We start from the raw sequence: 72,089 nt of genomic DNA, 5'->3' as shown, positions 1-72,089 counted from the left end.
GACAAAAAAATGCAGACCAATCACAGAACTCCAAGTGAAGAGAACATAGTGGTCCACCAGGTGATGCTACCAATGAGATATTGCAGAGAAATACTGCAGCTGGCACAAAATCTCTAATGGAAAGGTGTGTCAGTATATACACATTCCAGATGCCACATTCAGCCAGCAGTTTTACTTGGCACAGCTCCACAACGATATGGCAAGATATGCAGAACTTGCCATTCATGCCAGGTTGTGGGAAAACCCCAAATCACATTTAAAAAACTGCACCTATGATGCCTGTGCCAGTTGTAAGATGTTAGTGGACTGCGTGTGGCCCCTGACCAAAACAAATGGAGACTATCAGCACATCCTTACCATCATAGACATGTCTATTCAATTCCCAGAAGCTGTGTCTCCAAGAACCATATCCATCAAAAGAGTGGTGAGGGAATTGATCCAATTCTTCACCCAGTGAGATCCTGTCTAATCAGGCCTCAAATTTCATGCCTGTGATATACTAGCTGTGACTTGGAGGTGCCAGTGTTGGTCTGGGGTGGACAAAGTTAAAAATCACATAACACCAGTTTATAGTCTAACAGGTTTATTCGGAAGTACTAGCTTTCAGAGCGCCACTCCTTCATCAGGTGGTTGTCTAACCTAGCTGTGACGCAGCTGAAGTCTTCAGTGCATTACCCACAGTGACAAGAGACTCTAGAATAGTGCCACCAGACTATTAAAAACCAATGACTGGGATAAAAGAATAGCTATTTTTCTGCTTGCCAACAAGGGACTCCCCCAATTAATTCCCCCAATTTTACTCGGTTTGAATTAGTTTATGGGCTTCAATTGCAAGGGCCTCTGAAACTAATGGAGGTTTTCAGAGCAGAAAGAGGAAGTCTCCAAGTTAAACTATGTAGCAGAGCTCCAGAGAGATTCCAGCAAGCCTGAGAGTTGCCCAAAAGCAAAAACAAACAGTCGAGGACACTACGACCCAAACCGATAGATAAAGCAGCTTACACAATAACAGATTTCAGTATTAATGTTCTTCGGGCAGTAAAGGGACCATGGTAGTAAGGTTCCACCACCTGCAAATTCCCCTCCAAGTCACTCACCATTCTGACTTGGAAATATATCACTGTTTCTTCAGAGTCACTGGGTCAAAATCCTGAAATTCCTTCCCTAAGAGCTGGAATAGTCCCTTGACTGCCCAAAGAAAATCTCTGCCTTTGCAACTCCAGATGCAAGTTGAACTCAAATGGCCCAGCTACCGCCTGTCAAAGACTGATGAACCTAGAAAGTCTCAGGCTTATCTAAATGCCTAGCCTGCTCAGCTAACCTCCATGTACTGAAAATGTGTTGCTGGAAAAGCGCAGCAGGTCAGGCAGCATCCAAGGAACAGGAGAATCGACTTCTCGGGCATAAGTCCTTCTTCAGGAGCAGGTGCAGCAAGTTTGCAAAGGCTCAAGTAACACCCCTAATGTAATGAGTCAAGAATAAGTACTGTGCAGGGTGAAACGTTGTAACACAGTTATTCATTCTCACAACCAGATGGAAAATCATGTGTTTTTTGTGGATCTATGGGTTCCACCAAGGATTGTCCCAAACTTCTTCACAGCAGCTGTGCCACTGATCAACCTACTGCACAATAAAGCAAAGGTAGTATTGACAGAGAAATGGCAGTCAGCTTTCAAAAAGGTGAAGGGCATTGTAATAAGTCAGCCTTGCACTTCCAAAATACATTCAAGCAATTAAAGCAGCCATTGACACAAGTGTCATCTTATAGGGGATGCCTTCCTTTTGGAAGATAAATCTGGACTGGAGACCCCCACAGGGGTTTCTCCAAAACAGGAATCAGAAAAGGTATTTCATAGCAGAGAAGGAAACCCTTAGTTTATTATTGATTCTCAAACACTGGGAAGATTCTTTTTAATTCATGTGTGGGAAGTGGGCATTGCTGGCCAGCCATAATTTATTGCTCATTCCTAATTGACTTTGTGAAGGTGGTGATGAGCTGGCTTCTTGAAATGCTGTGCTACCTGTGCTGTAGGTTGATCCACAATCCTCTTTGGGAAGGAATTTCAGGATTTTGACCCAGTGACTCTGAAGAACAGTGATATATTTCCAAGTCAGGATGGTGAGTGACTTGGAGGGGAATTCGCAGGTGGTGGAACCTCACTACCATGTACCTGCTGTCCTTGTCCTTCGAAGTGGTCATGGGTTTGAAAGGTGTTAAGGAGCTCAGGTGAATTCATTCATTCCTGATGATGGGCTTTTGCCCAAAACATTGATTTTCCTGCTCCTTTGGATGCTGCCTGACCTGCTGTGCTTTTCCAGCACCACTCTAATCTAGACTCTGATTTCCAACATCTGCAGTACCCACTTCTGCCTAGAGAGAGACCACTGCCTATAGTGACCACAACCCATTAAACCTTTTATATAAAAGACCCAGAATGCTAGGATATTCCATTCGAATTTGCTCCTTCAATTGCATCACCTAAAGATCACCCACTTTGCCTGGAAATCAAATGTAATTATAGATGAACTGTCCAGACTTAAAAGCGACATAGTTAGTACTGAAAAGATAATTTTCACTGAGGCTAGTAAAATGAATGTGTGGGTGTGTGTATGCACGTAATTTTATATTTAATTATTATTCCCCCCTTTATAATGAAATGAGAATGGATCTCACTTCATTGTGGACAGTGTCGTGACAACAGATCAGAACCTTGAACTACTTACAGATAAATTGAACTTCTGGACAAGAAATGTCTTTTTAAGATAAAAGGTCAGCCTGACTGATAATACATGCCAAAGAATAGAATTTGCTGCCTGTTGAAAGATTCCTTATGTGAATCTCCAGAATGTCGTATTTCAGCAGGTGGTATAGAAGCTTCAAAGTGAGAGACTCCTAAGGCAGAGGTGTAAGTAATTTACTTACTACCTCTCAGCAGGAAAACATCCCCTGCAGATTATTTTCAAACTTTGCACAAGTCAAAAGACATATTCATGTTTTACACACCCACCTAACTGTAAATGCTGGTTTCTGTGTGTTAGATAGTTGGTTGTGAACTAGTATGTTGTGAAGGTCATGGCCTGAGGATAGCCATTGAAAAACATCCCCCGCACTGTATATAAAAAGAAAAGACATTATTGAGTGCTAAAAGACAATCAGCAAGGAAACAGGACAAATGAACTTCAACTAACAATGCAAAGTCAAGAATCCCAAATTTGACTGTTCAACTATGAACATCATTACCACAACATCACATAAATTAACGATTGCAAAATTCCATTATCTACTCTTCATGAACAATCCAGAGACTGATCCATGTATTTTATAACTTTAATCATTTTTTGACCCACTTCTCATGTCTGATCTGTCTGTATGTGTATTGATTTATGTGTTCAGTATCGAATAAACTACTTAACTCAAGAAAGCCTGGTTAAATTGGCTTTTAAAATTGAAAGAAAAGGTCTGGGAAAATAATGTCTAAAGGTGGCAAACTAGATTATCATTCCTCACCCAGAAGCACAAGAAATTGGGGTATCCCATCTAGAAGTGCAACAAGTTAGGAAATCTTGCCCAGAAGTAATGATGCTACCCAGTACCCACTCTTTACAACTTTTAAACAGTCTAATGACAGGATTTCTTACTTATTCTTAAAACCATGGTCTGGGCAACATCTTCTTACTTTTTTGGGTAGGGGTGGAGGAACGATGTTGGCGGGTGGGGGTTTATGGAAATCTGTAGGAGTCAGGGATTAGGTTGGGTCCAGGGAAATGGGGGTTGCTGCACATGCTTTGTAGAGGTCTGTAGCAGTTAGGGGAGGGTCAATTTAGTAGTTACCCAGAAAGAAAAACCAGCTTTTAATTCCCTTATTGTTCCTGAATAACTATTAAGCTAAGTCAGTCAGTTCACTCAGAGGTCTCTGACTTAAATCTAACTTAGAGTTGGGGATTTTTGGATGGTTCCATATCTTAGATAATTTCCTATCAGATGTTTATAAACATCCAGGCCAATTTGATTGAGTGTGCTGCATTAGCACATCTGCATGACTCTGACCAGCAGCACTTATCTCTGCTTCTAAAATGTATATCTTTCAATCAGAAGATTCGGACCTTTGTAATGCAGCTTTCAGTTCTGAAGAAGTCACATCAAACTCAAAACATTAACTCTGTTTCTCCCTCCACAGGTGCTGCCAGACCTGCTGAACTTGTCCAGCTGTAGGATTGTGCAAAAATCCCCATCATCTAAAATACTGGACATTTAAAATATTGGACAAAATCCTGAACTCAGGCTGCAAAAAAATGCACACAGAGCCAGAATGATTTCCGTCTGGGACTACTGTTCAACCTAGAATTCCAAATTACACCTTCACTCTAAGAGAAAAATCAACTAAACCTAATACTCTGGACTAGAACTAACTTTTACACCTTGGGCTACACGATATAGACAGTATGGAGCCATACAGATACTGGACATTCAACTTTTATCACAACATATTCACACATACTCTTAACTTTCAGGAAGCCAACTGACCTCAAAGGGAACACCAGAAACTCAAGTGCAACACAGATTTGAGAGGAGATATCAGGGTACTCAGTCTGTATAACCGCTAGTCCTGATCTTACCTGGGGGAGAGACTTTTTAACCCCAGCTTCTGTAGAAACAGCTTCCCCGCAGGTTTCCAGCCTTATCAAGCAGCTTCAGAACCAAGAACCACAGACACCAAACTGAGAAGCTGAATCATGAAGCCAACCCAAGGGCATCATTGCAACAAAGACATCTGAGAGGGGGGAAAGCCAACCAAGCACTATCCGAACAAGAGCTTCCAGACACAGGACTGTTCCGAACCAAGAGAACCAATGGCAAAAACCTCAACAGCCAACTGTCATTTGCATTTTCGCCAGTAGTGAGCTTAAACTCCTCAGATCTCAAAGTTTCCGACCTAGCTAGCAGGGAAGGGAAGGTGGCAGTGCATAGGACCCAGAGGGTAGGAAGCCTGATTAAATTTTCTGTGATTAAAACTCATGTGTTAAATTCTAAAAGCGTTTAATCTAGCTAATAGTGTATTTAATAGTACTACTGTTCTCTGTATAATTGATTGTGTTAATTTCACTGTTTATTGCATTCACTTTTATTTCTCGCATTATACTTACCTTTTATATTGAAATAAATACAGATTATTTTGCAATACTGAAATACGTCTACTGTCTTCTTCCTTTCACATTCTCTACATAAGTCCAGTGTTTAGAACCAGGGATCTGGGGATGATTCGCACCACCTAAATGTCAGAGTTGAAAAGTGTGGCGCTGGAAAAGCACAGCAGGTCAGGCAGCATCCAAACAGCAAGAGTGTCAACGTTTTGGGCATAAGCCCTGCCAGGAGGAACATCCAAACTGTCAACCCTCTTGCTCCTCGGATACAGCCTGACCTGCTGTTCTTTTCCAGTACCATACTTTTCCACTCTGACTCTCCAGTATTTACAGTCTTCACCTTCTCCCAACTAAATGTCAACAAATTACTGATTACAAACCAGAACCCTGCAAGCCTTATCCGATTGTTTCAGATTTTCCGCATCCACAGTAAATTGCTTTTATATGAAATCCAGCTTACTGGAAACCACACAGCAGCAATCTGGGCAGAAAGGATTATTGTTTTTTTGAATCTTCTCTTACACTTCCTCCTCTTTGCGCTCCTGCTGTTTAATTCTTACCCAAGGTGGGGGCAAGGCTGTTCCCTCATAATGCCCGTTTTACAGATATGGTGCCTGATTCACTTCTCCTCAGATATTGGAGCACATTATGGACACTATGAGGCCAGTAAGTGTCTAGGCACAGGAATTAAATAACATAATTTCAACCCCCAAAACATCTCTAAATCCATCCATTTTATCCCAACAGTTACATACATTATTTATAAATTCCAGTCCTGCTTCTTCACATGTATTAAAATCTATATTTTAACTGGAACATCCTACACACCTACCTTATTCTGACTTGATGCTCACTTTCTGCCCCACAAACACTGCTCTGTCAGGAGCTACCGAAAGAATTGCCAGGAATCCAGTGCTGGAGATCAAATTCCGTGATGGCAATGTATGGAAGCCAATTTAATTAATCCCGGAAGTTGTGGGCGAGCGTACCTTGATCGAGCTAAGTAGTTCACTAGTTGAGCAAAGTGAACCTACCCTTGCACTTGGGTTTCGTTTGCCAGGTCAACACCATGCAGTTAATCAGGCAGCATCCGAGGAGCAGGAAAATGACATTTCGGGCAAAAGCCTTTCATCATGATGAAGGGCTTTTGTTCAAAATGTCGATTTTCCTGCTCCTCAGATGCTTCCTGACCTGCTGTGCTTTTCCAGCACCACACTCTCGACTCTAACCTCCAGCATCTGCAGTCCTCACTTTCACCTATCATGCAGTTGATTCTTACTTGATGCTGACATGGTTAGCAATTTACACAGTTGTATAAACTATAAAGACCCAGTGACATCAACTCAAACAATGAGGAATGAATATTAAATACAGTCTTGCTCATACCTTGAGGAAATATTTTTCACAATGTTGGAGACATGTTGCTGGATCTTTTCGTCTTACGTGTATCAGGACAAACACAAGAATGGGAAATTTCAAACAAATGTGACAATTTACTCGACTGAGGGAAAAAGGGTGCTGACTGCTTGACAAGTTGACTTTGATTGACCATGGTATTGTCATGAAGAAACAATGGTGCAATGCTTGAACATATTCCTTTTGCTTACAGAGTGTAAGGACTACATATATTTTGTTTAAAATATAAATTGGAAAGTGGATATTTGGAACACTTTGTTTCTGAGAATGAACCAGTTTTATTCTATTAGAACTGGAAGTAGAAAATCAAACTGCATGGTTACTTATTGCTTAGGAAAAGTGTCTTTTTTTTGTTAGAAGATATTGGACTTGATATTTTTGAGGCACAAAATGGCACCTGTTGTCTTTGAGTTGAAAAAAAACTGCCCAGCAACCTTGTTTGGATTGGCAGTAGCAATCTGCCACCAAACCAGGAGCAGAGAGAAGCAGGTGGACCAAAACTTCCAAAAGTCTGCAAGTGAGGTCATTTTTGTTCTCTTCCTGTATGTGTGGAAAAGAAATAAGAGCCTGCAGAGAAAGAAAACTCCTAATTCAAGACCTGGGTCCAATTGACCAGCTGCTGAATTGAGGAACACTGTGGGCACCAAAAATATGACAGCATCGCCAAAAATAAAAATGTGAGAAAGTCACATTATTTCACCCCTTTTGATTTGGACTCTTGATCAACATACTTTGTTCCTTTTTACCCGTATTTTCCAACCCCAAGATATTTCTGAAAAACTGTTTGCCTCACGTATCTTCCCACCCTATAGGTGAATGTGTGTGCACATGTTTGAATTTAAAGGCAACATAATTTAAGTTTGCATATTAGTAACTTCATAGAATCCTACAGTGTGAAAGCAGGCCCCTGACCCATTGAGTCCACACTGACCCTCTCAACAGCATCGCACCCAGACTCAACCCTTATCCTATAACGCTGCATTCCCACGGCTAATTCACCTAACCTGCACATCTTTTGACTATAGAAGAAAACCCACACAGCTATGAGGCCAGTAAGTGTCTAGGCACAGGAATTAAATAACATAATTTCAACCCCCAAAACATCTCTAAATCCATCCATTTTATCCCAACAGTTACATACATTATTTATAAATTCCAGTCCTGCTTCTTCACATGTATTAAAATCTATATTTTAACTGGAACATCCTACACACCTACCTTATTCTGACTTGATGCTCACTTTCTGCCCCACAAACACTGCTCTGTCAGGAGATATCGAAAGAATTGCCAGGAATCCAGTGCTGGAGATCAAATTCCGTGATGGCAATTTATGGAAGCCAATTTAATTAATCCCAGAAGTTGTGGGCGAGCGTACCTTGATGATTGACAATCTGGCAGTCGAGCTAAGTAGTTCACTAGTTGAGCAAAGTGAACCCACCCTTGCACTTGGGTTTCGATTGCCAGGTCAACACCATGCAGTTGATCAGGCAGCATCCGAGGAGCAGGAAAACGACATTTCGGGCAAAAGCCTTTCATCATGATCTCCAGCATCTGCAGTCCTCACTTTCTCCTGCCAAATATTGGTTACAATAAGTAAGTTTTTGTTTTCGCATTCATTGATGAAACATGGAGTTGAGAATTAATCTTATTTTAGATAGAGGTTACAGTCAGGCATTAACCACCCTGTTGATTAAATTGGTCATATTTCACACTTCTGATTACATCATGGAATAATGGGGCTTGCTTTCCAGGATATTCATCCCTTCAGGATCATTGACAAAAGAACAGAAAAACCGATGTCTCTTTTAACAAGCAAAAAAGCCAAATTATGAACTTGTCTGATTGCCTTAAATTACTTGTTGGAGCTGGTAGCATTTACGAATGTTCAGCAAGTGCTACACAAGTACAAAATTATATCCATCAGCAAGGGTTTTGTTTTGGACTTTGCAAGTGCAGGTTAGTTAAGTACAGCCTATACCCTGCCTACTATGAACAACCGAAGAAATGTGCTGTTTGCTTCAATTACCACTCACTGGGATCAACAGCTCATATGAGACAAAACGTGTGGTGCTGGAAAAGCACAGCTGGTCAGGCACGTTTCAAGGAGCAGGAGAGTTGATGTTTCAAGCATAAGGTCTTCATCAGGAATGTCGGGGGGGAGCAAGGGGCTGAGAGCTAAATGGGAGGGGTGGGGCTAGGGGAAGGTATCTGGGAATGCAATAGGTCGATGAAGTTGGGGGGTGATAGTGATAGGTCAGAGTGGAAGGTGAAGCAGATAGGTGGGAAGGAAGAGGGACAGGTAGGACTGTTCAAGCAGGCGGTGCCAAGTTGGAGGGTTAGAGCTGTGATAAGGTGGGGGAAGGGGAGATGAGAAAACTGGTGAAAGTGACATCGAGCCTGTGTGGTTGGAGGGTCCTAAAGCCGAAGATGAGGCACCTCAACCTGTCCATCCCCCTCACCCACTCCAAGCTCTCACTCTCGCAACGTGCAGCCCTCCCCTCCCACCGCTCCAACCCCAACCTCACCATCAAACCAGTGGATAAGGGTGGGGGGAACGCAATGGTAGTTTGGCGTACCGACCTGTACACTGCTGAAGCCAGATGCCAACTCATGGACACCTCCTCCTACTGACCCCTTGACCACGACGTCACCTCCCATCACCAAACCATCCTCTCCCAGACCATCCACAACCTCATCACCTCAGGGCATTTCCCACCAACAACCTCCAACCTCACTGTCCGGAAACCCCACACCATCTGGTTCTACCTGCTACCAAAAATTCACAAACCTGACTGACCCAGTCGACCCATCGTCTCAGTCTGATCCTGCCCCATTGAACTTATCTCCACATACCTTGACACCATCCTGTCCCCCTCAATCCAGGATCTCCCCACATACATTCAGGACACCGCCCATGCTCTCCACCTCTGCCATAGCTTTCAGTTCCCTGGCCCCCAATGCCTTACCTTCTCCATGGACATCCAGTCCCTGTGCACATCCATCCACCATGACAAAGACTTCCAAGCCCTCCGTTTCTTCCTCTCCCACCAACCCCACCAGTACCCTTCCACTGATACGTTGATCTGATTGGCTGAACTGGTCACCATCAACAACTTCTCCTTTAAATCCTCCCAATTCCTTCAGGCCACGGGGGTAACCATGGGCACCCACACTGGCCTCAGATATGCCTCCATGCTCCCACGTGGAGGTTGAACAGTTCATCAATTTCACGAACACCATCCATCCTGACCCCCAAGTTCACTTGGACCATCTTGAACACCTCCCTCACCTAGACCTCTCCAACTCCATTTCTGGCAACCAAGTCAAACTGGATATTTACTTCAAACCCACCAACTCCCACAGCTACCGAGACTACACCTTTTCCCACTACCCTCTCCTGAAAAATGCTATCCCCCACTCCCAAATCTTCCACATCTGCTCCCAGGAGGACCAATTCCACTCCCAGAACATCCCAGATGGCCTACTTCTTCCAATAACTACAAGTTCCCCTCCGACATGATTCAACAATGTTCTCCAGCGTATTTCCTCCACTTCCTGCATCTCTGCCCTTGAACCCTATCCCTCCAATCGCAACAAGGACAGAACCCCCTGGTCCTCACCTTCCACCCCACCAACCTCCGGATACGCCTCATCCTCCGCACTTCCATCACCTACAAACAGGCCCCACCACCAGAGATATATTTCCCTCCCTATCCTTATTTGCATTCCACAGAGACCATTCCCTCCACGACTCCCTTATTAGGTCAACATCCCCCATCAAGCCACCTTCCACTCCCAGCACCTTCCCTTGCCACCACAAGAGGTGTAAAACTTGCACCCACACCTCCCCTCTCACCACCATCCAAGGCCCCAAAGGACCCTTGCACGCCCAATAGAGATTTTCCTGCACCTCCATAGACGTCATCCACCGTGTTGATTGCTCTCGATGTGATCTCCTCTACATTGGGGAGATAGGACGCAACTTGCGGAACGTTTCAGAGAACATCTCTGCAACCCATGCACTACCACCCCATGGCTGAACGCTTCAACTCCTCCTCCCACTCCACTAAGGACATGTAATTCCTGAGCCTCCTCCACCGCCAAATTCTAGCTACCTGACACCTGGAGGAAAAAAGCCTCATCTTCTGCCTGGGGACTCTCCAACCACACTGGATCAATGCCAATTTTACCAGTTTCCTCATCACCCCTCCCCCCACCTTCTCCCAGATCTAAACCTCCAACTTGGCACCGCCTACTTGAACTGTCCTACCTGTCCATCTTCCTTCCCACCTATCTGCTCCACCGTCCACTCTGACCTATCACCATCACTCCCCAACTTCATCTACCTATTGCATTCCCAGCTACCTTCCCCCAAGCCCCAACCCCCTCCACCCCCATTTATCTCTCAAACCCCTTGGGCGCCCAACATTCCTGATGAAGACCTTATGCTCGGAATGTCGACTCTCCTGCTCCTGAGATGCTGCCTGACCGGCTGTGCTTTTCCAGCACCACACTTTTTGACATCTGATCTCCAGCATCTGCACTTTCTCCCTACAGCTTATATACCAGGCATCATAATGGCACTGAAATTCATACATGATGTTGGCCTATTGTGTGCTAGGTAGAATGTCATTGTGGACTGATGGTAGCACTGTCAATGAAAAATAGTATATGCGTGGTCACTGTACACTCGTAATATTTCCACTATATGGCATAGGTGTAGCTGTTAAAAGCAGGGAATATTAACCCAGCATGCTTTTGAGGAACAGGATCTGTGGATGTGAACATTTGCACATTTAAATTCTAACAAAACTCCTATTCAAAATGATGTTTCAATTTCAATTTCAGATATGGTGACCTAGCTATGTATTCCCTTGGCTTTCTGATTTTATTTCAGATTTCCAGAATACAGATATTTATCTAAACGTGACCAATTTTTTTTGTTACACATAAAAATAACAAAACAAGTTGAGTGTCAATTCTATTGATTCAAGCGAAGCTCAGTACATGTTGATATCCTAGTCAACAGGTTATGGGTACACAATTTAGGCTGAAATTTAGTATAGTTGGAGGGACGCGTTGTGCTACTGGAGTCTTTTCAATGAATTGTTATACCAGATCTAGTTACTGTCTAAATTGGATGCCAACAACCCACAGCAATTTTGAAGAAATGCATCGATATGGACTTCAGTAAATGTTTGACAAGGTTCCTTATAGTAGACTGGTCAGCAAGTTGAGATCACATGGAATACATGGAGAACTAGCCATTTCAATACAGAACTGGCTCAAAGGTAGAAGACATAGAGTAGTACAGGAGGGTTGCTTTTCAAACTGGAGGCTGGTGACCAGTGGTGTGCCAAAAAGATTGGTGCTTTTCATCATTGGCATAAATGATTTAGATATGAACACAGGAGGTATAGTTAGAAAGTTTGCAGATTACACCAAAATTGGAAGTATGGTGGTCAGTGAAGAAAGTTAACTCAAGAGTACAACAATATCTCGATCAGATGGGCCAATAGGCTGAGGAGTAGCAAATGGAGTTTAATTTAGATAAAGATGAGGTGCAACATTTTAGAAAGGCAAATCAGGGCAGGACTTATACACTTAATGGTAAGGTCCTGGTGAGTGTTGCTGAACAAAGAGATCTTGGAATACAGGTTTGTAGTTCGTTGAAAGTGCTGTCACAGGTAGATACAATAGTGAAGAAGACGTTTGGTATGCTTGCTTTATTGGTCAGTGTATTGAGTACAGGATTTGGAGGTCATGTTGCAGCTGTACAGGACAAGGTTAAGCCACTTTTGGAATACTGCATGCAATTCTGGTCTCCCTCCTGTCGGAAGGATATTGTGAAACTTGAAAAGGTTCAGAAATGATTGACAAGAATGTTGCCAGGATTGGAAGGCTTGTGCTATAGGGAGAGGCTGAATAGGTGGGCTATTTTTTCTGAAGCGTCACAGGCTGAGGGGTGGCCTTACAGAGCTTGATAGAATTATGAGGGGCATGGATAGGGGAAATAAACAAGGTCTTTACCTTGGGTTGGGGAAGTCCAAAATTAGAAGGCATAGGTTTAAGGTGAGAGGGGAAAGATTTAAAGGGGACCTAAGGGGCAACCTTTTCACGCAAGGGGTGGTGCATGTATGGAATGAACTGCCAAAGGAAGTGGTGGAGGCTGGTACAGTGGCAATATTTAAAAGGCACCCGGATGGGTATTTGAATATGAAGGGTTTAAAGAGATATGGGCCAAACGCTTGCAAATGGAATGAGATTTATCCAGGATATCTGGTTAGCATGGGCGAGTTGGACCAAAGGGTCTGTTTCCGTGCTGTACATCTCTGTGACTCTATGTAAGGGATATTGTGTATCTTAGTCAATATTAACACCCAATAACAGCTAGATCTGATGGTCTACTCATTTTATATAGCATGGTTATGATACGGATATCATTCAGCAGTGGTTTGCTTAAGGATCAAATGCCACTCCCCTGACCTTTCTCTGTAGCCTTCCTCGTGTCTTTTTCAGACAATGATCTGATCCCTTTGCAAAGCTTACCAAAGGTTGGTCCTGCCTCCACCACATTCAGGTCCTACATACCAGAATATAACAGTTGTTGCATTCAAGTTTTTGCTAATGCCACCATTATTCCTTTTGCCAATTACCTTAAATCATCCTCTTGTCCTTGATCCTTTCTTCAATGAGACCAATTCTACCTATTTACTCTCTCGACATTTTGAACACTTGTATTAAATCTTCTCTTAACTTTTTCTTCTCTAACTTCTCCAATTTTTCTATTTTACTAAAACACATCATCATTAGATCCAGTCTTGTGATCCCTTTTCTGCATTCTCTCTAATACCTGCACCACTCTTCCTGTTAACCTGGTTCTCAGAAACTAGATGCAATACTCCAGCTGAGGTCAAACCAGTAACTTATACTTATAAGTAACTTAAATTGCTTTTCCTAACATATAAATTAGAGACATGAGTAGGCCATTCAGCAAGATCACCGTTGATCTGATTATTCCACATTCCTAACTCCTCATGATAATGTTTCAGCTCCTTGCTTATCAAAGATCTATTTACTTCTGTCTTAAAAATATTTCAGATCTCTGCTTTCACCACTCTTTGAGGGAACTCCAAAGCTGACAATCCTGTGAGAAACATTCCCTCTTACCTCTGCTTTAAACCAGTGACTCCTTAGACCTTGCTCCAGAGTTCAAGATTTTTCCCACAAGTGGAAATTTCATGCTCATATTGAAAAAGCCCAAAATATTGCAAAATGTTTTAACCACTCTCTTCACCTATATCTGTATTCCTGTAACCTCTTTGGAATTATACTCTTTATTTTATATTTGCTTGCTGCTGCTTCTTAACAAAATGAACCATTTCACATTCTCTGCATTATATTTCATGTACTCATTCACACATTTCACCAGGCTGTGGAGGTTCTTTAAAGCTGACAAATATATATGTAAAGAAGACTCCAAACCTTGGGTACTCTTCTATTAACCTTCCTTCGGTGCAGAAAAAAAAGTTAACCACTACTCTATTTCCTGACCTTTTTCCAATATACTCCATGAACTTCAACTTTACTGACAAATCTATTACGTAACACTACAATCAAACATCTTTTAAAATTTCTGTACATACCAGGTAGACAGGGCAGTGATGAAGGCTGTTGGCACATAGGCTTTCGTCAGTCAGGGCATGGAGTATAGAAGTTGGCAAGTCATATTGTGGTTGTACAGGACATTGGTGAGGCTGCACTTAGAGTATTATGTTTAGTTTTGGTTTCCTTGCTATAGGAAGGATGTTATTAAACTGGAAAAAGTGCAGAGAAATTTACAAGTATGTTGCCTGGACTCAACGGTCTGCATTACAGGCAAGCTTGAGGTTAGGCAAGCTAGGACTTTTTTTTAGAAATCATAGGAGACTAAGGGAGGTCTTATAGAAGTGTAAAAGATCATGAGAGACATGAATAGAATGAACGCACTCATTCTTTTTCCCAGGGTTGAGGAATCAAGGACTAGAGGGCATCAGTTTAAGGGGAAAGAATAAAAGAGGACCTGAGGGGCAACATTTTTACCCAGATGGTGGTACGCATATGGAATGAGCTGCCAGTGGAAGTGGTTGAGGCGGGTACATTAATAACACATAAAAGCCATTTGGAAAAATACATGGATAGGAAAGGTTTAGAAAGATATGGGCCAAGTGCAAGGAAATGGAGTTAGCGTTGAAGGACATTTTGGTTGACATGGACCAGTCTGGGCCAAAGGGCCTGTCTCCATGCTGTATGACTCTGTGACTCTATGACCACAACAGGTTGATCCCTGATATGGAGTGACTGGCTTATAAGCAAGGGTTAAAAAGGTTGGGACTTACTCAATTTTAGAAGAATTAGAGGTGATCTCTTTGAACTTACAGGAGTTTGAAAGGACTTGACTAGGTAAATGTTAAGAGGGCATTTCCCCTCATGTGAGAGTATAGGATCAGAGGGCATAATCTCAGAACAAAGGGTAGCCAATTTAAAATTGAGAGGAGGAGGAATTTCTTCTCTCAGAAGATTCAGTGTTTTTGGAACTCCTTGCCACAGGCAGCTGTGGAGGTAGAGTCCTTGTGTACATTTAAGATTGAGATTGATAGATTCACGATCAGTAGGGGAATAAAGGAAGTGGATGCAATGGATGTTGCATCTGCCATGATTCTATTGGATAGCAGTACAGGCTTGAAAGGCCAAACTGCATACTCCTGTTCTTACATCTTACAGTTTTAAGGAGAGGTGATAGCCTTGTAGGATTATTACTGCACTGTTAATCCAGAGACTCAGGTAATGTTCTGGTGATCCAGGTTCAAATCCCACCACAGCAAATAATAAGATTTGAATTCAATAAAAATCAATTAAGAATCTAATAATGACCATGAATTCAGTGTCTTAAAAAAGTCTTTTAGTGAGGGAAACTGCAATCCTTACTTGGTATGGCCTACATGTGACTCCAGACCTACAACAGTGTGGGTGACACATACTAGCCAAGCCAGTGATGCTCTCACCCTGTGAATGAAAAGTATCACTAATATTGTTATGTCATCAGAAAATTTGAACAAGTTCGTGAAATATAGTATAGGCTTTATATTTAACTAACCTGCTGTAGCGTAAGTGATTGGCTATTTGTGGGATGTGCTAGTTCGATGTTGGCTTCATTTCTTAATTAAGCTATTACTCTTACAGTGAAGTGAGCACTTTGGACAGACTCAGGAACGCAAAACTCTCTTTCGTTGACAATAACATTATTGCATTCTCTTAACTTTTAAAAATAATGTACTAATGAAACAATGTACTAACATGGAATTACATTCATAGATACAGGATTCTAATACAAGTATTAATGGCAGCTAATATCAAAGTGATGCTAGGGATATTTGAACTGAATTTGAAGGTCACATTTTAACTTTAATAGAAAAAGACCAAAGGCCAGGACAGATTGAGTGATGCTTTACCGACAGAAATATGTAGTTTTTAAAAATCCCTTTGTCCCATGAGTCACCAAGTATAGCGCCATTTTTGTGCGGGGCATGGTTCTATCTTCCAACGAAATATCGACATGATTCTGTTCATAAAGTGCATACTTTGTATCCACCCGTTATTCTTTTAATGTTTAGATGATGAGGTGCAGACAAAAACAAGTGAACGCTGTCCTGCTGGCCACCATCTTACGCCATATCCATCCCACAATCCAGCGCGCGGCCATCACCCGCCGCCATCTTTGAAGGGGGCATCAGCCTCGCTTCCCCTATGACCTGCTATCATTTAATCTAAAGTACGTACGTTCCTTCGTGTTTTCAACATTGCGTACAGCTGTGAATGTGCTCGGGAGGGAGATAACGGGCGTTAAATACGTTGTGTTAAAATGTTACAATGTCGCTGGGTGGTCAATTTTTGAGGGCTAGTCCGAGAGTTCCCCGAAACTCACGAACGTGTGTGATCACCTTGGCCGCAGGATCCATCTTTGTGGGGGGCACCGGCTCCTCTTCAGCAGAGAAAGCTGCCCCGATTAACACGCTCAAGAAGCTTCCCCTTCGCTGATCTTGGCGCCTCGGCCCTCAGCGTCGCGTGGGGCGCTAACGGAAGCTGAATAAAAAAAAAAGTCTAATCCGCGGGCCGTCCATTTTATGTTGTTGTTTTAGGCGAGAGCGTGTTTTCGGTGGGTGGTGGGGTGAGGGGTGAGTCCTCGCGGGCCCATGTGCTCGGGGAAGAGAGGAAAAAAGGGGGCGGTTTGTCTTCGTTCGAGCCGATTGCGTTTGCGTCACGGGAAATGCCGATTATCGAATTCCTTCGTTTGCCTGTGTCTCTGTGTGTTTCTTTTTGAAGGTGGGGGGAGGGGGAGGTGGAGGTGGAGAGGGGGTGTGGTGGCCTATTGGGCGGCCGCTGCCAGTTAAGCGGCTCCACGCCAGGAATGAGAAGTGACCCCTCGCTCCATGTGACGGCGCCATTTTGGAGACGGGGGGCCGCGGGCGCGAGGGAGGGAGGAGGCCCCACAATCCCCCGGGGGTATAGGCCGGCCGCCATTTTAGTGCGGGGCAGTAGCATTTCACCCCCACCCCCCCTGCCCCCTCTAGGCCTGTATTCCTCCACCCGCCAAACCCCACCCCTCAAACATTCATCCTCATACTATCCGTTATTATTGAAGTGATACCCTTGAAGGCGGTGGAGCTTTGAAGTTCTTTCTTCCTCCCTGTGCCTTGTGCTTGTGGAGGTGAAGGGCACGCCCCGCTGTATCCCACATCCCCCCGGGCCGGTGCCCGGATGTGGACGGTGGACGATGGCGGCGCCCAGCGCAGCGGACTCCCCGAGCCGGAGCTGGACGAGCGCGGCGGCCGAGGCCCCGCTAGACATCGCGGCTCCCGCCTGGGCCGAGGTGGTGGGAGACCCTTCCGCCGAGCCGCCTACCCCCAGCTGGACGGGCGGCGCAGCCGACAACCCGGCGCCCAGCCCGAGCCGGCCTGCCGCCTGCCGCGGGATCTCCTGGACCCCGGCCGAGACAAACGCGCTGATCGCCGTGTGGGGGGACGAGAGGCTGCAGGACGTGCTGGAGGGCAACCTGCGCAACTCGCACATATTCGACCGCATCTCTCAGGCCCTGCGGGAAATGGGCTATGAGAGAAGCGCTAACCAGTGCAAGGAGAGAATCAAGGTACCCGACACCCTAACTAGTGAACTAACTAGTAATCAGCTTATTCGGTACTTTATAACTCGCACTCGGGGCGTACTAACTAGTGCCCCATGCTGCAACTTTGTTACATTTGTTAGTTACATGGTGCTAGCTAATATTTTGTAATTAGTATCCTAGCTCACCTTTGCGTCAATAAGTTTCTGTAACTAAACGTCGCGCTTGCTAAAAATAATTTGCTACAGCTATCTTACATTCTGAAGCAAGTAAATTAGCTTTCTGCTTCTAATTCAATGTACTGCCACCAGTAATTGTCTTTCTGCCCCCCTCCCCAATTTATCGCTAACTAGGTTACAACAACTGGCTTAATGTTCTCTAGCCATTAGTAGGCCTGCTGCGACTCGCTAATTGTTGTGGTTCTGCCGCTAGTAGCTTTGTGTGACTTACTATATATCACTTTGTAACGGGAACCTTTTTTGTAAATTGATTCAGTTTAAGTATTTTTTTGTTCAGGGCATTTTTTTCTCTAGGAGTTTTGTGGGGGTGGGGCATTCAACAGTCCCAGCGATAGATTCATGCTTCTTTTTGCCTGGCAATGATAACTAGCAGAGTTGCTATAGTATATGATTAATGACTACTGTCCTTGCAGTAATTTGCTTCTTGGCTAAATGGAGTCTGCATGTTGCCACACTTAACAGGATTTCTATATTTATAACCTCTTGGTTATCCATCCCAAAAAACCCTGTATCTTCTTTGCTATCCAGTTGCACCTTAGATGGCTGGTATTTTATTGTTCTATATTCAAACCATGCACTGATTGTTTCTTCTTGCATGTAACATCTGAAATTTTACTGAACTTTCAATGTTTGACCTTTTCTCTGATTCCCATATTTCATTTTTGATTAATTATTTAGATCTACTTTTAGGTTCTTGTATACTTCCACAAGGCTCTGCCAGTGCCACCTCTTTCTGATGTTCATAAGGCTGTATTTCTCCAGTTTCTCACTTATTTTGGTTCTCTTGAACAAAATTGGCCTTATGCTTCCTTTTTGGATTATATCCAGGGCTTGAATTATTGTGCCTCAGTATTTCAAATTGACTGCAGTCTTGAAGGTGTGGTCTGACTAGAGTATTATATGGATGAGTGACTTTTTCCAACTTGTGCTATTTTTCATATGTGATTACTTCATCAACTGCTTAATTAAACATCTATTCTAGAATAGTCTAGTATCAGTGCAGGACTAAAGGGAGTGCTACACCAATCAAAGTGCCATCATTTGAATGAGATGCTGAGCTAAAAGTCCCTTTGCTTTACAATATCTCACAGAAGCACTCTGAATTTATTCCTTAGTCAATGTAATAAAAACAGATTATCGACTTATCAACTGTTTGTAGGATCTTACTGTGTACAGTGTGTAGTTAATTAGCTGATATCCCTGATCAGGTTTTTTAATAATAGGTAAATATATTATTTAAATAAAACTGAGGCACAAAAATATTTGGGAATTATCGGTTTAAAAAATTATAAATAGTAGTATAATGCCCAATTAGTCAATATAAGAAATTCTGAAGAAGTGTAACAAATTCTTTAGTTTGGGATGAAAGGCAGAGTTAAAAACCCTGCTACAGTGAAATATTTTTTGTTTTATATTCTAGTATCATGATGACATTTAAAACAACTTGGAGCACATTCAAAGGTAGTCTTTTATCTTGTAAACAAAGGTAAGAAGTTGAGTACTCTTCAGAGGAAATGAAAATAGGAAGGAAAATAGGCCTCTTCTTGAGAACTGTGTGGTTCTGGTCTCTTTTTTTAATATACAAAGAATATTATTAAGCTGACGATGGTTCAGAGAAGGTTTGCCAGGATGTAGCTAGGAATGGAGTGTTTAAGTTATAAGGAGAGGTTGGATTGTCCGGGACATTTTCACTGGAGCATCGGAGGTTGAGCAGTGACCTTACAGAAGTTTATACAATCACGAGGGGTATAGATAAGGTGAATGGCAGTGTCTTTTCCTTAAGGAGGGGGATTTCAAGAGGGCTTTTTTTAAGATGAGGTGGGGGGGGGGGGAATTCTTTTTTAAAATCATGAGCGGCAGTTTTTTTTAAACAGTTTGTTTATGGAATGGACTTCCAGAGGAAGTGGTGGATGTGGGTACAGTTATGTTTAAAAGACATTTAGATAAGTACGTGAATAAGAAATGTTTGGAGGAGTATGGGCCAGTTGCAGTCAGATGTGACTAGTTTAGTTCAGGGTTATGGTTGGCATGGGCTGGTTCCATCTCTGTGACTCCATGAAACTCCACAGCAGCTGAGGCAGCATGGAGATTCTGTTTTCAACTCCTTAAATGTGTCTAAAGTTAGATTTTTGTAACAAACTTAACAGTATTATATTCACAAGTAGAATTGACATTCTAAACCTGAATCAGCCCATTAATACAAACAAGAAACTAAACTAGGTAACAAACATATAGTTTGCAAATAAATTCATAATTATGAATTTTGGCTTCAATTAATATATTATACAGTTAGTAACTCACGCCCTGCAAGGTAAGCATGTTTCTTGCCCCTCACTGGTCTAAACTTAATGCCCTGTACGCCATTTGCTCTCTACATAAATAGCTTGTCTATCCCCAATTCTTAGCCTAAAATGCATGAACAGTAGTAAATTATGGCCTGCAAATAACATGCAATCTACTAATTAGAAATAGCATTTAAGTCATCTGTTGAAAACATAAACTTATATTACGCACGTCATGGCTGAAAGCAGTTTGTACACAATTGCCTACTTTGTTAAAGTGCAGTAGCCTCCAAATGCAAATACAATAACCACATGAATGAATGAAAGTAATCCATTTGCTCGTGTTCACCTCGATACTCACTGCTATCCTGACAGTGCTTCTACAGTCATCTGAATAAGGCCTTCGTCAATGCCCCAACTGAATTATGGTTTCTCCAACAATGCAGTTCTCCCTGACTCAGTGCTATCAGCTGAACCAGGAGTTAAACCAGTAATTTGTACCTTTGTCCTCAATAACCACCTAAAGTAATAAAGATGCCATACTGTGACTAGTATTCTGCTGGCAAACCATTAAATAATACCCTGCGTTTAAAACAGCGAAAGTACTGTAAATACTCAGGCCATGCAACATCTATGATGAGAAGCAGAATTACGTTTCAGGTCAAATACCTTTTTTGTGAGCAGTAGTAATGCTTCTTATACAATCACCATATGTACACACTTGGATCCATTTCTTTTGTTTACTCCCTCTTGTCCATTCTTGCAATAGTGGTATTGGGAACTTCAAAGGAAGCTGCAGCCACCATTTAGCTCATTGTCTCTGGGGTCAAAATCTTCTATTTGAATTGTTACATTTCATGCTACTGGATTACTTTTTTAAAAAAAAGCAAGCAAGGTAACGCATATAAAAGACTGTCATATCACCCCTAACCAGTATAAAGTTGGGACAGTAAAATTAAGAAATGGTGAGGTTGCTCCATTTGGGTAATGTGTGTACTCTGCAAGCTGAAAGTAATGATCGTGCATTACAGTTATCTTTGAACTGTTGCTTGGTGATCAAAAAAAGTGGGACTTCAAAGGGGGAGACTCTGGTACCAAAACCAGAGAATTAGTATTAAATTCACCTTTTACTCTCTCAATTCATTTGTGCTTTTAATTCAAACTCTTAACCTTTATGTTGAGGAAGGCATCAATCCCCTAGCCAGTTTCACTAAGTTGTTGGGATATACGATCTGTAGAACATCTTACTTCTCATCCGTATTCTGTATTGCTTAGAAAGTTGTCAGGTTTTTTTTTGGTGGACAAGAACAGTGTGTTCTATGCAAAACTGACAACTCTGAAATGGAACAGAGGTGGAATGTGTGTGAAATAATCATGTTAAAAAAAAATACATAACAGACTTTGGCAGGATCATCAGTATTTGTTTCACCTCCTACAGTTTTAAATTTAACGTGTTGCATCTTTCAAAATGCAATGAAGCAACTGAGATTTAAAGAACACAATCTCATTATGCTTTCACTCCTACCATAACTAAAAACATGTAAATATTGGGATACCTCTTGATTTTAATTTCCTTCCCTAATAATAACAACATAACCAATGTACAAACCATTTGCTTACAAAGTGAAGACGACTGACTATCGCTCAAAGTGGAACGTAGGAGCACGAGTCCCATCAAACTTTTGAGCCTGTTGTATTTAATAAGATCATGGCTGATCTGATTCCATTCTCAACTCAATTTTCCTGGCTGCCTCAATAACCCTTGACTCTCTTGTCTATCAAATCTATGGAACTTAGCCTTGAGTCAATTCAATGACCTTGCCTTCTGAAAAGAGGATTCTGTAGACTAATGATCCTCTGACAATTTCTCATCTCTAGTGCTATTTTAGACCAGCACTCTGTGGCTGCAAGGTAAATTTATTTTTAAATCAAAGCAGCATGCTTCTGTTGTGTAAATAAAATGCTGTGGATGACGCTGATTGCCAGTTGTTCCACTTATGATGGAGGTTAGTATAAAGCACTAGTTGTATTGTTTTCTGTTTCTTGTCAAATAACAGAATATACTATAGGCACCACAGATTACTCAGCATTTTGTAAGGAAATAAGTCAGGTTGTGTGTGCATCCTTTGAGGGAAATGTTTCAGCTTGTGTGGCCTTTTCTCTTCAGAGATGCTGGTTGATCGAGTAGTATCTCCAACATTTCCTGTTTATATTTTACTTGGGGAATGGTCTTATTGAGTAGCTCAACACTATCCTGTTCCATTTAATGAGTACACGAACCTGACTCTGACACAAGGCACTGTTCCTTGTTTCTTACTGGGAGAGGACCCTTGAGTTCACTACTATGCATGGTAGGGCCACAGGTAAGCTCAGTCTGTTTGGGAATCAGTCACAGAAAACCCTCTGATCTGATTGTTTGTGTTGCTTAGATTGGATGAATATCGTTAAGTGGCAAATAACTCTCAACATTGAAGACCTTTTTAATGATTCCCATTACCTTGTATGCAAACTTGCTTCTCAACCTAGGTGTGTGCAGTCTCAGAATGGATGTATGCTCTAAAACTTTAGGAGTACATATTTAGGGGTACCTATTCCTTTGCAAGTGCATTAATCCTGGTGTGGATTTTTAGTTCTGGACTGTATCCAAGGGGAAATGAGGAATTGCTGTTTATTGTAATTTGCTTATAGTAACCCTCGTGGTAGGAAACACAGCTGTGTTTCATGCATAATGTGGTAAAGCAGTGATAGCAAAACTAGTTGCTTGGCACTCTGTTATGGGAGGCATGATTTGGAGATGCCAGTGTTGGACTGGGGTGTACAAAGTTAAAAATCACATAACACCAGGTTATAGTCCAACAGGTTTAGTTGGAAGCACTAGCTTACGGAGTGCTGCTCCTTCATCTGATGAAGGAGCAGCACTCTGAAAGCTAGTGCTTCCAATTAAACCTGTTGGACTATAACCTCGTGTTATGTGATTTTTAACTTTGTTATGGGAGGTGTCTTTGTCACCAAGGTGTAACACGGTGTGCTAATTTTTATATTGCAGGAGAGCATATCAGCTTTTCCTGGTCATGTGGAGGATAACCAGGAATAATTGAATAAGTTCATCCTTTTTCTCAAAATAAATTAGGAAAATTTGGGCTTTCAACATACTAATCAAGAACTGGAAGGAGGCAGGTTGAACAAGAATTACTGATTCAAAAATGCAAAAGGGTGGATTTCTGAATCTGCCTGGTGGATGGATGGGAAGACTGAGTTGAGATGTTCTGCAATTCTGTGGTTTCAAGAGAGAATGAATTGTTGTGATGAGTTATGATTTTGACTTGGAAGTGATGCACTGATTTTGGAGTCTAATGTGTTTTCTTTCTCTCACAGACTCTAAAGAGGTGCTATAGTCGAGTAAAGGAACGTGGTCGGGGTAAGAGAACCTGTAACTACACGTTTCAGCAGCTGGAGCAGGTCTTCGGGCGGGTGCCTGTTGTGTGGGAACCACACGCCTATCAGCCAGTCCTTATCGACAGCAGCGGACTGTACCAGGACGCAAAATCAGACACTATTAACCTGGATGACAGCCGGGAGGTGCAGCCAACTCAGTTGGAAGACTGGGGAAACCAGAAGCCAGATTTGCTAATTAAACAAGAGCTGCTTATGAATCAGAAGCAAGAGTTGCAGGCTTACCAGAAACAGGATCTCTCCGTCTACCAGGATGCAGATGAGGACGTAGGTGAGCAACTGGTTTGCTTTTTATAAACCAGGCCATTTATATTGTCCACTGGAACATTGGCAATTGAAAGGATTTGTCTGTTTTTGTTTCAGATATGATCAAGCTTCATTATTGATCTGTTAACTTTTTAAATGGCTCCAAACCTGGAAGATGACAGGTTCATCACAAAGTGGCAACAATATACAATCATGCATCTCCACCTTTAGTACATGGACATTTGTAGTAAACTGTCAAAAGTAGTTACCCATGTCATGAATAAGATAGTCAGCAAAGGTCTCTTGTCACTTGTAATGCTGAGCAAGTCTGACAGCATCACCCTCCTTAATCAAAGGCTGTTGACTGAACTCAAATATCTGAGCACATTAGTGACTCAACCTGAGATGCCTCCTTGTTCAGTTACTCACTTTAAACTTCTTGAGTTGTAGAACGGTATCTAGACTTCTGTAGCCAAACTGGAGCCTTCCCTTACCTTGTTTAAAAATACAGATGTTTAACAAATTGTGGCTTTGTTTGGGGGAGCAACAATAGCCTCAAACATTTTGGTCTTTCATAAAAGAAAGTATTTTTAATTAAAAGTGCTTAATTCAATAGCCTTGCTGCCAAATATATAGTTGTAAGTTGAATACTAGGTACTGAAGGTATTGATGTGTCCAATTTCAGTCAGGTATTCACTTCCTTGTGGCACATGTTCTCTTCTCTTGTAGTCTGCCTGATCCTGGAAGTGCTGGTTCTTCCAAGAGGACCATTTTTTTTCATGTTCAACCCTCGGCGGTGATGCTGCATCATAAATAACTATTAGTGAGGAGAGGTGCGTGGGGCCAGTACGAAATCTAATCCTGTCTTTACCTGATACCCACACCTATACACTCCAAAGTAATCAATAGCAAGAAATTCTGTGTGATTTCTCTCTCTCCCCATCTCACCAGTTAATAATGCTAGATCATTAAGAGCAGTTGAAGTACTTCTCTAGGTCTTTCAACTCGTCATGCATTCGGCCTGTGAACTTCTTAACCAGAGAGGGGACTGGAGTGCCATTGGTGTTAATGGATGTAATGAAAATGGACACTAATCTGACTTAATTTGAAGTGAGAAAGTTTAAAAAGGATCATGTACCTAACAATTTTCTTGACAGCCCCTCCCCCATTTTCTCTGCATAAACTTGCATTTACTATGGGGAGCATATGATGCATTAGTGAAGTTGGCAGCAATGTTCATCCTAGTTCTTAGCTGAAAACATTTAACTGACTTATGATTTCACTTCCATTAAGGAGTGTGGGTAAGAATGAGTGCAAATACAATAACAGAAAGCTTTCTTAATGAGATTTCAGCCCTGCTTAAATCAAACTCTCAATCCCAGTGATCTCTGTCGGGCTAGTTGTTGCTAGGACTGTTGAAGCCACTGTGGCAAGTCACCAGTATAAACATGTTGGTGCCAGTGTTTTGCTATTACATCAGCTGCTGCTCCCATCGCTGCTGCAGGATGCGGTTGCAGAAATTGACACTTTTTGTCTGTCAGAGCTATTCAGAACATGCCAAAATCAACAGCAAAATGTTAGTTTGCGTAACCTCCAGTGAGGTGAGTTTCCAAACCAAGCCTTTTTGACAGAACCTTGGTTTTCTTTTTAAAACATTGATTCAAGCAAACTTAGAAATGCAGTGGCACCTTACTTATATAAAATGTTCAACATTGTACCTAGTGATGCTGGCTAGTTTGTTTGCTTGATATCAACCAGGTCACGTCACTGCCACAGTTTGTCAATCCACTGGCTGTGCCTTTGACTTAAAATCCAAGTTGTAATGCTATGTGACTTGTGCTATCATATAACTAGCTTTTTATTTGCCTAACAAATGTGTTGATCTTCAGTTTTCATCCTCAATTAAAATGCGTGTGTTTTCCACCACAATGCTGAATACAAAAATTGTATAGTAGAAATCTGAAGTAAAACAATGAATCTTATGACATTTTATGACCTCTTAATTTTGTATTGGAGTGCCATTGGGACACAATGTTGAAACTTTTTAAAAAATGTGGATTTACATCTCTCTCGAAGCTTGCCAAAATGTCATCCTCTTTCAGGTGTATTGACTAATCATTCTAATTAGGTGTATTGACTAATCATTCTAATTGTTTGCAAATTTTCTTATTAATAGAGATAAACTAGCATTTAAGGCTTTTCCTTTAACTCTGTCAGTGAAAATAAATGTCTTAAATGTTTGTTCTATAATGTACCAAAATGTTATGGCCAGCAAGGTGAATGTGAAAATCTTCACACTTGAAGCTGAAAATGGTCAGTCTGTGTTGTCTTCAGTTTTTTTTCAATCTTCTCTTTCTTACTATATGCACTTTCCAAAAGGCTGTGCCACATTTATTTCAAACTGATTTCTGTCGGTGTTAAAATCTGATCAGAAGATACAGAACAACCAAGTGTTTTTTTTCAATTGCATCTCTTGATGGCTGTAATAAATAAGTCAGCCAGGAGGAGATCAGTGACATTTAGCTCCTCCAATGCTATCCGTTGGATTTTAGTAATATAATGGGATTTACAAATTTCCATAATGCATAAGTTGAAATGTTCTGTCCTAGAATTTGCATTACTGCATTTGGGTAATGTCTGGAGACAGCATTTTGATTTGTTGAGATGGTGATGTTGACATCTGTCACTGGTGAGGTCACAGCAGATTCAGAGGACACCAAGTTTAAACTTTACAACACAATATTAAGGAGCCTTGATTTTATCTTTGTCCTTTAGAGGGCATTAGTATGCCAGTGTTAAATATTCTCTGTGACTTTGTATCTTGTTATTACAGATCACTTTTTGACTTAATGCATAGAAATTCACTTCTCCAACTAATGAATGTCAAGCTTTTGGATTAGTTAATGCAGTCAGTGGTCCAAGGATTTATTTGATTATAAGGTGTAAATCATAAACTCTTGAGTTCATATTGATACTTAACCACACCTCAATCAATCTCTTTCACTGGCTGAGTTAAATAATTATTGGGCAATCTCTTTTAAAAGAAGGAGAGGCATGCCAGCTTAATGTCCATATACTGTTTATGGTAATGCTGGGAAGCTACACGTCCAATGTAGTCTCCATGACATAGGTGAGGGTCCAGTGGCTCATATATTTTGTGACATTGAATCAGTGTTTGCCGAGATCTACTCCCTCTTTCTTTACTTCCTTTCCTTCTCTTTTCCTCCCTAACCTGCTGCTTTCCCTGTCCTGGACATTACCTGCTTTATTGTGGCTCCCCCACTCAGTTCTCTCTCACCTGCTCTACATTTGCATATTTGTCCCCAACCCCCCCAGCGCCAACCTTGCATTCTGTCCCTGCTTCCACGCACCCACCCAAATTTTATTTCTCCCCCACTTGTTCAATCTCCCTGCTCGTGCCCTGCCCTGATCTCTCCCTCTCATCTCTGCACTTACCCGACTTCACTCCGCCTGCCTCCCACCCTACTCTCTCTGCCTTCCCCGATCTATTCCACCTGCATCATCCCACCTTCCCTAGCCTCCCTCTTGCTCTTTTCACATTTTACACTAATGCAGATCCATCTCATTTGAGAGAGGCTTTGTTTCTTTCTTCAGGTTGAAGCTTATGTTCCTTAGTCCTTCCTATTATAGAGTTCTATCCAACAACACCCTTTCTGTGCAAGATGAGCAAAAAGAATCGGTGTCTGAATGGTTCATCAAGTATTTCAGGCAATCTCGATAAAGATGTTGTCATCTTGTAGTAATCAGTGCATTTTAGTTGATCATTTCTAAAGCTGGAAATGGCAGATGGTTATAATTAAAGGCGAAAGACAGCCCATTGAAGTAATCTCCAAATTGGAGTAGTTCAGATATTAGTACTGTCCCTCATTCTAATTGCTCCAAAGAAAGGGCATCAATTTTGATGACTAGATAGGGCTTCCTTTTGACCGTGATTAGTTGAGTTTACATATAGCAGCAGATACTTGAGCAATGTTTGTGTCCTGGATCAGTTGGAAAGTGTGAAACTCTAGATTATTTGGAGGCTGACGGACTCTAGTAGTGGTCTCGATAATATGATTGTGTTCAGTAAACCAGACTTCCTTCTCCACATTAGTTTGCTCAGATTATGTCTAAACTAACATAGTTACACAATCGTATAGATGTGTACTGTATGGTTGATGCACGAGGAAGATATTGAAGTAATGATCCAGATGTGATATCTAGCTGCTCTATCATGCCTGCTTTGATTATCTCCTGCTATTACTTCACTCCCTGTGCTTTTGTTCTTATTTAATTCCATACTAACTACCACAAATGGGTCAGCTTTCTGCAAAGCATTTGGAAAGCATAAGAGACATGAAATTGTTTGCTCCTTAGTCTCTGACTGGGAGACGAGATATTCATGTTGTTTCCTTTGTGGAAGTTTTGAAGTAACTTAAATATAGTTACTGGGATGCAACAATTCAGTTGGTTTGCCTATATGTGTCAGGAGTACCAGCTCTAACTTGCTAGTCTGCAGGAGATTCTCTTCTGACTTCAAAATCTATATCAAGAATGATGAGCTGTCCTTGAGCACAGGTTGAATCTGGCATGGAAGAAAGGGATTAATTGTAGAAATGCAGGTGCTGATTAATTGCTGAAATTCACGTTAAATATAGATCCATGGAAGAAGCTGAGTGTAAACTGGCAAAAATGATTACATCGCCAGTAGGCCCGAACGGGGGGACTTGGCTGTACTGTTCTTTGTTCTGATCTTAGATACAGCGTACTGTCAATCTGCTGTACTAGTCAAACACATTTTGTACAGTCACATCCTGCTTGAACAGTTCACATATCACTTGATATCATGAAACATGTCACTTAACTTGAAAAAGGGAACCAAAGTCAAGTTTGTTTTTCCCTCAAATAATATTCTGAAGAGCCAGTTAACTGTAGTAGAATTGCATGTTACAGTCTTTGCTCTTCTCTAGATACCTGAATTCTTTCCCCCTTCAGAACAGTAGATTCTATGAAATTGCTATATGTGGTGAGCTGTAATAGCTGATCGATAGTCTCCTTAGGAACGTTGGGTGCTGTTTGTGTACTCCAGATTTGTATCTTGACTAATTCAACAATTACTTTGCAATCTAGTTAATGATTATCCTCCTCCACAAGTGAAACTCCTTTCAAACCCAACAAGCATTGATGAATTTTATGTTGCGTGTCCCATTAAAATCTGAGATTGCATTGACCAGCGAAGCTATGCAGTCTTTTCACGAAGGGGAAAGAATGTTTTGAGTCTTACTGCAGCAGCTTACAACTCTTGCAAAAGGGGTCTGTGATTGTGGAACTGTACCTCCCAAGATTTGGAAGAAAACATTCTTCTAGTGGAACTGCACAGACTTGTTTCATTGTTGGTTATTACTAGCAGGTTTGTGCTGACGGTTAATAATCTGTAGTTGTCAATTGTACGTACAGAATCCTTGACTTATGTGGTAAACGAACAAAGAGGAGCTGAAATCAGAGTTTATACTGTAATGTTAATAAGACATCTGGTCTTTAGTTTTCACCCTTTTATGTTTGTACATTATTCTCCTTTACACAAGTGTTAGTGTATTCTTATTTTCTTTCGACTCTTCAGTGCTTTCACATTGCCACAAAATAGGGTTAGAAAGGCTGTGGTTCTGTTACTACGGTCAAATGAATTTAATGAGTGTCAGTCAGCTATACAACGGAGAGTGATCACAACTGAAATATATTTCATTTAGACACAATTTTCCAGAGGAAAGAAAGCCAGATGCCTGGCTATACACTTTATCAGGAACGTTCAAGCCAATCAGTGCCCTTTCGAACCCTTACTACCAACCCAACAAAAATTAATTGAACATTGTGTTTAGGTTGAAGTTGGGATTTTTCTTCTGTATGTCTCTGCTGTACAATAGAAATTGCACTTGTCATTCAGTATTGGCAAAATCCCTGGTATTCCTGGTATTAGTATTAGTCTAATTTAGTTTAAAATGTTAATAGGAATATAACTTTGGAGTACCTCATCCTTTTGATCAAACTTTTAATCACCCACTTTAATATCTCACTGGGGCCACTTTGCATTTGGGGCAGCCTGGTGGCTCAGTGGTTAGCACTGCTGCGTCACAGTGCCAGGGACCCAGGTTCGATTCCCACCTCTGGCCACTTTCTGTGGAGTTTGCACATTCTCCTTGTGTCTGTGTAGGTTTCCTTTCACAGTCTAAAGATGGGTAGATCAGGTGAATTGGCCGTGTTAAATTGCCCATAGTGTTAGGTGCGCTAGTCAGGGGTAAATATATGGTAGGGGAATGGGTCTGCGTGGGATACTCTTTGGAAGGTAGGTGTGGACTTGTTGGGCCGAATGGCCTGTTTCTACACTGTGTAGGTAATCTAATCTAATATCTCCATCTTTCACCTGTTATTGATTTTGTCTGTAGTGCTTTTAATATAAAAATTATTATTGTATTAAAGTTGATAAATTTGAGCTGCTTGACATGACTGTATAACAAATTAAAAAGTACTCGCCAACATTCATCTGCATCCTTGTTTTATGTGCTATGAATCGTGCATTATAAATGGAAGTTTGTCTGCAATAACCGAAGTGAAGAAGAGCAACAGCCTTTTAAGTAATTCATCTTAAAATGGAGGCCTTCGGAGTAATTATGTGCCTAATCTTCCCTAGACCCTGGTTTTACTGACTCAGTGGTTTGGTTCAGTTTAGGTTGTGCCAAAAAGTAAAACTTACACTTAATTGAATAGGCACATTTTTAAATTGGATGCTATATCTGCATTGTTGCCTCTTTTAAGTAGGGTAATGGTTATGGAATGTTTTAAAGCCAAAAAAACTAGCATTATGTGACTTGATTGCCTCTGCCTCTGTAGAGATCATTTTGACCTCCTAAGAAGAGGGCAGAGGGGTTATTTATAAATATCCCAGAAGCAATACATATAAGGGCTTATGTGCAGTTTTGATCATTCTATTCAGTCAAAATAATTTTTGCTTGAAATGATCATGTTGCTCAAATTCAGAAATTGAATTAGGACAGCAAGTAGTTTATGCTTGATAAACTTTTGACTTCACAGTTGACTGAAATATAGCAACTTTGAATTGTAGTTAGACCATCGCATAATGGTATGAGTTTTTGCGAATTAAATCCTTGTAATCAGCTGAATGTACTTAAATATGTGTATATCTTTCCGTTCAGGCAGTGTGAGCAAGTTAGTTAGTAATTTGCTGAATAATAAATCCAGTGCTGCTGGTTCATATCTTTTTGTTAAGGATAAGGCAAAGCTGGTGTATGCCTACCTAGAATTGCGTGGTTTCTTTAGAATTCTTAGGATGTGAGGAAATGTTGAGTATTTCCAGCAGGTGGGCAAACCACTGAATGTGATGCTCAAATCCAGGGAATAGACTGGAATGTTCCTTTGGTCAGACCCTGGGAAAGGGCTGACAGGTGTTATACCGCCACCAGTTGTCTCTATTGAGAGAGTAGCCTACATGATTTTACCTTTGCTATTAGCTTTCGATTCATTAGATTCCAAGGTGTGATGTATAGCAATCCTAAAAAGATGAACCAAGGTACAAAAACATTTAAATGGGTAGATCGGCATTAAGTATTCTTGTATATTATATGCCATTCTGTGGTGCCAATTCCCACTAAGGCAAGCAATGTATCTGTGTTCTGTACCAGGCAATCTGGTTGTTACTCGCAGGTCTGTTGTTTTTTTCCTCTTTCCCAAGCCACATGAAAGTAAACCTTAATTTCCTATATTCAGTTGTGAAATAACACAGCAAGGAATGTGGCTATTCACCCACTCGTGGCTGTGCCAACTCTTTGAAATTAATTCCAATCCCCTGTCCTTTCCCCATAGCCCTGCAAATTGTTTCCCCTTTGATGCTATTCAAATTCCTTTTGAATGTTCCTATTGAAACTGCTTTGCCCAGAAGGATGGTAAATGTAGTGATTTGCTGTGAAAACACATTTCTCTTTTTTTTTTCTCCTCTCCCCTCCTAACCTTTTGCCAGTTAATTTCAGTGTGCCCATTGGGTTCCTGTCTTCTGTCACTGGAAGCAGTTTCTCTTTATTTATCCTTTGAAAAATATGATTGTGGGTGCCCCTTTTAAATTGCCCCATAACTTCTGATCTAAGGGTGGCATGGTGGCTAAGTGGTTGGCACTGTTGCCTTTCAGCACTAGGGGCCTGGGTTCGATTCCACCTTTGGACGACTGTCTGCGTGGAGTTTCCACATTCTCCCTGTGTGTGTGTGTGTGTGTGGGTTTCCTCTGGGTGCTCCGGTTTCCTCCCACAGTCCAAAGATGTGCAGGTTAGGTGAATTGGCCATGCTAAATTGTCCATAATGTTCAGGTTTAGGTGTGTTAAGGGAAATGTAGAGTAATAAGGTAGAGGAATGGGTCTGCATGGGATACTCTTTGGAGGATTGGTGTGGACTTGGGCCAAATGGCCTGTTTCCACACTGTAGAGATTTTATGATTCATTTCTAGTCTTCCTTTAGCAACACCTTTTTTATATGCATATTGTATTTACAAAGTTTGATACATGGACATATTACTACAGGTGACCAAAGCCTTCGACAAAGTTTGGGATTAAGGAGCAAATTAGAAGGTTAAAACAATGTAAAAACATTGAGGAAGAGAAGTCCATGCAATAGGACCAAAGCAGCTGAAGCCAAAGCTGTGTGTTGTGGAGAGTTAAAATCCGAGAATCACAAAGAGGCCTGAATTTGAGGTGTGCAGAAATCTCTGAAAGCTCCGGCGGTGGGGGCAAGGCATTTAAGAGATTTGAGAAGGAGAAGAATAATACAACTGAAGTTCCACATTACTAGAAATATGTTGGTAAAACACCACAGAAGCGCTTCACAGGAGGCTCCCAAGCACTGAGGATGTCACCTAGACAGGGGACGAAACGTTTGCAACAAAAACTTCCAGCTCGGCGAACAGAACCACAGCAACGAGCACCCGAGCTACAAATCTTCTCACAAACGTTGGTAAATCTCCTTTGCGTCCATTTTAAGGCCCGCTTAAATGTGGCACCCAAGATTGTACATAGTACCCCAGCCAAGGCCTAATCTGTGATTTGTAAAGGTTTAGCACAACTTCTCTGCTTTTACACTGTACCGTATTAATAAGAGTAGGGTTAAAATGGCTTCTGAACTTGTCTTGCCACCTTAATTTGTACATCCAAGGTCACTGTGTTCTTGCAACCCCCACTTTATTTTGTTGCATCGTGATGTCACATTCAGATAAAAATCTTTGGTTGTGTTATCCAATTCATGAGTTGTTAATAAAATTTACCAGATTTGGTGTCTGTGGATTAGATTTGTAATTTGCCATTTTTCCTCAGACTAAATGTAGCTGAAGAATATTACTATTTTCCTGCTTCGTGGTGTGGTAGAAAACTGTGACGATTGTCCTGGTAAAATAATCTGAGGCTGGAATTATTAAATTTACTAATTCAAGGACCTGAGCAATCAGCACAGACTTGCTTTAATATAGGTGCACGGCATGCTTGTCAATTTTTTGAACATCCTGATTCCTAGATATTATGGTTAATCTGATTAAATTTTAAACAAATAGATTGCAAGAGTATAAACTGCTGGAATTGATTTAACATTAAACAGGAAGTATGGGTTGCGATCTTTTTTTTTAAACAAACAAAAAGTTTTGACAGACAAGAGGGTGCGATTAAGCACAGGCGGCTTTCCTTTCCTGCAGGAATGTGATTTCCACAGGGAGAGTGCAGCATTTGGAAGGAATGTATACAGTTTGAAATTTACAGCCTCCATCCTTGTTTGTGGTTGTGAGCAGATCCTTATGAAGCAGGGTCTAAACTTATTCAGTTTTGTTCTGGATTGCAGGTGTGAAGCAAAGCGATTGTACTTTTTTTTGGACCTTTGCCATTTTGGCTCAACTCGGACAACATAGCTTGCATTATCAGTCTTATTTGAACTTCTGTTTGTTATTTGACTGCAAGCAGCCATTTTGTGTTAAGCTATCTTTTGAGGACTGCTTTATGTTTCCCATTAGTGGTGGCCTAAAGGAGGAAATCAACATGATCTCTGCAGTCTGCTAAGGGTAAAACCGGGGAGTGACTAGTAAAACCTTTTATACCATGAATTACGTGACCATTGAAGTGAATATGCTTCCTCTTTTCTGCAGTATGTTGAACCACACATACATCTGGTTTATCAGTCTTTTGCGCTTATGCACACATGCATGCACCATTTAAATGGATCTTAAAGAGACATTCTGACTTTAGTAAAGGTCTAAAAACAGTTAGGGCAAATGTATTCTAATTCTAATGATGGAATGAATGCTTTAGTGGTATTTTAAATTTGAGGCCAAACTTGACCGATCAGATGGATGCTAAAAATCGATAGAACTATTTTAGAGAAATGCAGGCATGTTCTGTCCAGTGGCCTGGCAATGTGTATCTCTCAACATTACTAATCAACAATTTAATTGAATGTTATCACATTAATGTTTGTGGCACTTTGTGCAAATTAACTGCTGGGAAACGTGTTGAAGGGCTAACTGCAGTTCATCTCATTTGTTGTAAATCACTTAAGGAAGTGGCAGGTATTCCAACTTTATGAAAATTGTTATATCAGTGCAAGTCCTTTTTTAAGAAAAGATAATCCAATTTATTAGATTCAGGAAAACTAATTTATTTTGTTGCAAGCATTTCCTCTGGTAAGAGTGGAATGGAGGCTCCTGGGTGTCTGTCTGATCCTGAAACTGATTATTTGGAAAATGCAAGTAGCCATATAAACCAAAGCAAGGATGGAGAATCACTAAATTACTAAAGCAGGCAACACCACTCGAGTACATGCCACTTCTCTACAGAGCGATCCAGTCAGTCCCATTGTCCATTAATCTTCAAAGTCTTACAAGTTTCTTTTTCTCTTTCTTCCCAGCCCATTTTCTTTTGATACTATCCACTTCTACAATCCTCACAGGTAGAGAGTTCCAGATCATTCCCAGTCTGGATGAGAGCGTATCGTTTTACATTCCCCTTTCAACCCCTAACTGATACTTTTTAAATGTGTGGACTTGTCGGCTAATGGAAAAGCCTTATTTACATTATCTGAAACTGTCACTATCCTATGCACTTGTATCAAATCTCCCTTCCATCTACCTTAACCCACCTGGAAAAACTCAACTTCTTTGATATAATTTTTTTATTTAACATATCAAGACACTCCGACTCAATTTGTCTATGCCGACCAGATATTCTAAATAATTTTAGTCCTACTTGCCAGCATTTCGTCCATATCCCCCTCAACCCTTCGTGTTCATATACCGATCCAGATGCCTCTTAAATGTTGTAATTGTACTAGTTTCCACCACTTCTGGCAGCTGATTCCATATACGTACCACCCTCTGCGTGGAAAAGTTGCCCGCTTTAAACTTTTACGTCTACATTTAAACCTGTGCCCCCTATATTTGGATTCCCCAATCCTGGGGGAAAAGACCTTGTCTATTTACCCTATCCATGTCCCTCATAATTAAGCTCTCTGAGGTCACCCCTCAACCTCCGTTCCGGGGAAAATAGCCCCAGCCTATTCAGTCTCATATTGCTCCCATATAGCTTAAACCCTCCAACCCTGGCAACATCCTTGTAAATCTTTTCTGAACCCTTTCAAGTTTCACAATATCCTTCCTATAGCAGGGAGACCAGAACTGCATGCATTATTCCAAAAGTGGCCTAATCGATGTCCTGCACAGCCTCACATGACCTCCCAAACCTCTACACTCAATGCATTGACCAATAAAGGCAGCCATGTTATATGCCTTCACTATCCTGTCTATCTATGGCTCTACTTTCAAGGAACTATGAAACTGCATTCTAAGGTCTCTTTGTTCAGCAACACTCCCCAGGACTTTACCATGAAGTGAATAAGTCCTGACTTGAAGTATTAAATGAGTTAATTGCTGTATTGAGGATTGCAGGGGGTTCCTGCCAACTGTATCACTTACGAAACCAAGGGCGCCATTGACTTAGACTGGCCCCTCCATGTTCCCTTCAAAGCTACATGCATTTTGTTACTTTCATCTGGAAGGCAATTAGGGATCAGCATCAAATACTGACCTTGCCATGCTCACGTTCTATGAATGAAAAAGAGAGTTCCTACATTAATTGATCAATTATCCAGTACTTTTTAAAAAAAAAAATGACATTTCCCTGCTTCAGTTTTCTGTTCAAAGTTATCGAATGTAAACTAGTTCAGTCAATTACCGCTGGGAATATAAAAAATCATGCCGTGTTTGTATCCTCTGATCAGCACTTTGAGCCATCTTCTGTTTGTAAAAGGTGCTGTTAAGTAGAACTCTGTTTTTCATGACTTGGAAAGACTGAGAATTCAAGTAGTCTTGAAGAAAAATGCTCAGCCAGTCATCACTTTAAAGCAAAAATGTCAATGCTAAGGAACTGAAGTTTTCATTTTCAGGTGCTTTCTTTTTAGCATTCTTGTTATTATTCCAAAGTCTGAAGGAATTCTCAGCTCAACTATTAAATTCTGTTTTCTCTTCATAGCTTGTGAAAAATGTGTGCACTTCTAGTATTTTTGTTTTTGCTGCAAATTTCCAGTATTTTCAGTAACTTTCTAAATTTCCAATAGCACTGTTGGTTGCCACAATCTATAGGTAGAGGATTGCTGAAGAGCAGTTTCTAAAATGTTACCGTGAACATCACGATGTTTGAACATACTGGCTTCCTTAGTTTCACAGCTTAACCAAAGATTTGTGCAGATGAGCTGAGCAAAAAACCATTTGAGGTTTAAGTGTTCTATTGTAAAAACTGTTGCTTGCTATTAATGTCCAGCATTGGGAACCTAGGATATATTGGCCTAAAAACACCAGTTCTCTTTAGGGCAAATGTCCACAGATGGTGGGCATAACCATTTCTGGAGGATGGTGGTAAACTGCTAATGTTGTTTGTCTGTAAATCCAGAGGTCCGGGATAATGCTTTGTGAAACACAAGTTTCACCAGCTGCTGTATTCTAAGTTTAAATTCAACTAAGAGTTTTGCAATTTGTAATTGAAAGCTCGTGTCAGGAATGGTTCTGTTAAATAACCATTGATTCATTCGATGGATTTTTAAGATAATGAGACCATTATATGTCGGAATAGAAGTAGGCCATTCAGCCCATCAAGTCTCCTCCGCCATTCAATGAGATCATGCCTAATCTGATACTCAACTCCATTTTCCTATCTTTTCCTTTAAAATTCTTAATTCCCTTACTGATTAAAAATCTGTCTGCGAGGTCTTTTATGAAAGGAAATATGCTATCCTGACCCACAACAATCTGACTTATAAATGCCATTCAAATTAAACAGTAGGAATGACCAGCAAATGTTGGCCATGCCCTGGTGTCCACATTTCACAGAACCATACAGCACAGAAAAAGCCATTTGGCCCATTGTCTGTACCGCAAAACTATGCTAAACCTACGCTAGCCACACTTTCCAGCTCTATACCCTTGACTATTACATTTCCAACGTTCATCCAAGTTCTTTGAAAGGTTGAGATTAGTAGTCTCTACTTCCCTCCCCTCCCATCCACTCAACAATATTAGTCCATTCCTAAATAAAATAATCATCAGAACAAAACATTATTCTGCTGACTTCTGAAATCATCTAACATTGAAAGATTTTGTTCTTCTCTGTTTACACCTTTCAGATAGCTGGCTTGACTGGTTGGGTCATTATACCTTGGAGCCGTCTTTGTTGGCATCAGACCAGTCGAGACAGTCTCACTGAACTGTACACACTCTGGCTTCCAATTAAGTTATAGTTTTCCAACTAAGTACTACTGTGCATAGAACAGAGCCCATTTTGGGGGATTTCTTGTTATCATCTAAAGCTTCAAGGAGCTTACAAAAAAGCTCCCTGAACTCATTCGCCAGAGATGATTTGGTGCGTTATCTTCATGTGGTCTGCTGTGTAGAACTCTCCCAGACCTTCAAATGCAGATTTAAGACTCTCAAAGCAAAGTTCAATTTAACGAGAAAGAGTAGAGGAAAGAAAGCAGTGGTCTGGCTGAGACTTTGTGGTTCAACCAAATAAGTCAGTGTGTTAGAAATTCAGTTACTTTGTACATATTCTGGAACAAATAGTCCTAACTGTCACTTTTCACTTTGTAGCTAAATAACTTTTGATTATGTAAAAAATGAATACGCATTTCTTTTCTACTTAACTGCTGTCACAATTTTGCATATTTGCCATTCACTTCATGCAGGATTGGACATCGCATGGCATGACCAGAGTATAAGGTTTAGCTGCATTAGCAGCATGTGATTGTATTACTCCCAGAATTACATGTAAACCTAGTTTATTCTTAAGCTGGCATAATGAAATTGAAATTACTGTCAGGTGGTGTGAAGTGAAGCACACTACTAATGGGATACCACCGCATATAACATAGGTGGTGTGTAGGTTATGTACTTTCTTGTGATTTGATAGTTATTTTTAAATCTCTTAGTGTTCTTAACTAGGTAAAATATTGACACACTGTTTGGCATGGGGCCGTAATGAATGAATTTAGTGGGAGCTGTGACGGATTTGTCACAATTTTTGATTTGCAATACTATTTGAATGTCAAACTTTAGCATCCTGTTTATTTAAAGGGAGCATAGCAGCTATTATTTTTGCCAGTCTGCAGGTATTGAACCAGAAACACATTTCTGCAGAGAAAGCCATTTGTGCATAACCAGGCTTCGCCCAACAATCATATTCTTTGTTATCTTTCTTTGAGGCCTAACTTGTGTTTATAACTTAACATACCCATGCTTGATATTGCTGAAATCTGAGCAATAGCAGTAGACTGTAATGATGGGTGTGTGAAATTTCTGTACTATGTCCACTTGACCTATGAAAAGCAAGCATCTAGTTACATGGTTACAGATGTCAAAGTTTGATTGCCGAGTAGGAGAATTTGGAGCTGTAAAATGCTGTGCTAGGATTGCAAAGAATTTGAGGGAAGAGAATCCTGCCCAAGTATTGCAGTAGATTGAAGAGTATTAATTCAAAGTAGTATTTTCTTCAAAACAATAGTACAAATTATATTAAATAGCATCAAGGATGCCTGATATGGATTCTGAAGAAGTTATTTTAGACTTCATGTTTTCAATCTCCTGCTCTCTGGGTTTCTTAACATTGTTTGATTTTGCTTTTGTTGAAGTGATCGTGTTTACTGTGTAACGTTGTACTGTAGTTAACTTTAGTTTTTCAATAGGAATTTGACTTGTCCTTTTTAAATCACCATCCCTCTCTTTCCTTTTTATAGAAGAAATGAATTTTGTGAAGAAGAAGTCACCAACAAGGCATAATTCTACAGATAACATGCAGTAAGTTTGCTTAAGAGTTTGAATGTAAAACTTAGATGTAACTGATGCTGCATTGGATTTGGAAGTCAGCTCTTGTGTTTGAATGTAGATTTGAACCTCATGTCTCCCAAATAATGTATTTCCTGTAAAAAGCCTGTTTCAATCCTTTTTCTGTGTTGCAGAGGTGGTTTTATTATATGTGATCCTTATCTACAGTGATTAAATTTGGATTTATTATCATGTATATATTAGGTAGTGAAAGTGGTTTTTCGCATGTTATAAGCAAAATGTCACCTCACTCTGACATTTTTGCTGCAATAGAGTTCATCTTTCACTCTTGATGTTCCTCCTCCGGTAGCTGCTTGTCATTGCCTGGAGTCTGTGAAACGGCCTCCTGGGTCTCTGTTACGGGCCTCCGCCTCTGCTGCAGCCAAGCTGGAGACCTGAGCCTAGGAATGTTCAGGTTCCGTACCTCCTCCTCCCCATCTGACCCTCCTCCAGACACTGTGGTTGGTCATCAGAGTCCTCGGCCACCTCTTTCGCCAATACTTCCGCTCCTTCAGGCACCCGCACTTAGCTGTGAGCCTGGGCCCTCAGCTCAGCCTGCAAGAGCAGGCCAGGAGAATAGCCCTGGGACCTGCTCCTCACTCTGGGAAACTCCAGGCTGGGATGGACCCATGTCTGGCTTATCCTGTCATTGCTGCCAGAGGCCACAGCCTCCACCCAGCTTTAAAGCAGAGGGAATAAAAAGAGCAAACACACAAAAAAAAAGAAAAGCAGACAAGGAGTGGATGAGTCCTGGGCTTACTCTGCTGCCATCTTGAACATCTAGAATGAGAAACATTAGCCAGGATTTTAACTCTGCTGCTGTAGAGGTTGGGTATGTCAGGAAATCAGGTGTACATATTATGCCTGTACAGTAACACAGTTTAGTAATACTTTTTTGCCAGCAAAGGATTGACAGGTTCTGTAGAACAGCAAAGAGCCTCTTCCCAACACTGGGTTCCAGTATTAAGATGGTATTGCTTAAGGTAAGAACTGTTAGCCTGAAGATGCTTTGTTAAGTAGACAGGAATTTGCCATGAACATGTTTATGGTTCTGGAAAATAAAGTTCAGATTGAAGGAGGAATACTTGGGAAGGTAGCAGAATGAATGGAATGTCAATTTCTCATGCTTTGTGTTGCAGTTAGCATTGATTCTCATGTTCTGCTTTTCTTTGCTCAATCCACTTTCATTGATATATGGGACTGATGCAGTTTTGTGTTTGAAGGAACACATTTGACCAGAGCGCTACCTCAAATTAACCGGGGCTGTGGAAATATTTTTACTGTGTAAAATTGATGGCAAAAATGTTAATAAATCGCCTGCACTCTTTAAAAATAAAGGACATTTTCGATCAGTTACAAAACTGCCATTCTGCTAATTTGGGGTATCCAAACTGGAACCTGTGAGCCAAACCCATGAAACCCTTGCTACTTCAATTTGATTTGTGTTTGATGACTTATTTGCTGGCCTACCAAGTTTAAATTCTGGCCTGTAGGATTAGGCTAGACCACTCTTTATTTTAATTTAATTTACAGAATTTGGGCATCGCTGGCTGGGCCTGCATTTATTAGCCATCCCTAATTGCGCATGTGAACGGGATGGTGAGCTGCTTTCTTGAACTGCACATACACCTACAGTACAGTTAGAGACTTCCAGGTTTTTGACTCAGCCATACTGAAGCAATGGTGATATAATTCGAAATCAAGATGGTGTATAGCTTGGAAGGGAGCCTGCAAATATTGGTGCCCCTGTCTTCCTAGGTAATAGTGGTCATGAGATTGGAAAGTGGTGTCAAAGGGGCATTGCTGCAGTGCATCATGTTGATGAAATGCGCACTGCTGCCACTGTGTGGCAGATTAAATCACCTTATGTTTAACTCTAAGTTTGTCATAACAATTTTGAGATGTGTGTGAAATAATGACAACATACTGAGTGGTCACAAAGGCAAAAGGATCAATGTTTGATTTTGAAGGACCCAATGCCACCAGTCGCAAACAAACTTGCTGGTCTAAGTATCTCTCAAAATAAAAACTGGAGTACTTGAATTAATTTCCTGCTCCACTCTTTAGGGAATAATATTTTAATTAGGGCAAAACACTGTTGATGCTGGAAAACTGAAACAGAATGCTGGAGAAACTGGGATTGTTAGTCAGCATCTGCAAAGGGGAGGAAAAAAGAGCAAATGATTTGAACCTAGTTGACTCTTGTTCAGAACAGAAGAACAGACTCTTTTAATGAAGAATCACTGGACTCAAACATTAACTACTTTCTTCTCTCTTCTCTCTCCCCCCCCCCCCCCCCCACCGCAATGCTAGACTTGGAGTTATTTTTAGATATTTCTGTTTTTATTTCTGATCTTTGGCACCCGTCATTGTTTGTTTTGTCTTAATGAACAAGTTGATCACTTTTCCTAATGAAGTACAGTGCCACTTGTCGCTAGTCAGACTTACCTGACTGGTATTTACTGCATTTATTATGCGAATGTTCTTCCCAGCGGAGAATCCTCCTAGGCCAATACAGTGCTCCATCTGTTGCGGAAGAATTGTCACAACTGTTGGAATGATAGACAGCCTAAGAATAATGCTAAGCAACCTATGTTACCTCAGTTTGGTAAAACAATATGTGGCTATAAATCATAATTATTTGCACATCACCAGAGTCCAGTGAGTGACTTGACTTGTGAAATAAACACTGCCAGTCTGCAATCCAGCTTTCTTACCAGGTCTTATGACATATAATAATTTGAGTAGATTAGATGACTTTGCTGTGACTAGATTTAGGGTAGATAACTAGAGGGGACAGGTTTAAGATTTAAAAAAAAAAAATTAGCGAGAGGTGAACATCCTTTAAAACAATCGAAATTTTTTGATGTTGCTTGGAAGGATGGTGGAAACAGATTGTAGCATTGATGATACTTAAAAACAAAGAACAGTAGTGTGCACCCAATTAGAAAGCTCTTTTAAAGAGCAAACACAAGGAACTGAGTGTCATACTGCTGCACCATGTGATTTTACATGAGTTTTACAACTCGGGTGCTGTCTTTTTGTTTTTTAACTCACTTTGTTGTTTCCTTCTTTGCAGGAAGCCGGAGATTCTGCAGGCCCTCACAGCACTGCTAGATGCTGTCCAGCCAAGATGGCAGGAGTTCCAAAGTTATGATGAACTCAGCAGTCCACAATTCACAAATAAACTTGGTATTTTTGCCATTGGGTATAATACGCGGTGGGTCGAGGACATTCGGTACCATTATGCGGAAATCAGCTCCCAGGTGTTGGTTGGAAAAAGACTGAAGGAATACTTAAACCCAGATAAACCAGAGGGCAAAGTGATTGCAATCAAGCGTCAAAAAATGAACTGGAAGAAAGTCTATTATAAGGTTTTTGAGATCACTAAAAGTGAAGCGCGCTGTCTCGAGCTGCACTTCGCTTTCGAATGGATACCCATCGCACTTTCCCGAGCAGCCGGTGACAACACTATACAGTATTTGCTTCCGGGCGGGATCCCGGACACCAATGGCCTCTACGTGATTGGCTGTGAGGAGGTAGAGGGTGAGGTTTTCTCCCCGCGGCGAGATTACGGGATACGGGTGCTGCCCAGGGTTTCCTTGCGGCGGGATTCCGGCAGCAACACTGCTGGGCCATCTCTCTTGGAGAGCGAACTCGTCGACGGAAGTGAGGTGAAGTCAAAAATCCGCTACTGTTACTTGGGCTTAGCAGAGGAGGTGACCATTCGTCATTGCATACTGCAACACTTTCAACCACCTGTCAAGATGCTGGGCCTAGAGACCTGTACCATCAACGGCTTCCTTGCTGAAAACTGTCGGGCAGGATCCATCTCAAGATCTATTTACATCAAATTTATAGAAGTAGAAAAGGAGTATCTCTCTTCTGGCTGTGTAATTGAGTGTTTGGAAAAAGCCATGGGGTATTCTTTACGATTCACAAAGTAAATCCGACAGTAACGCACGTATTCAATTGGATGTGCAGAAGAGTCCTGCCTGGTGGCATTTAAAGCTGTAATAATGTCAGGGTTTTGATTTTGAAGCTTCCCACACTCGCTGTCCTAAGGATTTCAATGCCATTGTGGCTGAGGAAGGGGATTGGGTAGAACAAAATTGAATGTTCAAGACTATGGGTGGAATGATTGGGAGGGCAAGGCAGGAGCTTAAATCATGGAGAAAAGGAGTTTGCAGTTACTCTGTTCCACAGAAAGAAGATTCCAACCTGAGAGCGTGAATGTTGGAGCCTTTGCATCAATTAAAGGCTTTAATGGTCCAATGCCTTGGTTACGGTCCTATTAATGTACAGTATACTGTACAGTCCAACCAGTTTGCCTAGGACATGAATACAAGTTGTGAGAGCACCGACCATTCATAATGGTCTGGTAGTATATTGGGCTGCATGCTTCACTTGTATTCTCTACTCATAGCATTTTCCAGCACTCAAATCCACTAGCCACTCTTGGTGATTTCATTGGATTAGGAACTAAGTTACTAAATAATTAATAGGTAATGTGTATTTTAATTGGGGATGGGGGAAGAAAAGATGAAGTAAAATAGAAATTGAGATTGGGTCTCAGTCTGTTGAAAGCATGTCTCTTCTGCTGAAGTTAGCATTGAACCAGGATGGCGTGGGTGGGGGGGGGGGCAAAGTTATCTGGATATGTGTGTTGTTCAAATGGCTGCTGGAATGTAGCCCTGGGTAGCCAAAATGTCAACAAAGCCTCCTTTTCTATGGCAAAATATTATAACTATCCTGTTACCATAAACCCAGGTCTGTGAATCACACTTCATATTGGATCCTGACCCAACTCCACTCTGCACAGCTGCAATTATTCTGGCACTTACTGATGTGCACAGTGCCTTGACAATATCCCAGGGTTGGTTCCAGCACAGCTGAACGATTTTGGGATAGATGGCTGTAAGGAAAATGAATGCGTAGAGCCAGAAAGGCATTCGAACGCTTGTTGAGGAAAGCCCTGGTGCAAATTATTCTTTTGGGATTCCCAAGTATAATGCAGATGGTGAAATAAAGTAACTAGATGCCCTCCATTGGCCATTTTCACCTGGGCATTTTAAAATCAGTGGTGCACTTCTCCCCAGACAGAAACTAATATGCTTTCACAGTTGTATTAGCATCCTGGAGTGAGATTCTGAACAAAGCTTCCCAGACTGTTTTGTATTGAAGAAATTTTCTTCTTTTCACAGCTAACTGATCTCTTCTACTTTTTAGTTTCTTTTCTAATCATCTTCGTCATTGCAAAATGAGAGCTACCACGAGACAATCTAAAGTAAAGTGGTGTTTTAAGACCAAATAATCATTTGTTTGCATGGTGGTGTAACCCGCTGGTGTTTTTGCTGCCTTTAGGGGACATTCGCGTTAGTGTGGTGCACCTATGACTGAGATGTTGGGAATGAGGCTTGGGGCTTTGTTGTTTAGTATGGGTTAAGGTAAAGTCATCACTGCTCCAGAGAGCTCTAGGTTGTCTCATTCGAGAGAGAGAGAGAGAGAGAGAGAGAGACAAAGCACAGTTGACTGCACGGCTGGTTTGCAGTGCAGCATGGCGCAAACAGCACGGGTTCGGTTCCCACACCAGCTGTTCTATCTTGTCAAACTCGTCCCTTGGCTGAGATGTGGTGACCCTTGGGTTAAGCACTCCACCAGGCGTGTCTGTATAATGATTGAACAGCCCACTGGTCCTTTAGGATCATGGTGACATAACCTTACTGTGGATTAAGCCTCCCTCAATTGAGTGTCAAGTTAGATAAAATGTTATCAGCAGATTTCAATACAAATTAACTGCCAGGGCTTAATGAATCCATTATAATGCTTGTTTTATAATCACTCGTGTTGTCCTTTGTCATGCACACATCAGTTTTTAATCACTGTTCTTTTTAGCAGAAACATCTTTTGTAATTCACCTTCAAAGTTTGAGATTGAGGACTGAGTAAGAAAGAAATTGCTATCACATTCTGTCAGACCAATTAGTTTTTATTAGAGAGCGCTAGCCCCAAAAGTGTCTCAAAGCAACTTGAGCTTGTCACATGTTGTTCCTAGCATTAGAAATTTAAACTCTTTATAGCAAAATCCCTCAGGAGACTTCAAATGGTTCTTGTAATTGATAGCACTGTACTTTAAAAATTCAGAGTCTTCTGGTTTTTGCTGATGGACCACAGCAAATGTAAAATGTTAACATTTTAAAGCAGGTCCAGTAAAAGAGAAATCCTCTCCACAGTATTCACCCCTCAGTTCCTTACAGGCAATAGCTGAGACTTTATTTCCCAAGGTTTAAAAATAATGAGCTTTCACCTTTTTAATGTTACATTTTGAAGTGAACTCCAAAGTATGAGCTTCAGTAGCAGTTCGATTGGTTAGTCTTCTGCAAACTAAAACAGGACCAAGTAAATGAGAGCAGTCAGGTTTGGTCCCTACCTTGTGCTGCTGTATCGACAGGGAGACTATTGGTACATGGAGGTTGGTATCATGTAGAGGGGAAAAGAAACTTGTCTGCTGAAAAGTATGTTGTCCTCATTGGCATATCCCATTGTGTATACCGTAATAATCAAATGAAGCTAGGCTGTAGCGCTTCAAGTTTAATCTTTGCTCTTGTATCCATCATGAGTTCAAATAATTTGCTGTCACTTGTTGTCTAGCCTGAGACAAAGTCTTGGACAAGATAACTAGGATTATCAACATATACAAGCCATACTTCGAATTGATGCCTTCGTAAGAGAAAGAAGTGGGGACAAAACACAGACCTAAGCAAGATAACTTGCCTACGCTGAGATTTCTCAAGTTCTGAAGTTTATTTTTCATTCCCTTTAGTATTCGTTTGTTCATTCCTTTTTAACTCTTACATGACCCATAACTTTCTTTTGGTCTGGTACTTTGAGAAGTGTTACATAGTCAAAACTTAATCCTTTTAATTTGCAGTGTACTTTGTGATGGATCATGGAATATTACAGAAGGCAGGAGCATTAAAGTTACAAGAACATCAAAACTATCTATCTCTGGCACATTTAGTTATTGAGTAAATTAACTCTTAATCACCTGAGCCCAAAGAAGTCAAAAGATCAAAAACTCAATCGACATCCATGTTTTCAGGGTATCAGTAGAGTTATCAATGGCATTGAAGATGACTGGGAGAGATTTTGATGTGATGGAAATGCAATCAGTGTTTGGGATTGTGTTTTGCATCACTTGTCATTTTTCCTCAAACTTGGAAAAAGATTTGATGTATCACAACTTTATTGCTCAGGACAGTTTTTTTAAGATTTATAAGACACTTAATTAACATGTCTTGAAACCATAGAGATAAATATTGAAGTAAAGTCAGTTTGCAGCTTTTGGTGTAGATTCTCTGTTAATGGAACAAGGCGCAATATAGGGTACACTTATAGTGCACTTCCAAGTTTCTTTGAAGATCACTTTTGATATTTAACTCTTCATGTGACCCCGAAACGGAATATGAGTGACAACAACACAGCCAGATATCCTAGAAGTTTTATAAAAAAACAAAAGAACTGTGAATGCTGTATATCAGAAACAAAAACAGAAGTTGCAGGAAAAACAGTTCTGAGGAAGGCTTATTGGACCCGAAACATTAACTTTGATTTTACTTCACAGATGCTGCCAGACCTGCTGAGCCTTTCCAGCAACTTCTGATTTTGATTCTGTAAGCTTTCCCCAGGATCATAACCAATTAGACCAAGACCATGCAGGGTTGGCTAGAAGCATGGAACAGCCGTAACCTGCTGTATTCTGTGGAATCTTCACTACACTGGAACCAAAAGACATGGCACTTAAAGTTGGAAACCTAATTTCTCGGAACAACAATATGTAATGATGCAGGTCCGATTCAGTATTATCTTACACTGAAATGATGTAATTGATAAGTGCGTAACATTTTTAACTCCTGAAACAACCTGTTGAAGATGCTGCAGTAGTGCCATTTAGATTCATCAGCCCATTGAGTGAAATGTGACTGGTACTGCAGTGACTTGAGGATAGTGATATTGCAAGTCGTAATAATCCTCAATTTTCTTGAGATACCTATCTTACCAAGATTAATGATAGCCAATATTAATTGGATTCCAAACTGCTTCATTGACCTTGTCTCCCACACAAAGTAACTTCCATTAGGTAGCAAAAACAAGGGACAATAACTGTTTCCTCATCTAATAACTTGAGAAACAGGAGTAGACCATATGGCTGTTCCAGCCAGTTCCATTTCTCAATACTCATGGCTGATCATCTGCTTCAACTTAAATTTCTCTCCTCATCCCTATATCCTCTGATTTCCTGAAACCAAAAATCAGTCTGTCTCAGCCTTAATCCTATGGGATAGAACATTCCAAAGATTCACCACCTTTTGAAGTGGTGGTGGAGGGAAAGAAACTTATGTTCATTTCAGCCCTAAAGATTTTGAGCCTATTGTCCTGAGATTGTTCTTCTGCATTCTTGCATCCCCAGCCAGAGGAAACAACCTTTCACTACCTACCCTAAAGTTCTCTGTTTCAATTCAGTTATGTCTCAAAATAACTGAAAACTAATGGAACAGTCTCAAATTAATGTTGCAACCTTTTGGACATGCCTCAAATTCTGTAACTTAAGTAATTGTCTTTCAAATAGTTTTTAAAAATGAAGTTCAGTAAGTTTAGAGAGGTAGCATTTCTGCTTCGGGTCAGTGTGCATCATTACACTGTTCACCTTCAAGGTGAAGCCTGCATATTGCTGTCTTAAATGTTGTACTTTAGCAAAACTGCTGCCCGTTTTAATATGAAGGCAAGAAATTGAAAATACAGAGTGTGCTTTTGAAACCCTTCCTGTATCGTTTTGGAACTGAGACCATTCTGGATGTGACTGTACTTCAGTGATGAGTAGTGGACTTTGGGATTTTATTTCATTGCCCATTCCTGGGTAAATGCATAGGTCACCTGGAACACTTTTCGTTTGGTTTAAACTTTCATTGGACACTAGCTTTGATATTATTTATGCCACTTTGTTGCCCTTAAGTAGCAAGATTTGAACAATGGTCATGAGCAGCTCTAAGATGTCAGCATCCATCGTTACAAGTTGGCCAGCTGAGAAATGGGTTAGATTGGATAATTTGTGAACCCAGTTCCATAAAGCTATGCAAAAAGCCTTGCTGAAATTAAGTAGGGCTTTCATATCCTTTTAGTTTGAATTTTGAGGCTGATTCCAATAGAAGCATCATTTATAAATAAGTCATTATTAGTGGGGGAAAAAAAACCATGCAATGAAAGTTTTTTTTTGTCTTACACTCAGCAAGACTGTTGCAACAATACCAAGTTTCAAACGAACACCAATTTGTTACATGAGAAACAGGCAGCTTGTTTGTTGGCAAATTAACTGTGGCCAAAATGTTGCTGTGGAAAGGGCATGTCTATCCAAATCAGTTTCTCTATATCCCTTTCAGCAGTTTTGTGTGTCGATTTGATGCCATCCAGCCTATAAATAATGTCAGTTCCCTTTTCAAGACTCTCTCTTGGTGACTGTAGATATGCTGTGTAGATGGAGTACTTTGTTTGGCAGTAGCCCTTTGACATCTCACTCATGAACCTAACCAGTGAATATTGACGTCTTCTGACTATAGGGAATGACATTTGAATCCAGGTTGAACTCCCATCAGTGTAGTCACGTTTTGTATCACTGGATAACAATCAAGCACCTTTGCTGATTTGTTTCCTCCCCTCATCCCGATAACTGTAAACGCACTGGAAGTAATTACAGATTCTGCTATTGCCCAGGGTATTAGCTAATAAAATACAGCTCAGGAATCAGATCTCAAACCTTGTGTGTATAGTTTATGTACCTAATGGTGCCCTTATCCACAAGACCATTATTGAGGAGCTTCCAACTTAATATTTACCACAGCTCTCGGAGACATCTCCCCCTCATTCCTTTGGAAAATATTAATTCTGCTGATTTCAGCAGCCATCCAATTAGCTTTATTAATCGGGTCTGTGATCCCTCTGTTTAGAAATACAGTTCGGTAATTGTGTGCACACAACCTACTCTCAAACTGCTGATGAAAATTTTCACCAATCTATAATTTGAACAGTGTGGAAACATTCCAATCCCACCACAAAAAGCACAGGACTGCTCTGTACATAGTATATTGGCTAATAAAGGCACTAATGCTTAGGACTCTGCACCTACAATAATGGCTTACAGCTCCCTTCGCTTTCATAAATTGCCAGAGTGCACACTATGTCGGCACCTGCCTAGGTTCAATGTTACGTTCTTACATAGTGCAAGCGTTCACAAGTGGGTATTTTCAGTACTCTTAAGTTAATATACGACTACTGGAGATCCCATTATAAATGAAGACCAAATGAAAGTCAGAGAAACAAAAACCAAATCACTGGAGAAAATCCCCAGAACAAGCCACTGTTCTGAACGATGACCAACCAGGCAGGCTGAACTGTATCGTTCTTAGTTTAGACACTGTTGATCATATAAAGATGAAGATATAGTTAGAGGTAACTTTAAACAAATAAAATTGTATTTTTTACATTTTTGTGCTTTGATTTTTTTTCCAAAAAGTTTTATTTTGGACGTTTCTTTGCCCTCTGGTAATTAAGCTGTCTAAAGCTTTGATTTTAAACAGGGCAGCCATTCCTCATTGTGTAGCTGACCAATGATGCACATGCTCCATATATAATACAGACGTATGACAGCCAGGACAAGGTGTGAAGTTGTTTTGTCAGCAAGCGGCTGATTGTTGCACTGATGTCCAAATGTCCACATTTAGTGGTAGAACTAAAATCTAATCGAGTTTGCAGCAACAAAAGAAAATCACAGAATAGCAAAGAAAAACATGTTCTTTTTCCATTTTTCTTAACTGAAATATTATGTGGTATTTATCCCTGCTGTTATTGATTATATTGTAATACTTTATGAAATGATTTATCCTTTTAAGAAGGAAAAGAATAAGCATCTATGCTGACTAGCAAGTGCTTGAGACTCATATGGATTAGAATGTTGGCTCAAAGTGAGAAAGACATAAGATCATCTTTTGATTCACAAAGTTGGGGGAATATAATCCTCACTCACTGCCCCACATAAGAATGTTAGGGATTTTCCATTATTTTCAATGGGAACTCTCAGCGGCTTTGGGATGTTTTGGTGAGATATGTCTTGTATTCTTCTCTTGATGCAGCATTAAGCTATAAATTATTAGATATTAAAGACCATTATGACTTTATTTGTGTGTGTGTGAATGTCTGAAATAGTAAAACTGTCTGAGATTTTACCTTTTCAAAAGCTAAAAGTAGTTTATTAAACTTCAACAGTGAAAAAAGCACAACCATCTGGGGAGCAAGAGAGTCAACATTTTTGGCAGTCCTGATGAAGGGTCCTCCTGAAATGTCAACTCTCCAGCTCTTTGGATGCTGCCTGACCAGCTGTACTTTTTTGAGTACCACATTTTATTGACTCTGACTCTCCAGCATCTGCAATCCTCGCTATCTTCTGAACTTCAGCAGTGTACACTACAACATCATCTTGAACACAGGAGCATGGCATCAGGTTCTTCAGTGCTGAGGATCCACACACAAACTGCTGGACAAATCTAAATTAGTCTGGCAGTATCTGTGGAGAGGAAGCAGTTAATGTTTTGAGTTCAGTGACTCTTCCTCAGAACTAACCTGTTGGTTGATTTAATTGTGGGCCATCTCCCTTGTCCATGTTAAGGTCTACTATTGGCATATACTCCCGTGGATGCCTCTTTTGAGTTCATTGTTTAGGAAATTTAAAGAGTGGCCACTTTCTCCTATGGCTCGTGGGATGGGGTGCTAATCAGGCATCTAAATAAAAGTGCCGACTGTGGCAGTTTGGGTTTCTGCTGGGGAGAATGCCTGTTTGACCTCACGTGAACACCTCCTTCTCTGGCTACTCTTCACATGTCTACCCTCTGGTAGATTCCCACTGTTTTACTGGACTCTGAGTTTAACTTGGTTTTAGCTGTACCTTTATGGTGGTTACAAATGTGCTGGAGCTTCGAGGATTACTGACTTTTCCTAACTTACTAACTTTGAAGGGTTGGTTTACACATGTCTGATTTCATTTTGGACTCTAGTGCTCTAAGGTCGCTGTCTCATTCCTGCAACAAACTAATCAACTAAATGAGGCATCTCGATCACCGTCTGAATTTTTTGGGGATCTTCATTGTTCTTCCTAGGTTGGAGACAGTGTGTTGATCAGCCAGGCTCCCTGTTAATCCAACGGAAGTTCAGCCTTTGATTAAGACTTCTACCTAAGTTGGAACCTTTGTGCGACCCTGTTCAGTCCTTTATCTCTGGAGACCCATATTGGGCTAGTTTTGCTGCTTTTTTTTTATGGCTTCTCAGTTGGGTAAGGCACCTTTCTAAGCAGCTTTGGGGGTAGTTGAGTACCTGTCAGGTCTATTTGGGAACCTTCTAGATCTGTCTCCCAATTCTGAAAGATTGGTTTGCCAAGAGTGAATGTTTCCTTTAAATCTGGGTATGTCAGATTTACCAACTCTATCAATTCAGGGATTTTCCTCTACTTTTTAAAATGTTTTGTTTAGCTACACCTCCTGTTCATACAGTAGGGGTGCAGGCGTTCTTACTTTTAAAATGTGGTTATGGTGGCTTTTTCACTAATTGTAGAACTATTTAGAAACTTCTGTGGCCACCTACTAAATATTGCTATGGTCAAAGTAGCAGTTATTACCAGACCAGTCCAATCCTATTGCATGAACTTGGCTTGTTTCTGGTATTTTCAAGTTGTTTTGATCTCTCACTGAAACAAAAGCACACAGTGTTGCAGGTTTTGCTCACACAATAAAACAGAAGCTTATTACAAAAGAAATAGAATAATCCAAGCTACTTTATTAAAGGATCAAAGATTTCTGAACACAGTAAAATTGTAATTTCATTAATCCCAAAAACACTTTTTTTATAAATTGAAGTAAAACAATTTCATACTATATCACTCAGATAATACTTAAACCTACTGAAGTGTTAGATACATGGTCACTAGTGTTAAGTCTACTGTGACTTCAACCTTTCGGCTAGAATTGCAGATAGTTTCTTGAGTAACATGCATGCTTAATTATATAGTTTTGTGTAATCTCTTCAGAGTTTTATGCCAACAATTCTAAAGGGGCCTTGTACAGTAATACTGCCCCTACCTCTGGACCAGGACACCCAGTTCTAAGTCCCACAGGCTCCACTGGGGGTTTCATAACATACCTCAATGGGTTTAAAAAAAATCCATCCCTTTTGATCTGGAACCAATAATACCTTCACCCAGTAAAACAGAGTTTCCCCATATATCCTTTGCTTCTCAGGAGCTTTGTTTTTATGAAGCCATCCTATTCCAAAGACTCCACTCAAAGTCAAATGAAAAGGCCGAACTATGGGTTTTTTCTTTTTCTGAAGAAAGAAATTCTAGAATACACTTAACAAATCTTGAGTCCCCAGTATTTAATTTGCTGGGTTACAGAACAATCAAATTTTTTTTTTTGAAAGTCCATAATTATGCCATAAACCTGACTCACTCGAAAGCCAGGCTTCAAAATATAATTTTCAAAAGTCACCATAGCTACAAAAATAAAAATTAATAATTAACTTCTAACACATAGAAAACATCGCTTGCTAATTCTTCAACCAGAAAACCCAAACTCTCAACAAATAACACTTCAAAAAATTATACCTGTAAATCACATCACGCAGTGTAAAAAGGTTTAAAGTAGCCAATCCTCTCACCTGTCCAACAGAGGTGTAGGCTCCCTTTTCATATTTGCCGGCAAAGCCTGGGAACTTTGTGTCTCTATTTAATCCTGAGGATTAGAATTCAACTTGCTACATTTTGGGTGAATCTCATTCAACCGTGTCTACTTGAAAACTAGCCATCTTTCTTCTTGGTTCCTCAACTAAGCACTGCACACTAGTTTTGGCTACCTGAAAGTTTATTGTAGCATCTGAACTGTTTGTTTTTTTTTTGAATGCCTGTAGGTGATTTTTCTATGGTAAGGATTTCCATAATTTTGCTATTGGGGGATGCACTGTTTCCTGTTCTCCCGTATCTCTAGTGGGATACCCTGGTGTACATAGGCTAAATAGTGGCCACCACTGTCATGTAACATTTTGTGTGAGGCAGCTCCCTTACTATCAGTCTTCTGTTTAATTTAGTAAAGGTTTCTCCATCCGTCACTTCACTTTTCTGACCTCTTTACGCTTTACTGGCCAAAACTCAGGTTTTGTAAAACCATGTGACTTTGGCTGAGCCAGCCAACCCTGAAGGGTTGCTTTGCTCCAGACATCTGCAGAACTTGGCTGAATTAGTTCAGTTTGTCCAGTTTCTCTAAACTCTCTCTAAGGGTCCATTCTTTGATGTTTTTTGACACCAGCATTTCATTTAGGAGGATCAAGACGACTTCTGCTTTGGGTAGCTGAATGGAATATTTCTAGCTTGGTCCTGACTTTTATAGTCATCCTTCACTGCTCTGGGTTTTTAGGGCAAAATGACTGGAACTTTAACAAGCAAGTTTTTTTGTATGTCTCGCTCTTCTAAGCACCCTATGATCTGTATGTCCTTGTTTGCGATGAAATGCGTGTACTACTCAAAACCAAATTTTTCACTACTTATTGTTGTACACGTGACAACAATAAATCAAAGTAAACATCGCTAATTCCCTCTGTCATTTCTATTAGTTTTTGAACTCCTCTTAAGTTTTTAATGTCATCTCCAGAACCTCCCTTCTCTTGAAACCCTTAGTCTTTGCTGAAACTGTCTTCAATCCCTTCCGCAGCCAGGGTTATTATTCTGGGCAGAGCACCCCAATCAATTAGAGGTTATGGTTCTCTTATCCATTCCAGAATTGAATTATTTAGAACAACTCTGGTCCTTCAGCCTCACTCGGCACTACTCCCTGTACTTTCCTAGTTATAACTTCCAACTGGTCAGAGAGGCTGGGTTCTCAGTGGTTAGCCATTTATTTTCTTTGAGTGTTAAGATTATGAAAAATTGTTGTAGATGTTTATTTGACTAAAATGATTCTTGCTTCTAGTCAGTTTCCTCCCAGTATCCAATTCAAGCTTGTTTTAACATTTGGCCTCTGCTCAGATTTTTGACTACTTCTATCCCAGATTTCTGTCCGAGATAGATAGGAAATTTGGTAAATTGAGATATTTTTGCCACCGTCCTGTCTGTGACTGGATTTTTCTCCATTCTTTTTCCCCTATTTTAAAAAAAAAACAAGTAGTGGTGTGTTTCTCCAAACCCTTTTGCAAAGTCTCAGTGGTTAGTACTGCTTCCTCACAGCACCAGGGTCTCAGGTTTGATTCCAGCCTCAGGCAACTGTCTGTGTGGAGTTTGCACATTCTCCGTGTCTGCCTGGGTTTCCTCCGGGTGCTATGGTTTCCTCCCACAATCTAAAGATGTGCAGGTCAGGTGAATTGGCCATGCTAAATTGCCCATAGTTTTAGGTGCATCATTCAGAGGGAAATGGGTCTGGGTGGGTTACTCTTCGGAGGGTTGGTGTGGACTGGTTAGGCCAAGGGCCTGTTTCCACCCTGTAGGGAATCTAATCTAATCTTAAATATTACCAGTATTAATTATTTGGGGTTCACTGTACCTCCAGCAGGACGCTATCACTACCAGAGTCATAGAGATGTACAGCATGAAAATAGACCCTTCGGTCCAACTTTTCAGTATACCAATCACATATTGTAAATGGATCTAGTGTCATTTTCCAGCATTTGGCCCATATCCCTCTAAACCCTTCCAATTCATGTACACATCCTGATGCCTTTTTTAAAATATTTTTATTGAAAAAAGTTTTCTTTACAAAACTATAATATTACAAAAGTATGAAAATATAACAAACAACAATAAACCATAAACCATCTACTATACTACTCTACAAAAGAACTCACAGCTGCACTTGTTACACATTGATTAGATGTCTTTTAAATGTTGTAATTGCACCAGCCTCCACCACTTCCTCTGGCAGCTCATTCCATACACACACCACCATCTGCGTGAAAATATTGCTCCATGTGTCCCTTTTCCATCTTTCTCTTCTCACTTTAAACCTATGCCCTCTAGTTTTGGATCCCCCTACTCTGGGAAGAAGACTTTGCCTATTCATCTGTCCATGACCCTATCAACCTCCCAAAGGACACCCCTCAGCCTCCAATGCTGCAGGGAAATAGCCCTATCCTGTTCATCTCCCGTAGCTCAAACCCTCCAACCCTGCCAACATCCTTGTAAATCTTTTCTGAAGCCTTTCAAGTTTAGATTAGATTACATTACAGTGTGGAAACAGGCCCTTCGGCCCAACAAGTCCACACCGACCCGCCGAAGCATAACCCACCCATACCCCTACATTTACCCCTTACCTAACACTATGGGCAATTTAGCATAGCCAATTCACCTGACCTGCACATCTTTGGACTGTGGGAGGAAACCGGAGCACCCGGAGGAAACCCACGCAGACACGGGGAGAACGTGCAAACTCCACACAGTCAGTTGCCTGGGGCGGGAATTGAACCCGGGTCTCTGGCGCTGTGAGGCAGCAGTGCTAACCACTGTGCCGCCCAAAGCAACATATTTTCTATAACAGGGAGACTGGAATTAAACACAGCATTCCAAAAGTGGCCTAAACAATGTCTTGTATATCTTCCCTCCTGTCCAGTGTAAGCATTCCCCAAGGATTATTCCCTCCGTGGTACCATCCCTCCATCAGTTCTAACACTTTCTCATCCACCCAACCCCCATGGAACATATGCAGAGGTGTTATGCTCACCCTTTCACCTCCATCCACCTCACTACCCAAGGCCTCAGGCACACCTTCCAGATGAAGTAGTCTTTGAACTAGTTTGAAAGAACTACAAGTCAATGTATTTGCTGCTCATACTGAGGACTCCTTTACATTAGAAGACTAAATGCAGAGGGGAGGTGGCAGCCATGGGCTATCACCACTGGGCTGTTAATCCAGAGACCCAGGTAATGTTCTACGGCCTCTGGTTCTAATCCCACCAGGGCGGACAGTTGAACTTTGACTGGGATTAAGAGTCTAAACCTGATTGCTGGAAAAACCCATCTGTATCACTAATAACCTTCAGGAAATGAAACTGCCATAATGTGGTTGACCTTTAACTGCCCTCTGGGCAATTAGAGCTGAGCAATAAATGCCAGTGATACACTTATTCTGTGATTGAATAATGAGAAAAGACTGACCGTTTTGCAGCACACCTCCACTCTGTCCATAGGACTGACTCCAACCTTCTAGTTGCTTGGTCCCACATTGACATTTCCATCCTGGACCTGCTACAATGTTCTAACAAATCCCAACATTAGCTAATGAAAAAAAAACCTTATTTTCAGTTTAGGCATTTGGTAGCCTCCTAGGATTCAATAACTTTAGACCGTGACCTCTATTCTCCATATTGGTCATGATCCTCCAGCAGCTGTGTTTTATTTGTGTCTTCTTGGCTTTTTCAGCAGTTACCCTTCACAATTATGTTAATCTCTTCACACTTACCCTTCACACTAACCCTTCACAATTATGTTAATCTCTATTCTTCCTTTACTGCCATATGTACTCCCTTTGACTTTTGCTCTGAGAACCTTCACCATTTGTTCCACTTCAGGAGGAAAACCCATTGCAATTCTTGCCATTAAGATTATTTGAAAATCAGAATGGTCTCGAATCATAGAAGGAAACAAGTATTAGAATTTTTCAATTTAATCTAAAATCTTACAATTATCTTTTAGCTAAAAGTTAAATACAATGTTACATCAGTAGCCTCTAAGGATCGTTCCCAACCTTAACCTCAAGAAGATTCAAGTCCTTTATCAACCCAGTTCCATCCCTCCATTAAGATTAACATAAAAATCCTGAATATGGAATAATTCCCCAACCTGGCAAGCCACCATGCATTTAAGGCTGCCTTTAATGCAGAGATCCAACACCTGCATTCAGTCTGTGAGCGTTGCCTTTGTTCAAGTAAGGATGAGTATCGTCTATGACCATGACATCCCTGATATCAACTCATATGTAAGTGTCCAACACATGGACTACTTATAGAGTTCACGTTAAGGCTCTTGAGAAGTACCATCAATGCTTTTTGAGATGGATTCTCCACATTAGCTGAGAAGGTGTGAATAGTAACATCAGTACCAAGGCCACGATTATCCAAACAATCTCCACACGAGAGCCACATGCTCAGGATGCCTGAGTTTTGAGTGTCAACGCAAATTTTTTCACTCAACTCAAGGAAGGCTCTCTTCTCAAATTGAAGGAGGACAAAAGAGGCTTTACAAAGACCCCTGATGGCTTCCCTCAAGAAATGTAACTCATGCAAGGCCCTCATTCAGAAACTAATTTGGAGGAAGCTCCTATATGAAGGGATGCAATTCTTTGAGAACACCAGCTAGCAAAAAGAAAAGGAACAGGAGAAAAGATTGTCAGCAATCTCAAGGCTAAGGACCAATTCCACCTCCCAGAAACACCTGTCAACTGTGTGGTCAGAGATATGGGTCTAGGCTTGGGTTCATCAGCCACACGAGGGCCACAGGACCCAAGACTAATGAAACAGAATTTGGTAGGTATACAATCATACTCATTAGTGTGTGATTGCTGCTGACAATGACTGTAGGCAGTAGCATCATGTTTCATTGTTCACTATAGGATATTACTCTGTAAAGGTCCACAAAACTTTTTGATCAGGAGAGTGTCCTGATTGTGTCACACATTTGCTGTGTCCTCTTGCTATGATCTGTTGCTTCATCATCTTTCCTGACATCATGAACTTACATGAGGCGGGAGGATGGTGGTGGAATGTCTCCTCTCTATGCGAGAAAAAAGTTGATGGTCCCCTCATTGAGTTTAACTCATCAGTTGAAGTGAGATACCAGGGCATGCCTCCTGGCATGCATTACTAGCCACTTGGAGGCATGTAGAAAGCTGAAGGTACTATGGATCTCCAATGAAACTTGGCCCACACTCAAAATCAATGTAATTGGTTGTCAATAACTGAAAGGCACTGGTCCTGTCATCGGAATGTCCAACTCCCCCTGGCAAAATATAAATACAGGTAAATGAAGAGTTTGGATCTAGTCTGGCTGATGAACAGACATTCAACAATTAACTAACCTGAGTTAGTGGAAAGTGCCTATTTGGTCTTCTTATCTCAGTGTTTCTTACAACAAAGCAAACAAGAAATCCCACTTGGTTTTCAACTGTTAAAGCTCTCAGTAACTTGAAAAACATGTTTTCATGCACAAATGTCACAGTGAAAACCTTATGTTTTCAATGAAGAGAGAATTTTTCTGTGCAATCTGTTAGCATTGTATGAGGTAGACTGTCTGTCAAGAAGTCTGAAGACTTCTGCACAATTCAGAATTCCTGATGCTTCTATTTAGTCAGGATACAGATGGTCAGAAATATAGATCGATTACAAATGGGAGACAGTTCTGGGATATTCTTTTGAAGCTCAATTCAGTTGGCCAAGTGATGCATGTGCTGATGCTAAAACTGATTGAATGATGGAGACATGAGCATTACATGTTTTACTAGGTGGGAGAGTATATGTGGCCCTTACCTGCTCCGCATGCAGCCAGTGACTGTTCTGACTTGTGCCCAGCCATTGGTGGCAAGTTGGTTATTGTGGTGCCTTTCTATGAAGGCAAATGTAGTTGCAGGATGACCAGGACAAATGATGGCAAGCTGAAAGTGCACATACCTAAGGGCACACATCACAACTACTTGGTCCCTCGGGATGCATCAAAACAGGAGGAGCAGAATTTTTCATCCCTGACTCCATTTCCTGCAGATGATTGAGGCACAATATCAAAACAGGTTGTGTGTCAATGATGTGATGGAACTGTGCTGGCTGCTAGAGTGGGTCCTGAGAGTGCGGGAGCGGAAGACCGTCCCCTCCTAGTGATTGTGAAGGTGACAGTCGCTATGAGCTTCAATATGACTGGCTCCTTCCAGGGAGCAACAGGTGACCTGTGTCAGATCTCTCAGTCGTGCATCCACAAATGTATTAGGATTGAGATTATTGCTATCTGTACACGATCACATTGGTTCATTTTGATCTCCAATGATGTAATCAGTGCTGTAGCCCAGGCAGTAGGATTCAAGAACATATCTGGGTTTCTCCTGATGCAGGAACCATCGGCTGAACACACTTGGCATTGAGGGAGCACTGTCAGAATGCCATGGAATCATGAACAGGAAGAGGTTAACACTTCCTGCAGGTATGCGCCCACTAACCTGGCAGCTGCCTCGACTCCTAAACTCTACACTTCCATCAACTTGGTACGTTTGAGGGTCCAGTGCCTTACAAGGCTGGATACTGAGGGAAAGGGTCCACTGACTATGACCATGGCTGTTGAGACCATTGCAAAGTCCCTGATTGATGTGGAGCACAGGTACAAATGCTGCCCATGCATTGACCAGGGCTATGGTGGAGCAGGCAATGGGACTGCTGAAGATGCTGATCCATAGCTTGGACCAGTCTGTGGGGGAGCACATGAGTATAGTCCAGACAAAGTGTGTCACCCTATGATGTGTTGTGCACAATTGGAGCAAGTAAAACAGAGGTGTGATAGATACTGAGGAACTGGAGAAATGAGAGCGGCATTCCAAGGAGGGAGAGGAAGTTCTCCATGTGCTTGACAGAGCTTGGCTGCATCGGGCATGACAAAGGAGCTGGCCAACACCTGGTTCCAGCCAATGGGAGCTGGATGCAGCAGACAATCAGAGATTATACAATAGTCATGGTCTTCATGCCTGTATTTTGCTTGCATTGTGAGGTGAAATGCAGCTTCTATTCATTTTGTTTGTGTTCACTTTTGCTGACTGTAAATAAAAGCTCATGTTTGCATTTGTCCAATAATTTGCCTGTACATGGTGTTGCTTTACTGTTCAATGACAAGATGCAGACATGAAGACAAGAGCACTGGTGACTTTCAAGAGGGTGGTTAGATGGGATGTAGCTAAGGATAGATAATCCATGCTGTCAAGTGGTCAAATGGTATTGAGGATGAGAGAATGGGGGATTGTATGTGTGAGGGAGTGACAACCATGCTGTTTATGTGTGGTGAGCAATGTAGGGCTCTGCAGTTGTTGTACTATTACAATACCAGTGAGGGCCAGCACTTATTCACCCTTTCACAGATGTTGCAGAGGGTCAGGGATGCCAGTCTTTTGTAAGATATCCTGCGGGTACCGGGTTGTTTTGGGAACGTTAGAATGGGGCGAGAGCGCACTATTGGGATGGGTAGTTAATGAGGTAGGTTTGGTTAATTACAATGAGAAATCTCAACTGCCTCATGGAGAGAAAGTCTCCATGGAACTTGTTGATAGTGATAGCCTAAAAGTCATGAGATTCAGCCCTTTGTTCTTCCAAAAACTTTAAGCACTGAAACGAGTCATTCAGTTCAATCAGCTCCTGCCAGAAGTTTACTGCTCTCAAATCTCCTTCCATCTTCTCTTGGCTAAATATCTTATTGTAACCCTCTATCCTTACTTCCTGAAATCCATGTCTGGTTTCCTCTAAATTGTATCTACATTACTTACCTCAACCTCTCCCTGCCTTAGCAATTTCTATATTTTCATGCCACTCTTTGTGTAGTTTCCTTTCAACTCCCTGTTGAATTTCTTGACGACTATCTCATATTGATGGCCTCTGATTTCACTTTTCTCCACAGGAGAAACTTTCTCTCCATGTCCAAAATTTCAAAACCATTCATAATTTTAAAGGACCCCATTTATTCAACCCTCAACCTTTTCTGAAGAGAAGAGCAATCCAGCCTGATCATCTTTTCCTGATTATGTTAAAAATGCCTGGGTGTGGATAATTCTTGTAATTCCTCTCTGTACCCTCCCCCGTGCCTCTATATTCAATTTATAATTGCTCTCACCAATTATCCCATAATAAGTTACAATTGCACCTGTTTGTCTTCTTTTTAAAACTGTGCAATATAAGCCAATTTTTAAAAATTAAAAGCAATTCTACTTCATCTAACCCCTTTTCTTCACTGATACAATCTCATTTTGTTTTTTCATTTTTAAGTGTTTAATAAGTTTTATTTGGATATAGTTGCAAGATTTTGTTGCTATTATGCTTGCTTCTGGGTGTTAGCAAGATCAGCCTTTTACAATCTGACAATCAGAACTGAATGCAGTGCTTTAAGTGTTATCTAACCAAGATTCTATACAGGTTTAGCATAACTTCTCAATGCTTGGTTTGCCTATTTCTCATTTATGTCCTTGATTAAATTCTAGTGTTACATTTTGGAACCTATACATTATGGGGTCTGGGCAAGGATCGATTGTACTTAACCACAGCCACTGTTGAATAGCCTAGCATTCATTTTGGAGGCCGACACTTGAGGACTAGCCAACAATACAGATTCCAGAGGCTGCTGGGACTCATGAATCCATACCACAGCAACCATCTGAAGGCAAGGGGAGAAAGTTGGAATAGAATCACGTTTAAGGAATCTGCTCTGATGACTTAATGTGCTCTTTGGCGAGAACACTCAGTGCTAGAGTTTGCCAAACCAAACTGTTGACCTCACTCTTTCAACATTATCTTGGCTTGCACTAACCTAGTTAGGTATCGTCTGGAGTTTGAGAGTCCCCACTCTGCATTCCTCATCTTTCTGTTATATGTTGTTTGAAGAGTGTGTAAGGATTGATTGCTGTATATTGCAGCTTCTGTTTGAATGAAATCAAAAAGAAATATGTAGGACTCACACAGCATAGTTGTAAAATGCCTTTGTGCAATCCCATCTGGAGTGCTGTGTTCAATTCTGGCCAGTGTGTCTCAAGAAGGATATGTTAGCTTAGGAAAGGGTGTAGCACAGACTTACCAGGGTATAACTGGAGCTGAAAGGATTAATTATGAAGTCAGGCTGCATAGACAAGACTAGTATTCCCAAAAGCAAACCAGATTAAACATTAATCTAATTAATTTATTTAAGATGCTTAATTGATTTGATTGAGCTCATAAAGATGAACTAATTCCCCAGATGATTTGGAGTTCCAGAACAAGGCTCCTTTGGAGCTGGTTCTCAGGAAATATGTCTTCACAAAGTGAAGAGTTGTAGAAATCTGAGTTACCTCCAAAATATTGATGCTAGGTCTGTTGTAAATTTCAATACTGACCATTTTAAGGCTTTTGATAGAACCCATCTGTTTTGGCCAACCATTTGGTTATCTGTTTTGATATCTCCTTCTGTGGCTTAGTGACAATTTCAGTTAATAACAAAGCCCAAGAGGGGGATTTCAAGACTCGGTGACATATTTTGAAGGTGAGAGGAGAAAGATTTAATAAAAGACATGGTGGCATTTTATTTTTACAGAGAGTGGGTTGTGTGTAAAATGAACTTGCAGAGGAAGTGATGGATGTGATTACAGTTCAACAGTTAAAACACATTTAAATAAGTACATGACTAAGAAATGTTTGGAGGGTGATGGGCCTAGCACAGGCAGGTGGGATTATTTTAGTTTGGGATTATGGTTGTCATGCACTGGTTCAACTGAAGGGTCTATTTCTGTGCTGTATGACTCTACACAAAGCATCTTGGGACATATATGTTAAGGTTGCTATACAAATGCAGGTTACTGATATATAAGGACACAGTGGGGTTACTGGATTATAATCCACAGACTAAGATCATTGCTCCATGACCAGCGTTCAAATTTCATCATGAGATCTGGTGGAATTTAAGTTCAATGTAATCTGGAACTGAAAGATAAACTAAATTAATCTATCATCATCACTTGTCATAAAAACAACCCATCTGGTTCACTCACTCATAATCTTTAAGGAAGAGAATCTGCTGCCTTGGCCTACAATGACTCTACATTTCCAGCAACATGGTTAACTCCACTCTGCCTCTGAAATAGATTAGTAAGGCACTCTAGGGATGGGCAAAATCAAAGCTTGTCCATTTATTGACATAGACATCTCACCAAAGATTAATGCAGGAAAAAGTATGAAAACAGGACCGGTCAATAATTAATGAACTGTCTCTATTGCTACATTCCATTCTGTACATCTCTATGTTTCTATGATATTGCTATTAAACTAAGCTCTGCAAGAATATTAAGCTGGTTCAATCTGACTTGAGACAAATTTAAGGAAAGTGATTTTTGGCATATGATCATGGCTAAAATGAAAGCTTTATTATTTCATTTAAGCCCCTTAGTATGTCGCAGCATTGTTTATTTTTCTCTGAAACATTTTTGTTGCAATAGTGTTCGTGGCAATTTACTCCGTAAAGTCTTCCGAAAGGCAGCAAGCTTACATGGAGACTACCCTCCCAGATCCACTGAAACAGTACTCCATTTGTTCAATTCATTTTGTTAACTTTTACATCTTTGGCTAATTCCAACTCTGTGACATTGCCTAACTCTTCTGGTTCCTCAACTGAAACCTCTTCTGAGCTATTATTACCTCTAGATTTGGCTATTCCATGACCTTTGAGACAAGACTAGGGACAAGAATCATGGGATCTAGTGTGACTTCCAGCCCAAGCCCTATACCCACTCCCCAACTCCACGGGCGACAAACTCCTCCCACCCTGTCCTACCCCACTGAATAACCCAGCACACAGACCATCACCAATGCCCAACTCTGATCGGAGCTTGCACCCCAGGCACGAACAAAACGACCCCTTCCCCACTCTGAGCACAAAGATCCTCCTTAAATCTCTGAACTCAAATGATCAGCTCATAAGGTAACTCCTGTTCCATACCATGGTTCGAGGTTGTTTCCGAGTTCCTAATGGCAATAGATTCAAGTCCATTCAAAACTCTTGCTGCTAGTGACTGAACTCAAGCCTGGACATCAGTCATCTACTCATTGATTTATAATGGGTTCTCATTAAGCAATTTCTCAATTTTAAAATCCTTATCCTAATTTTCAAATCCCTCCTAGGGACCTCTCACCCCTCATCAACAAGAGCCCAAAACTCTCCCTTATCTCTACATTCTCCCAATTCCAGTCTTTAAACCATTTCATTCGCATCATTATTGTTAGCCATATCACAATCTATGAAATTCTTCCGCAAGCCTCTTTTTGCTTCTCTCTCATGTCATGGCTTAGCTGAGGAGAATGCACTGATAATCATACCCCACTATTTCACAAGGCTTTACAAAATGTATAAGGCCTGAATGTGACCACCTATTCAGGCCAAAAGCAATTCATACCAGGTTTCATCACTAGCAGAAAACGGATCTTGTAGGCATATTTAACTTTATCAAATGGCAGAGAAAAGTGTTAATAACTGTATTATGAAGCAATTTTAAAATGCCCCTTTAAAATGGCAATTACATATAAATTTATCCATAATTAAAATAGTCTAAAGACAGATGGTTTGATACAAATGCTATGGTGCAAAACTATAGACAGAGAAATCAAAATTCTGAAGGTAAGAAGAACAGGCCACAGGGATGGATTAAATTGTCTTTCAGAGTTTCTTATGATTTAGACAAGCTGTTATCTGTAAATCCATGATTGTTCTTCAATAGTGGATCCAATAGACCTGGGTCTTTATTTTTACTAGAATGTTTCTTTTAAGTTTCTTTCATTGAGTGTCTTTTCACTCAAAGCAACTGAAGGGAGATAGATTTGATTTCTGTTTGCTGACTCTGGACATTCTAGCTGCTCTACACATGAAGATCTGAAACAAACTATAGATGGACCAATCTGAGGACTGTTGCCAAGCAGCTTTTCTTTAAATCAAGGATGCCGGGTGCCATTCTATCTCAAAGTATCCAAATCACTGCTTCAAAAATTAATATTGTCTTGCGCAGTCAAAAATGTGCACCACTTTTTAATCCATCTCCTGTTATTTCAAGTTAAATAGCAATGCCCAACATCTATTTCAGTTTATAATTCAACAAAGAAAAATATCAGTTCCTCATACTTACTTTCTTCCTTTAAGACACTCTATAAAACCCATCTATTTTGGCCAACCATTTGGTTATCTGTTTTGATATCTCCTTCTGTGGCTTAGTGACAATTTCAGTTAATAACAAAGCCCAAGAGGGGGATTTCAAGACTCGGTGACATATTTTGAAGGTGAGAGGAGAAAGATTTAATAAAAGACATGGTGGCATTTTATTTTTACACAGAGAGTGGGTTGTGTGTAAAATGAACTTGCAGAGGAAGTGGTGGATGTGATTACAGTTCAACAGTTAAAACACTACTGATATATTTCTCCCATTTGCTCTCAATAAACCAGGAAATGCTATGTTTTTGGTTTTGAAATCTTGACTCTGCTAATAAAATGACTATTAACACTATATAGTTATCAGTGGCAAATCAGCAAGACCTTTTATGTTATTCCTTCTTTCAGACTGAATGTACAATTTGACAAGTTGACTGAAGTTTTTAGTGATCACTTTGGTAATAGGCTAAATACTGTTGTCCTCTCCTGCCGATTATTCCTTTTGTCTGTCCTTTCCTAAAGGTGTTAATGGTGAATGGAAATTATCCACTTGATTGCAAGGGCATAATCACCTAGTTTATTTCTGGTCTTACCCAGCAGCCACAAAGATGCAGTCCCAGCCGCAAGTCACTAGAAATTGCCCAGGAGCAGGAAAACTGGCCAATAATCTCCATCCTGGCAAAATTCAACTGCAGCCTCTCTGCCAGCACCTTGGTTAAGATGAATTGACTGATGACAGACTGAGGTTTGAACCCAGAACCATCCTGGACTGTATGTCCCAAATTGCTCACTGCTTCAAAGGCTCAATGCCTTTCATTAGGGTCTCAATATCACTTGAGCTCTTTCAGCAATATACATTTATGTGGCAACTCTAACATGGTAAAACATCTCAACATGTCTCACAGACAGATGATCAGACAAAACTGGGCATCCCTGCAAATCAGGACATCTTAAGACAAGTGACCATCAGTGTGGTTACAGAGATAGACGCTAAGGATATTCATTAAGGTGTTGGAGTAGAGAGGTTTAGGGAGGAGGTTAAGGATCTTCGAGTCACGCTATTTAAAAGCATGTCTTTTTATAGTGAATGATTAAAACTGGGGATGTGTAAAAGCCAAAAATCAGAGGAAGGCAGAGTTCCTTTACAAAAGCAGCAGTTGCATTTCCCGTGGTTTCACAGCTGCTGTGTATGTGCAACCTCAAGCATCTGGGAAACTGTGATCTGTGACAGGCACATCCTGCTAATGTCAAAACAATTTGAAGAAGATGTAACAGGAATAACATTGACTCTAAAAGCTATCCCTGGGGGCTTCTATTCTCACTCTTAAAAAACACTCTTTAAAAACGAAATTGTGTTTATCGCATTGGGAGTTTATGTTGACTAGCCATGGAAGTACTTGTGTCAACAAGTTGCCTTGGTTGCAGAATACAAACAGATGATTATAGTTCAATTCACAATTCCTCAGATAAAGAAGCAGCAAAATCAGGCAGGGATGTTTGCAGCATACACAAGTGCTTTGTATAATGGCTATCTCCAATAAAAATGAGTTGGAACACGTCACCTTGGCATCTAATGGCATTACCACTAGCTTAGTCACCATCATTAGAATACTGTGGTCAACAATGATCAGAGATGTAACTGAAATAATCATGCAAGTACTGTTACTAGGACTCTTGTAGTGTAGTGGTAATATCCCTACCTCTGAGCCAGGAGGAGAAAGTGAGGAGTGCAGATGCAGGAGATCAGAGTCGAGAGTGTGGAGCTGGTAAAGCACAGCAGGTCAGGCAGCATCGAAGGAGCAGGAGAGTCGACGTTTTGGGCATAAGCCCTTCATCAGGAATGAGGCTTATGCCCGAAATGTCTATTCTCCGGCTCCTCAGATGCTGACTGATCTGCTGTGCCTTTCCAGCACAACACTCTCGATTCTGAGCCAGGAGAGCTGAATTCAAGTCCCAACTGCTCCAGAGTTGTGTATCAGCATCTCGAAGGTTGACTGGGAAATATCTATAAATACAGTGACTACATGGCAGGTCAAAGGCTGGGCAGTCTGTGGCAAGTGACCCACTTTCTAACTCTTCAAGGACTGCTATCTACAAAGCATGATTTAGGAGAGTGATGGAATTCGGGACAAAGCAACCAACTTGATGAGTGTCCCCTTTGTCAATTAATTACTTACTAGACATGCACTACACCAACTGTCTAAAGTATCCCTCAATTACACCCTCCAATGTAGAAATTCTGCCAACTAAAAACAGCAGATGCATAGGAACACAATTATATATAGTATTTAGACTCATACCTGTAAAAGCACTATATAGTTTTCTCTCCAAGGAGCACAACATTCTGACCTGAAAACATCTCTTCCTCACTGCTGAGCCCAAGTTTCTGAACTCCCTGAGTAGGCTTGGCAGTATCTGTGGAGAGAAAATCAGTTAACATTTTGAGTTCAGTGACTCTTCTTCATAACCAACATGTTGGTTGATTTATTGGTGGGGAATCTCCCTTGTCCATGTCATGGACTGCTATTGGATTATAGTGCCATTCTTGATGAAGGGCTTTTGCCTGACACGTCAATTTTCCTGCTCCTCAGATGATGTCCGACCTGCTGTGCTTTTCCAGCACCACTCTAATCTTGATCTGATCTCCAGCATCTGCAGTACTCATTTTCACCTGCTTTTGCATACACTCCAGGAGACACCAATTTTAAGTTTATTTAAATCTTCCGAGAAGAGTGGTCATATAGTCCTATGGATCTTGGCTTGAGGTGCCAGCTGGGCGTATAAGTACAGGTACCTGCTGTGGCAGTCAGGGTTTCTACTGGGGTGGTGCCTGTCTGACCTCAACTGAACCCCCTCTCTGGCTACACTCCAGTACGATTCTGAAGAGTGGTCACCTCACCCAAAATATTAACCAAGTTTCTCTCTCCACAGATACTACTCGGCCTGCTAAGTTTCTGCAGCAATTTCTATTTTTGAGAGAATGAAAAGAACGTGTTCAGACAAAGAAAGTTCAAAACATACAGTTCTGTTGCCACTAACCCCCCAAACTACCAATAGCCCCCTCCCCTCTGCCTCTCTCTCCATCTGCCAGAGAAATGTGTATTCAGCATACAGAGGACAAGGACAGGTACTGGAGAAGATATTTCAGTTTAGGCACTATGTGGAAATTTCCACATTCTTGAAGTTTTGGATGTCGGTTTCTTGCTGAACTGGAAGGTTCATTTCCAGATGTTTCGTCATCCTACTAGGTAACATCTTCAGTGGCCTCCAGGCAGAACACTGTTGATAATTTCTGTTGATAGATATAAATAGAAAGCAGGAATTATCAACAGTGCTTCGACTGGAGGCCCACTAAAGATGTTACCTAGTCGGGTGATGAAACATCTGGAAATGAACCTTCCAGCTCAGTGAGCAAACTTACATGCAGAACCTCAACCTGAGCTACAAATCTTCTCAAAACTCACTAATTCTTGAAGTTTCTCAAAGAGCATCATCAGAACTCTCAAAGAGCTTGAAATGTACTTAGCATTTTGTAAACAACTACTACAGAAAGGACCAAGAATATCCATGCCCTTACCAGCTCTCTCCGGGGCTCAAAATACCTAAGCACAATGAGTGAATTCACCCTAAAGCCCCTAAAATATCCAAAAAGTATTAAATTGTGGGAGCAACCAATTAGAAAAAAGTCCCTTCACCTGGTGAGTAAAGCGTGATAGAATCAGTGAGGAACTTGACAAATCACAGGCTGGTTCACTGCCCTGCATGAGCAAACATAGAGAGAAACAGCCTGTGATCGGAGGCAAACACACAAAGTCCTGGAGAAACTGAACAGGTGACACCTCCCCCCTTAAGAAAAATGAACCATCAATACCAAAAGATGACTTCATTTTTAACCCTTCAAAAACCCAATTAGTAGTCTAAACACACATTTACACTATACTAGCTATAAACGTGCAAACATGCACAACCCTAGGTCGCAGTACACCCATCACCAAATGCTTCTGTATTTCACTTGAGTCTCGATAACGCATCGTCAATCATGTTTTCGTGACCTGTCACATGCACAATTGTTAAAGTGAATGGCTGCAACAACAAGCTCCATTTAAACAGTCTGGCATTTTTGTCCTTAAATTTTTCCACAAATGTCAATGGGTTGTGATCAGTGTATACGATTGTCTCAGATGCATTGCTGGTAATATAAATACTGAAATGTTGTTATGCCAACACCAAGCTTAAAGCCTCTTTCTCCACCGTTGAATATTTCTGTTGATGAACATTCAACTTCCTGGAAAAATACCCGATGTGTCTTTCTATCCCTCGTCATCCACCTGCAGTAGCACTGCAGCAATACTCATATCACTGGAATCAATAGCCACCTTGAAAGTCTTTGTGTAATCCTGTGTGGCTAATACTGGGGCAGTGGTTAACACAGTTTGTAGGCTGTCAAATGCCTTTTGACATTCTGCTGTCCACTGAAACTTCTCGCCCTTTTTAAATAATTCGACGAGTGGGGTAGCCACACTGCTAAAATTTGGCACACAAACTTTCGTTAAAATCCACTCAACCCCAGGAATCGTAGTACTGCTTTTTTTGTTGATGGTGTGGGAAATTCCCCATTTACTTTCATTTTTGCATCTTATGGGGCCATTTGTCCATGTCCAATAACATGGCCCAAGAAGGTGACTTGGGCTTTGGCATATTCACTTTTAGCCAGGTTTACCACTAAGCCTCCCTTCTGAAGTCCGATCAATGCTGTAAATGTTCCTTCCATGAGTGATTAAAAATCACCAGGTCATCAATCTATGCCACACAGTTGGGTAGTCCGGCAATGACTTTACTAGTCAGTCTCTGAAATGTGGCTAGAGCGTTTTTCTTACCAAATGGCATGACTTTGAACTGATATAGGCCATTTGGCGGTATGAAAGCTTTATCAAGTCTTTATCAAGTAGTTCACCTCACTCAATTTCTTCTCAATTTGATACGGTCCATTAAACCTTGTTTTTAAAGGCTCATTTGTTACTGCAGGTAACACCAATACCTTATCCCCAATTGCAAAATTGCTAATTTGTGATTCCTTATCCACCTCTTGTTTCATTGTATGATGTGATACTTTTAAATGCTGCCTAGCCAACTCTCCAGCTCTATTTAATTGCCTTTGCTTTCTCTGACAGAGGTACTTGCCAGTAGCCTCTGAGCAAGTCCAACTTGGAAATGTAAGTTGCTTGTCCCACATTTTTGGCACAGTCCTCCAACCGCGGAATTGGATATGCATCAGTCTCATGGGACAGCTCCAGTCACTGTAACTCACTTCAATTATGCCATCTTGGAGCATGTGCTCTATTTCCTTCTGAACCTGTGCCAACTTTAAAGGGTTATGCCTATGAGGATGTTCCTTAATTGGAACAGCATCTCCTATATCCACATCATGCACAATTCGGTTAGTACTTCCCAGTTTATTTCCACATATCTCCCCATGTGATAGTAATAACTCTTTCAGGTCTTTTCTGTTCAATTCAGAATCCTCTGACCCTGGTTCTTCCTTCTGTGCTGTAATCATTAACACCTTCTCTTGCTTTCCTTCCCTATCAAAATACCTTTTGAGCATATTCACATGACATACTCTGTGAGATTCCTTCCTATCTGGAGTCTTTATCAAGTAGTTCACCTGACTCAATTTCTTCTCAATTTGATACGGTTCACTAAACCTTGTTTTTAAAGACTCATTTGTTACTGCAAGTAACACCAATACCTTATCCCCAATTGCAAAATTGTGAATTTGTGATTCCTTATCCACCTCTTGTTTCATTGTATGATATGATACTTTTAAATGCTACCTAGCCAACTCTCCAGCTCTATTTAATTGTTCTCTAGAATTTGACACATAGTCCAAATGGGTGGTCTCTGTATTTTGACTTATTAATTGGTCCTTAATCAATTTTAACAATCCTCTTACTTTATGCCCAAAAATTAATTAAAATGCACTGAATTTGGTAGATTCATTCGGTACATCTCAGATCGCAAAAAGTACAGACGGAACTCCCTTATTCCAATCATCTGCATAATTCTGACCATAGGCCCTCGTCAGTGTTTGATGCCATCACGCTAGCACTCCTTGTGACTCCCGATGGAGACAGTAGATTTGAATTGCTTTATTCCCAAGATATCCATATCCTCCTTGAATAGTTTGGATGTGAAGTTTGATCCTTGATCTGATTGGATTTCTATTGGTAGTCCGTATCTAGTAAAAGAATTAAGTAGTTCTTCTACAATCTTTTAGCTGTGATGTTGCGTAATGGGATTGCCTCCAGAAATCTAGTCGGCACATCCATTATTGCTAATAAATGCTTATCCCCACTTTTGTTTGAGGTAGGGGACCTATGCAATCAATCAAGACTCTTGTGAAAGGTTCCTCAAATGTTGGAATAGGTATTGAAGATGCAGGTTTTATTACTATCTGTGATTTTCCAATTCGCTGACATTTGGCAAAATTCAGCTACATCTTTGTGTGGTCCAGGCCAGTAAATACGCCTTTGTATTTTAGCCTGTGTTTTCCTCATCCCTAAATAACCTTCAAGTGGTAGCTCACTTGCAGCACCTCCTTTCTATACTCTACTGGCAAAACAATTTGATGAATCTCTGCCCATTTCTCATCTGCTTGAATGTGTAATTGTCTCCATTTCCTCATTACGACATCATTTGTAAAGTAATAACACACAGGAAGGCATTCACTCTCCTTCTCAGTATATGCCTTTTAATATAGCTGTTTTAACCTCAACTTTCTGCTGTAATTC

At 40.8% G+C, this 72,089-nt stretch overlaps 1 protein-coding gene across 1 annotated transcript; it reads left to right on the top strand.

The window, feature by feature from the left end:
• Positions 1–16,601: 16,601 nt before the first annotated feature.
• On the top strand, positions 16,602–50,557 carry LOC122540716 (myb/SANT-like DNA-binding domain-containing protein 2). Its single transcript, XM_043676838.1, has 4 exons — positions 16,602–17,740; positions 23,610–23,958; positions 39,243–39,303; positions 42,410–50,557. The coding sequence occupies exons 1-4, from the start codon at positions 17,369–17,371 to the stop codon at positions 43,275–43,277; spliced, it is 1,650 nt and encodes a 549-aa protein (XP_043532773.1). The 5' UTR covers positions 16,602–17,368; the 3' UTR covers positions 43,278–50,557.
• The last annotated feature ends 21,532 nt before the right edge of the window (positions 50,558–72,089 follow it).

This window comes from Chiloscyllium plagiosum, chromosome 35 (genome assembly GCF_004010195.1).
Source record: "Chiloscyllium plagiosum isolate BGI_BamShark_2017 chromosome 35, ASM401019v2, whole genome shotgun sequence".
NCBI classification, from domain to species: domain Eukaryota; kingdom Metazoa; phylum Chordata; class Chondrichthyes; order Orectolobiformes; family Hemiscylliidae; genus Chiloscyllium; species Chiloscyllium plagiosum.
Note: the sequence above shows the minus strand (reverse complement) of the source record. Positions and strands in the feature narration are given on the sequence as shown.

Bases quoted from the DNA above. Each gene is read 5' to 3' on its own strand.
- LOC122540716 (XM_043676838.1), top strand. From the start codon at position 17,369: ATGGCGGCGCCCAGCGCAGCGGACTCCCCGAGCCGGAGCTGGACGAGC. The intron at 23,959-39,242 runs GTGAGCAACTGG...TCCTTTTTATAG, and splicing joins GGATGCAGATGAGGACGTAG to AAGAAATGAATTTTGTGAAG. The intron at 39,304-42,409 runs GTAAGTTTGCTT...CCTTCTTTGCAG, and splicing joins AATTCTACAGATAACATGCA to GAAGCCGGAGATTCTGCAGG.